This window comes from Lactuca virosa, chromosome 8, assembly GCF_052849685.1.
Source record: "Lactuca virosa cultivar CGN04683 chromosome 8, Lactuca_virosa_CGN04683_v6, whole genome shotgun sequence".
Lineage (NCBI taxonomy): Eukaryota > Viridiplantae > Streptophyta > Magnoliopsida > Asterales > Asteraceae > Lactuca > Lactuca virosa.
The window spans coordinates 223,420,565-223,492,653 of record NC_136433.1 but is presented as its reverse complement, the minus strand read 5'-3'; the positions used below and the strand labels follow the sequence as shown (position 1 = coordinate 223,492,653).

The 72,089-nt window shown below is 36.7% G+C and overlaps 3 protein-coding genes across 4 annotated transcripts; all 3 read right to left on the bottom strand.

Annotated features, from left to right (window-relative positions):
* Positions 1-58,274: 58,274 nt before the first annotated feature.
* Positions 58,275-59,497, bottom strand: LOC145131285 (uncharacterized). Its single transcript, XM_079065998.1, has 3 exons — positions 58,865-59,497; positions 58,688-58,793; positions 58,275-58,513 (listed from the first exon to the last, which is right to left on the bottom strand). Exons 1-3 carry the CDS (start codon positions 59,495-59,497, stop codon positions 58,275-58,277), a joined length of 978 nt encoding a protein of 325 aa, XP_078922124.1.
* A 3,422-nt stretch (positions 59,498-62,919) lies between these two features.
* On the bottom strand, positions 62,920-64,668 carry LOC145131284 (uncharacterized). Its single transcript, XM_079065997.1, has 5 exons — positions 64,525-64,668; positions 64,224-64,355; positions 64,006-64,143; positions 63,716-63,922; positions 62,920-63,167 (listed from the first exon to the last, which is right to left on the bottom strand). Exons 1-5 carry the CDS (start codon positions 64,666-64,668, stop codon positions 63,018-63,020), a joined length of 771 nt encoding a protein of 256 aa, XP_078922123.1. The 3' UTR covers positions 62,920-63,017.
* A 1,076-nt stretch (positions 64,669-65,744) lies between these two features.
* On the bottom strand, positions 65,745-71,600 carry LOC145134632 (uncharacterized). 2 transcript variants are annotated; one of them, XR_013719247.1, is made up of 2 exons: positions 70,979-71,600; positions 65,745-66,532 (listed from the first exon to the last, which is right to left on the bottom strand). XR_013719247.1 is itself a non-coding variant. In XM_079069479.1 (2 exons), exons 1-2 carry the CDS (start codon positions 66,682-66,684, stop codon positions 65,792-65,794), a joined length of 813 nt encoding a protein of 270 aa, XP_078925605.1. In that variant the 5' UTR covers positions 66,685-66,687; the 3' UTR covers positions 65,745-65,791. The 2 variants fall into 2 exon arrangements, 1 of the variants encoding a protein (XP_078925605.1); XM_079069479.1 differs by lacking the exon at positions 70,979-71,600 and adding an exon at positions 66,613-66,687.
* Positions 71,601-72,089: the final 489 nt, after the last annotated feature.

Below are 72,089 nucleotides of genomic sequence, written 5' to 3'. Positions count from 1 at the left end.
ATAACCTCCACTAACACATAAAGCCACTCTGGCATAAAATTTCTCTTGCTCTATTCACAACTCAAAAGACATCGCCGACTCAGGCAACCCTACCTCTCGAGGTATCTAACTACTCTACTCAGCAGACTCCTCAAATGCTCAACTAGGTATCTCTCCTAGATTATCTCTCGACTCAGATTTCTCTCTCTAGGTGATTCCTGCTAGATACTCTTACTCAGCACATACTCAAAAGCACATCACAGATAGCAGCAACTCCTAGGCTAACGCATCACAAATCAGGCAACTCTAGTACTAAAGTATGAAATACCTAGCCTATCTCTAGCATGCATAATATCTCATAAAATATGTCATAACACAAAAGTAAGGGTATTTTGGGAAATCACCGTTCGGGCTCTGGCTGATTGTACACACTGCTCCAACTCGTTTTCTCTTAAACTCTTTCTCATTTTATAAAAATTATCTCTTTTGAAAATTCTTCTCAAATCCTCAGTTTGAGTCCGAACGTGGGTGCATCCGAATCTCTCAAACCAAGGCTCTGATACCAACTTGTACTCGACCTGATGTGGCTTATGCTTTGAGCGTGGTTAATAGATGTCGCACCTCCAAACTAGAACGGCGGAAACGTTCGGGGGCGGAGGACTTTAGGTAAGTATCACAACACATGCAATATAGTAATCAAAGTACAAACAACCATTGTATTAATAAGTATAAGTTTTACATAAGTGTTTAAACATTACATATTCAAACACTAAAGTTGGTGCAGTAGAAGACAAGAGTCGCGGTACGGTACTAGGTAGTCTTCTCAAAAGCTTCGGGAGTGTACCTGTCTACTGGATTCCTAAGAATACAAGTTATTTGGAAAGAGTAGATCAGCATTTAAGCTGGTGAGTTCATAAGTATTTTAGTTCGGTTAAGTATACCCTAAGTTCTTTGGATAAGTTCACTGTTTCTCCAGGAAATCCTATATTTCCTAAGGTGATAGATTGATAACCTCAATAGTTTACCTTTGTAATTACTTCGTTTATACTGCTTATATATAACCCAATATCGAATGGACAGTAAAATGGGAGTATCTGCCCTAAGCCCACAACCAAACAAGGAACATGAAGTAAGGCGGAAGTCACACATTTCACTGTCAATCGGATATTGCTTATGTACAACTCTGATGTAATAACTAAGGAATTATAGAATTAACCACTAAAGGTCTTTTATGTTATACTAGTTTACAGAGATTGATTGACTAAGTTTCATTTGATAAGTGGTTTAATCCCATAAACCGTTTCCTTTGTATAAGTGGTTTAATCCCATAAACCGTTTCATTTGTAAAAGTGGTTTAATCCCATAAACCGTTTCATTTGTAAAAGTGTTCTTAGTTATATCTGCTCTATAGTAAAAACCTTAGTATTAATCCTGGAAAATATTGTATTATCCATAATACTGCCTTGTGGTTTTAAATGTTCAAAACCAGAAGTACAAAACTTGATTTCATGATACGTAGCTTTTACTGTAAGTAAAAACTACAGAAGGTACACTTGGTCGGGATGTAATTAACTTTTCTTACTGTTATAAGAGAAGTATATTACTTTGTAATTCACTCGTTGTTTTATCCATGTGAGTTCTATTAACCACACTAATATGACTGATATGCCTGCGACGACGTTCTTCAGGCGACGGAATAGGATGATATTTGACACCCTAGGCCTGTCGGCCAAACTGTAGCGAACAGTAGAGGTGCGGGATTGTCAGTCCCATATAGATCTATACACAAATTCACGCTCTACATACAAGAGATAACGGCTAATAGGTCAGGACTTAAAAGTCGTACTTAGATAAGTACACCGTGAAGGGTCTCACAAATTTATTGTTTCAACGAGATTTACGATGCATTATTATTACCCTGTGAATGCTAACTCTGGTACTTTGTATCGTACCCTTGGTTAATGCAAACCCTGTATGATGTATTATTACCTCGTGTTTGCTAACTCTGGTACTCTGTATAGTACCATTGCTAATGCAAACCCGGTATTATGTATTATTACCTCGTGTTTGCTAACTCTGGTACTCTGTATAGTACCATTGCTAATGCAAAGCCGTCATTATGTATTATTACCTCGTGTTTGCTAACTCTGGTACTCTGTATAGTACCATTGCTAATGCAAACCCGGAATGATGTATTATTACCTCGTGTTTGCTAACTTTGGTACTCTGTATAGTACCATTGCTAATGCAAACTCGGAATGATGTATCTTTACTTCTTTAATATGTTGTTCGTATATTAAAGGTATTATACATATATTGGTATAGTTGAATGAATTTTGGTAATTTCCTTGGAAAGTATACAGTCATGAATCATACTTGTATATTTAGTTCTGGATCATAAATTATACCTATTATAATGTATATGTTCTATCTAATTAGCATGATTTCTCCTGGATGAACACCTTTGCTCAGCCTGATACAAAGGTATTGATACTAAAAGGAGTAACCTTTTATACTCATATATATATATATATATATATATATATATATATATATATATATATATATATATATATATATATATATTTATATATATATATATATATATATATATATATATAATTAAGAAGGAAACGACCTTCGGACAAATAATACAACCTTAATTCCACATCCAAACAAGGAAAAGGAAATAAGAAAATTCTTTAATCCTAAGCCCTTCAAATCTTATTTATATATTTTTACATATATAAACATGATTTTGGCATTTATACTTTGAAATAGATTATAAAACATTTTTCAAAGAATTTAACGGAGTTTACATGAGTTTAAAGATTTAACATGGCTTCAAGTCATTTTGGAAGTATTTGGTAATTCTTAAAAGCATACGGAAAATCTTTGTGTGATTATTATCACATACAGTTATTAACACAATTTAATATTGTGTTAAACTTGTATTCCCCCCCCCCTAAAAAGCATATAAAACCATTTAAAAAGGTATATTATAGGGGTATGAACTCACTTTGATAAGTGGTGATTCGGGCAGCGTTTCGTTTCCCGGAAGGAGTTTATTTGACGAAAAACCGGCTCAATTCGGGCAGAGTTTCGACTGGAGAGAGGATAACTTCTCGAGAATTCTGGGGCTCCGGGGCTTGCTTCGGGCTTTAGACACGATATCGGGGCCTTGGGGGGTCGTGAGAAAGTCGAGGGGGTGAAATGGTGAATTTGGGTGAATTTTGGGGTGAAAAATCCTTCAAATGCGAGAAGGCTCGCACCCTTTATATAGGGGTGCGAGGGTTCGGCCGAGGAGGAACGTTGGCGAAGGCGAGGAAGAGTCAGCAGCCACGTGTCGGTCAGCAGCGAGGTCCACGTGCGAGGCTCGGACAGGTGGAGGCTTCGGACTGGGCTAGGCTTCGGTCCAATAGGAGGAGTGCACGAGGGTCCGAGGAGCATCCGAGGAGTGTCCGCGTGGTGTCTCCTGCGAAGGTGTCTGAAGCTTAGTGGACCGCGGAGTTGGTCCAATCAGAAGGCGACACGCGAAGCTCGGTCCAACCAGAAGATGACACGTGGAGGCCTAACATGCGAGGGATGACGTGTCCGAGGATGACATGCGAAATTTCCCGGTTTTCAACATTTTCTTGATTTTTGTGCCAAAAATTTGCGAAAATCATAACTTTCGCATACGAGCTCCGTTTTTGACGTTCTTTATATGCACGCGTAGGTAAAATCATACTATACAACTTTCGTTTAGACTTCGTCGGCTGATTTTGAATTTATTTTTAATATTATTATTTTTAACAGACCGGGACAGGAAATCCGTTAAAAATTCATAACTTCTTCATTCGACGTCCGTTTTCGTCTGTCTTTTTACCGTTGTGATACTTTTGACGAGACCTTCGTTTCTTGTTTAAGTTGCGTCGGCTAAATATCAATCGATTTATATTTTGAATTTTTAGTTGCCTACTGCTAAACCGAAACTTAGAAAAATCATAACTTCCTCATACGAAGTCAGATTTTGACGTTCTTTTTATGAACGTTCTCGGTTTAACATATTCTACAACTTTCATTTAGATTGTTAAGGCTAAAAAGCCTTTTATCGAAAATTCGCTTTTTTACACTGAACAGTGTTTTGCCGGTTTTGTCGCGGATTTTCAATTGGTCATAACTTCTTCATTATAACTCGGATTTCATTGTTCTTTATGTTTTTGGAAACCTTGTTACAAACTCTACCACTTGGTTCATCCCAATTATGATTATTGATCAATTTAGTTTTGACCAAAATTTGACTGGTGTCACAATAGATATCAAGGGAATCTTGGTTTAGCATATTGGACTGTAGTGAAGACCGTTATTAAGTATTTGCAAAAAACAAAAGATATGATCTTAGTTTTTGGGGGAAAGATGAACTTTATGTGAGTGGATATAGTGATGCCGTTTTTTTAAACAAATCGAAATAATAGTTATTCTCAATATGGCTGCATTTATCTATTGAATGATGGAGCGTTAACTTGGAAGAGTTCCAAGCAGCAAACGGTGGCTGATTCGAATCAGAGTACATCATAGCAAGCGTGGTGTAACATCCCAAAAACCAGGATAAAATTTTTCATTTTTAGACAAGAGTTACATTCATTAAATTGTTCCAAAAACCATTACATAATAACAATGTCTAATCATCAGAGTAACAATATCCATAAGTGCAGAATATAGTGAGGGGAGAATGTTATGCCATCACGTCGGGCCCTTCCCCTTAGTACCGGAAGTACCTGAAAACACAAATACAAACTATAAGCAAAAGCTTAGTGAGTTTCCCCAAGTACCACATACCAAACATAAATAAATTAGTGCTATGGCCAAACCATAGTTTTGCAAGTAATTTCCCGGTCGAGGGCCAAACCCCGGTCTTCCTTACAGTTGTTAGAGACGAGACCCTGGTCTTTCATATAAATGCCAGGGGCCACATCCTGGTCTTCCATACAATTTCCATGGGCCACATCCTGGTCTTCCATACACATATCACAATTATTGTAACGACGTAAATTTTCAACCCAAATTTTTTCATTTTTAAAACACATTAATTCACATGTCACATTTTCTCAAAAATCACAAGTATCAATTTATCAACACATTTCAAAATTGTTTGTCACAACTCCAGGATCCTCAAAAGACATATCTCCAACTCAGATGTGTGTACAATCAAGCCGGTGCCTTCCCGCGATTCCTGATAAGAACCTGAAACACATAACACATAACACATAACACGGTAAGCACGAAGCTTAGTGAGTTCCACAAAATACCACACACAGCTTGTTAGCCACTCGAGGCTATAACTCAATAAGACCCTCCGGTCAATGTGTCTCAGTGGGACCCTCCGGTCCCACAACTCGGTTGGACCCTCCGGTCCCTCAACTCAGTAATCTCAATATAATTCACAACATATATCTCAAAGACATAAAACAGGATATCACAATACTCAAATAAACACATAAGACCCTCCGGTCACACACAACTCATATTACCGCTCTAGGTAGGTATAGTGAGAAGACTCACCTGACAAGCAGCAAGTAAATAACCTCGCACCCGAATCTCGAACTCGCCTCCGCCTAACACAAGGGATGAATATCACTAATTAATACTCTTTTCACAATTCAAACAACCGAAGACTATTCTTTCTCTTTCTAACTATTTGAAGTGGATAAAAGACCATTTTACCCCTCCATGGTCCTTATTACTCATGTTGACCAGAACCCCAGAGTCAACAGAAGTCAACACTCGAGTCAACAGTCCAAATTTGACCCGACTCGTCGAGTGCACTCTTGCGACTCGTCGAGTCCCCTCGTATCCTCAGGAGTCTCAAAAGTCTAGCTCAACTCGTCGAGTTGGCCCCCAACTCGCCGAGTTATCACTAAATCAACCCATCGGGACAAACCCTCACCGACTCGTCGAGTCAGGCCATGGACTCGGCGAGTCCCTTCGATCAGATTCCTCATTCAAACAATTTAAGGCAGATCCATCACCCCAAACTCTAGATCTACCATCCTAAGGGTCGATTGTCACGTAAAGCTGCAAGCTTTACGTTTAAACATGGCATATAAGGCACATAATGCCAATACAACTCTAACAAGGATGACTAACCACAATAACTCTTCTATGGTTAAATAAAGCTATAATCTTTGGACTCTCTAGACCTCACAAGGTCCAGATCTGAAGTCTAGGCCTCAAGAGAGACCTTATGCATACAAAGTCCCAACAATGGTGGAAGAAACCCTACTCTTCCATATTTACAAGATCTAAGCAAAATAACAAGAAAGGTGCAAGCTTTTATCTCTTACTCAAGCCCTTGCACGAAGTTACACCAGATCCACTGATTCTCTAGCTCCCTTGATGGGTGATCTCCTATTCTCCTCAAGAGATGCACTAGTCTACTCCAAGTTTTAGCTTCTAAGACTCTCATGGCTCTCTATACATGTTTAGGGTTTGCTCTTAAGGAAGGGTAGCCGCAAATGAGGCTATAAGTTCCTTTAAATAGGTCCTAAACCCGGGAAATTAGGGTTTCTCTGCCCAACACCTACTCGGCAAGTCAGCTCTCTAACTCGTCGAGTCCAATCATTAATCCCACGTGGACACTCGACTCTACGCAACGAGTTGGACTCACAACTCGTCGAGTCACTCCATAAATCTCAATATTAATCACACAATAATATACCTGAATCTAAATGTTACAATTATGACTAGCATTCTGCACCACAAATAATGGGCCAGTCTTGGTGCTTTCGACCCATTGATACAATGAGAAAACTCACCTTAGTCTGCTGATAAATAACTAACTGCTTGGCTTCCGACCTCGAAGATCCCACACTGAACATACACAAATTACCCTAATCAGAAATAGATTATAAACCATAACTTTGGTCCTAAATCCCAAATCCAGATTCTTAAAATAAAAAACCATTTTATTCTTCCCATAATGGGCTTAACCAGACTTGACCCAAAACACAATAATGGGCCCCAAGGGCTAAAAAGGCCCAACTTATACTACTTAAGGCCCACTAACATAAATTTGAGGCCCACCCACCCTAAATAGGCCAAACTCACAAAAAGAACTCATGGGACCAAATAAACTCCTAAACAAGCCCTAAACTCTAACAATCAAAATGGGTCATCAAGGAAAGAACTTTTTACCTTCAAAAGTTTCCAAAGTTGATGAAGACTCTGGATCTAGATGCTCAACCTCAACAAATGCTTGGTCTCCAAGCTCCTCCTTCTTGAACACACACTAAAATGCCACAAAAATCACTTGAAAGCTCAAAAACACTCAAAGGGGGTGAACTAGAGTTTCAAAAGGACGAATGAACAGTGGAGGCTGATGAGAGTCAGTGTCCAAAGGCCATAAAGATGATTAAATAGGGTACATACCCTAAAATTTAGGGTTTGGTCTTGGTTGTCGTATGCCCCACATACACCACGTACGCCCAGCATACGTGGTTAAGAACCCCTCTTCCAACCATGCATGTACACTAAGCGTACCGAATGTACGCCCAACGTACAAGGGACCAATTTTGAAAAGATTACGAACTTAAAGGGCCAAACAAGAACATACCTGGAATCGAATGTTACAAATCTCCCCACCTAAATTAGACTTCGTCCTCGAAGTCCGCTAATGCAAACCAGTCAGGATAGTGCTCGCTCATCTCGTCCTCCGACTCCCACATCCACTCAGAGCCCTTTCGGTGCAACCATTGCACCTTCACTAGATTCACTATATTATTATGCAGAGTATTGGTTTTCCTGTCGAGAATAGCAATCAGCCTCTCCACGTAATTTAGGCACTCCTCAACCTGAATATCATCAAACGAAATCATTGTTGATTCATCGGCTACACACTTCCGCAACTAAGACACATGGAAAGTGTTATGGATCTGACTGAGCTTCCCAGGAAGGTACAACTGGCATGCAACCCTGCCCACTCGGGCAGTAATCCTAAAAGGACCAGTAAACCGGGGGCCCTACTTGCCCCGCTTCCGAAACCGGATGACACCTTTCCAAGGTGACACCTTCAGCAGCACCAAGTCTCCCACCTGAAACTCAAAGTCTAAAGGACGTCGATCAGCATAACTCTTCTGTCAACTCTGCGCAACCCGCAACCTGTCGCGCACCTGATCTAGCATGCAGTTCTCATAATCATATCATAACATAAACTTGTATGGGTAATTTGGGAGTACTTACTTGAGCTCGGCTGATTGCATGTACCACACCTTTTTCTCTTTTCAAAATTCTTTTTATAAAAATGATTTCCTTTTGAAAATTTTCATACCAAGTCCTCAGTTTGAGTTCAGACACACCCGAGAGTGTGCCCGAATCCCTCAAACCAAGGCTCTGATACCAACTTGAAACATCCCAAAAATACGGTCCCAAAATTTCATTTTTAATTTATATATAAAACCATAGTAACACAAATCATCTCAGAAAACATAAGTGATAATATCTCAAAACATCATATCAAAACACTGTATCAAAATCACATGTCCAAATATCATAGTAAATCATCCCAGGCCACACACTGTGGTGTGTGCAATGCAGTCATCCCGAGCGCTTCCCCTTGCTGCCACGAAGCTTAGTGAGTCTCCCCAAACTACCACTTACCATACACATAACATGCAACTAGGAGATATGGGCCCCACCCACACTCAATGAGATACGGGCCCCGCCCACACTCAGTTACTATGAGATACAGGCCCCGCCCACACTCAGCTACTATGAGATACAGGTCCCGCCCACACTAAACTACTAGGAGATACAGGCCCCGCCCACACTCAACTACTATGAGATACAGGCCCCGCCCACACTCAACTACTAGGAGATACGGGCCCCGCCCATACTCAGCTAGTCATGAAACTACATAAAGGTATCATACAGACAACAAGTATAACTAAGCATATAAATCTATACCATATCAACTACTATGAGATACGGGCCCCGCCCACACTCAGCTACTAATCATATCACATATACGGGCTGACCTTGGTGTCGTAGACTCGTTCCTACTGAAGGGAACTCACCTCAATGTCGTGAATAGCTGAAAGTATCTGCTCCGCAACCGGGTCTACTTACAACCTATACAGAACAACTTCTTAGATAACATTCCATACTCAAAACCCCTTCACGGGTCAACCTTGGTCAAAGTCAAAGTCAACATCCTGGGTTGACTCAACTCGCCTAGTTGGTCCATCAACTCGTCGAGTTCCGTGAATCATGAACCCTGAAATCGTGATCCCACTCCACAAGTTCTTTCACAACTCGTCGAGTTCCCCTATCTACAGAATCGAGACTTCTCCAATCAACTCGTCAAGTCATCCTTGAGCTCGTCGAGTTTTGGCTTTAACAGATCCGGGACACTTCATTCCAACTCGTCGAGTTCCTCTATGGACCCGACGACTTATTCAGTCTGGTAATCCATCTTAATAGATTATGCCCCTAATCTTCATATCTAAGCCCTATACTCCACCTATACATTGAAATTGTCTTTTTAAGGGTAAAGTTTCCAACTTTATCCGTTAATACCCTTACTTGAAGAATCTAGATAAAACCCTAACTCTTTAGGACCTAGATCTTGGTCCACAATCCATCCATACTCGAAACTAAAGCATACAAACAGAGATCTAGACCCTAAACACTACATGAACGCGTAAAGCTTCTTCCTTTCACTCCATGCATGGCCTTTTGGAGCTTAAAAGGCCAAAATGACATCCTATAGCTTGCATGGGGCTTCAATGGCCATAAAGTTTGCACCTTTATGCCATGAAAGCCCTCCATGATTCCAGATATGATGGTTCACCCACTTGTGATGTCCATAACCCAAAGATCAAGCTTCTTGGACAAAAAAAACCCCATAAATGATAATAAAGAGATCTAAGAAGTTACTAAGCAAGTTTGAGACTTGCTTACCAGAAAATGATGAGAATGAAATGGAGTCAGTGGATCTACTTGCTTCCTCTTGAATCCTCAAGCTTCTTCTTCTTCCACAAGCTTCAAACACACAAAACTCTCTCATGAATGGCTCAAAAACTCACACAAAGTATTAGGGTTTCTGAATCTAGGGTTTGAGACTTGGAGGCTGTAAATGATGCTGGCATAAAGGGATTAAGATGTTTAAATAGAGTGCAAAACCCTGAAATTAGGGTTTCACTATGGCAGTCCTACTGGTCGAGTTGAGGCTTCCAACTCGTCGAGTAGACTTCAAATTCTGCGTCCAAATCCAAACCCTACTCGACGAGTTTGGGGCCTCCAACTCATCGAGTTCCTACATAAAAATGAATAAATTAATAATTTAAATTCGTACCAGGAACCAGGCGTTACAGATAAAGCCCCCAATGAAAGACCACACTCTTCTTTGTCAAACGGGTCAAAGGCACATCAATCTTAGAGAAATCCTTGATAAATCTCCAATAATACCCTGTGAGACCTAAGAAACCCCGAATCTCAGATGTGGTCCTCGGGACCTCCCAATGCATCATTGCCTCGATCTTGGCCGGGTCAACCAAGATTCCCTTCTAGTTGACGATGTGCCCCAGAAACTGCACCTCACGCAACCAAAACTCACATTTGGAGAATTTAGCATAAAGCTTCTCCCTCCTCAGGGTCTCCAACACTTCTCGCAAATGATGCTCGTGCGGATCGCTAGTCTTAGAATAGATGAGAATATCATCAATGAAAACGATCATAGACCGATCCAACATCGGCCTGCAGACCCGCTTCATGAGATCCATGAACGCTGCAGGTGCATTGGTGAATTTGAAGGCCATCAACACGAACTTGTAATGACCATAACGAGTTCTGAAGGTTGTCTTCTGCACATCCTCATCCCTGACCCTCATCTGGTGGTACCCTGATCGCAAATCAATCTTGGAAAACCAAGATGCATCCGGGAGCTGATCAAACAAATCATCAATCCTCGGGAGTGGGTAACGGTTCTTTATAGTTAGCTTATTTAGCTCACGATAATCAATACACATCCTGTGCGAACCATCATTCTTCTTCACAAACAGGACCGGTTCTCCCCATGAAGAACTAATCAGACGAATAAAATCCTTGTCTAGCAGCTCCTGTAGCTGCGTAGACAACTCATGCATCTCAAGTGGTTCCAGGAAATACGATGCCTTGGCTATCGTAGCCGCACAAGATACCAAATCAATCCGAAACTCAACCTGCCTCTCGGGAGGCACTCCCGGAAAATCCCGCACAATGGGTACCCTACTCAACTTTGTAGTGGCCTCAACCCGCGTGTGAGAAACATAAGCTAAGAACCCAGGACAACCCTGTTGTAGATATCTCATGGCCCTTGCGGCTGAACAGAGTGTTGGCCCATGCGAAACTCTCTCACCAGTAATAACCAGTTCTCCCCTACTTAGGATTCGAACTCTCACCAGCTGCCGCTCGCAATCAATCACGACCCCATTAGGGCCCAAACAATCCATCCCAATAATAACCTTTGATCCTCTCAAGGGGATCGACACCAAATCAATAGAGAACCTCTCACTAAACATGTTCAAGACACACGCACGGAAAACCCTCGAAGCACTCACGGTATGGTCATCCACAATCTCCACCTCCAAAGGGGAATCCAAAGTCCCTGGAGTGTCTTGAAACTTCTTGTTGAGCGCAAGGGATACAAAGGATCGGGTAGCCCCCGAATCAAACAAAACATAAGCAGACAAATCGTTGACCAAAAAGGTCCCTATACGAGTTCATAATAAAAAAAATAAGCATAAACAAGGAAAGCAATAAAAGATAGGGTCAGAATACATACCAGTAACTACATCTGGTGCTGCATGGGCCTCATTGGTGGTCAACTAAAAAGCCTTGCTCTTCACCACAGGAGCCTCCGCCTTGCCCTGGCTGTCATCGGTAATCCTCAAAGTGGCTGGCACAGGCACCACCACTGCTCCCCCAGACAATCTTGGACAATCATCCTTTTTATGGCCGGTCTGATTGCAATGAAAGCAAATCAGAGCCCTCTTGAGGCAATCCCTGCTCAAGTGGCCCGACTGGCCACAACTGAAACATCCTGAACCTGTTGATCGGCAAGCTCCATTGTGCGGCTTACCGCACTTGGCGCACCGGCCCCGGTCCTGCTGGCCTCTGGAGTGGGAGTCGAAGGTCTTGGGTCTCTTAGCTTGACCCACAACAGTCTAAACCTGCTCTGGCTTCCGCTTCGTCCGGAGCTCCAACTCAATCTCCCGCTCGCGGGCCTTCTCGACCATATCATTTAGGGTCTAACACATCGAGAAGCTCACAAACTCCCTAATATCATCCCTCAGCATATCATGATATCTCGTCTTCCTCATCTCCTCATCCGCAGCGTACTGCAGGACCAATAGTGCTCTCTCCCTGAATTTGGCGGTAATCTCCACCACAGACTCTGTAGTCTGGAGAAGGTCCTGAAACTCCCTCACCAGTCGCTGCACCTCGATAACTGGTGTAATCTCTCTCTGAAACCACTGAACGAAGTCCTCCCATGTCATCACAGCCACCGCTGTCGACCATAATGCTCGAGTAACCTCCTCCCACCAATCCCATGCTCTGTCCCTCTGTAAGCAGGACGTGAATCCCACTTTTTCCCCCCTCAGGGCAAAGGCTCGTGCGTTGAGCATTCTCCATGTCTGTTATCCAGGGCGACTAGCGATGGGGTCCTTAACCCCAAAGAACTCAGGCGCTCCACACGCCTTGAACTCCCAAAATGAGGGAGTTCGCACCCTAGCCTCCCCTGCAGCAATCTCGGCTCGAAAATACCTAAGCTGCTCCTCCATAAGCTCCGGAATCCCTTCCTTGAAGGTACCAAAGATCACGGGGGTAGCTCCAAGAACACCGCGATTAACCTTGACTGCATTGAGCTCACGTAACCTCTCATCAATCGGTTCTGAGCCAGAGTCAGAACATGAACCCGATCCAGAGCCAGAACCAGAACCTCACGTACCCAAACGAGTGACCACTATCCTCAAACTGAAAAACAAGATATAAACAATCAGCAAACACACGAGGGAAACTCACAACACACAGGTACCCTTAGGATCCCCAGATCTACACTTGTCTTAGGTACAGGTCCCGTGCTTCCAGTAGTACGGGCCCAATACTATATTCCACACCTACCTGTACATTCCTCAAGGTAAATTATGTTGGATTAGGTGTGTAAGCCCATAACTATATTTGGTATGTACTTGATTTGATATGTAGCATGGTCCTTTTAGGTTGCCTTCACTCATGCAACTTGACAGGATGACAAATGGAGAGAGTAAGATTTATTATATGAATAATAAATTCGTACTCAAAATGATATTATTAATATATTACAAGATTAATATATTATTTGGAAATCATATTATTAATTAGTAATTAATCAGAAATTAATTTGGTATTAATTTTGGGATTAAAGGAACTGATTAATGATGGAGGGGCTGTTTTGCAAATCATTGATAGTTGTGAAATTGGGCTAAAGACTCCTTGTAAGTGGAGTGGACAAAATTTATGGATTACCCCATAAGATTTCGTCCAAGGGCTTACCAAGGAGGTCCATGGGTTGCTTTGGGCTTAAGTTAGGAACTACGGTTTCCTTATTCAAGTCCAACTTGAAGACTAAGCAACCTAGCCATATATAAACCTCCTGAACCCTAAGGATTTCGGCCTCTATGAGATTCTATGAGAACCTGGCCGATTTCATCCTCTCTCCAAGTCATCCTTGTTGTGCTGAGTGTTTGTGACTCCATTAGAGGTGCAACACTTGGGGCACTAGGATTTCAAAAGTCAAGATCAAGCAAGGATTGTTCTTGTTATTACAATATAACAAGTGGGGTAATCTCCTAACCCTAATATATATGTCGATTTTGAAATTATGTATGCTAGATCTCGGGTTTTTCTTTGAATAATTAATTTGCATGTATAACTTGAGAAAAACCTAGATCCAAAGCATTAGGGTTGCATGTGCACCATAGGAATGTTGTAATGCTCAAAACCCATCGGTGGTATCAGAGCCTAAGGTGTTTTTCCTGTTATATTTGATGCATTTGTGATTTGTTCAAAGCCGGAAGAAAATCATTTTTTGGACTCTGCCTGATGAACACGACGTGTTCATAGTTGAACACGGCGTGTTGGTCTTACACGACGTGTTATGGCATGACACGACGTGGTGACTCGTCTGTTGGCAGATTTTTCGTGGTTTTGGCCTAGATTAGATTAGGATAATTACCATAAGCTGTGTTTACTGATTAAATTCGAATTTTCTGATATGGTAATGAATATCCTCATCTAACTGAAAGATAATTGTCAAATTTTAAGATAATTATTAGATTATGTGATAAATTAATTATTTGTAAAATTTGATTTGAATTTTCTTACCAAATAAAAGAAAAGATCAAATATATGATAAAGATAAAATTATATGATTAATTTAATTGTTTTAAATTTGATCTAGAAGTTTTGAAAAGTTTCAAAATTTGCCCTCAACTTTTGGAATTTAAAATTTAATTAAAAGTTTTAATTTTGAAATATTAAATTCTAAAACCCTAGTGTTTTACAAGTTTAAAATACAACCATTATATTATTATAATATTAAAAGATTAATTTATATATATATATATATATATATATATATATAGAGAGAGAGAGAGAGAGAGAGAGAGCTAGGTTCTAGTATTCTAACTAATTATTGTGCGGATGTGTGTACAATCTTATTCTATGACAATTACTAAGAGAATAAGTTGTTTAGGAATGCGAATAGGTTCAACCTTACAAAAATATCGTCATTTTCATGCATTCTCGCTAATTATTATTTATTTTTGTTCTTACACATCGTTTTTCACTCATTTTCATTCTGACAGAATACGACTAAATAAACATTCTGACAGAAATAAGAATAATAATAATAAGTGTATAATAACCTTATAGACGTTTTAATTAGTGAGAATGTGTGTTAATGACAATAGTTATGTAATATTGAACGTATTTATATTATCAAACAACATATTTTCTTTATAATTCTCAAAGAATAACATTGTCCATACGTCCGTACGATAATTAGTTAGAATAGAATAACCTAACCCTATATATATATATATATATATATATATATATATATATATATATATATATATATATATATATATAAGAGAAAAGTCAGTCTTATCGTTAGTAGGCATCATTCACGAAGCTGGTCTATAAGGGGTGTTTAAGGAAGCAGCCTGTAAAATGACCACCATTGGGTACCCACTCTTACCCACCGCACCCTTGACTAGTGGAGGGTCGTTAGCCGAACGGGTAGGATAGGACACTAAACCCTCATTAAAAGTATAATGAATTATAAAGTAACTAAATGCTTCTATAAATTCCCAAATCTTAGTTACTTTAGAAAAATATGAATTTGATGCTAACCCATAAAATTGCACATTGCACCTTATTGGTCAGTTAGTGGAGCGTGTGTGGTTAACCGGCACACTAATGTGGACTAATGAAGGATGGAAATGGGTAGCTCGGATATTATCATAGATCGATGGAGCGTGTGTGGCTAACCGGCACATTGATTAGGTGATAAATGACACCGAGAGTACCAAGCTAATTTGCATGGTTATTCATACCTTGTTTGTGATCCTCAGTATCCCAGTCACAAACTTGAAGGGCATAATCGAGATTAAACATGCCATTGAAAAGTTCAATGAATCTCAAAAGATCTAGGAATTTCATCTAAAACCTAATTCGTTTAATATTTCGTTTTCCTGGTGGAATTGGTAAATCGTCATTTACCTACCTTCAAATAATTTACAATTGGATTATGGCCTCCCTCTTCCGAATTTTGAATTATTGTGTTGGTTCCTAGCCTTAATATTTCATGTGGGTGTTATATTAAGGATTAAATCAACTAACTTGAATTTCTCCCTTTTGTAGATGTCTAGTTCTGACAACTATGGTCTTCCTCAATCCTTTGGAAAAGGCTTTCCTTTTGAAGATGATATTCCACATGTCGATCAAGGTGAAAGATCAATCCTTTCTTCATGTAAATGTGGAACTGGAAATCATACTTCTGTTCCTCCACCTCCTCCAGTGATTTTCCATGACCCATGTTTTCGTCAACTTGAAAAGTTCAAGGTTACTCAAGCCCTATTTGCATGCAAACATAAAGATGTAAACTCTGTATGTGCACATGTATTAAGCATGATGTCGCATGTTGATAGACTGGGAATGTTGGGTGTCGTTTCCCAGAGGAGCTGGCTGTTGACTTGGTTCTTCAGTCACTTCCAAATTCATATGGTCAGTTTGTTAAGGACTATTATATGATAGATCACGACGTGACCCTTATTGATCTAACAGAATTGCTTATTGCTGCTGAAGCAGAAATGCTGAATAGCACTGGTCAAGCAAAAGAGTTTGAAGGATCAATCTCCCAAATCTCCATGGACATTGGTGATGGCAAAGGTGATAGTCCAGAAATGGTTTCTCCTCCTTAAGAAGAGAAATCGGTCATGGTCGAAAAGTTTGATCATAAGAGAAAGGCAAATTTTGAGAAAGTCCCATCGGTCATTCCCAAAGAGTCCATATGTTTCTATTTCCAAGAGAAAGGGCATTGGATGCGAAGCTGCCGTATCTACCTGAAAGATCGCAAGGATAGTAAAGTCAAATTGTATGACTCTACTTCAGGTAAATCCACTATCTAACTCTATTAAGTTCGTATTTATAGATTCTTAGTACATGATGTGATAAGATTTCATTTTGTTGTTTTGTAGGATCGAAGAAAAGGAAGGAAGCTTAAAAGAAGAGTAAGTTGATTCTGATCGTGAAGAGATGGATAAAAATTACATGGTTCGATGATCAGATTTTTGAGCTGCTGCTTAGGAGTTATGATAGATTGCTTAGGAATATTTGGAAACATAGTTTTCATTTGTATTGTAAGGACAATTTTTTCGCATTTTATCAATAAAATAAAATTTGATTTTATCTTATTTTACGTTTCCTTAAAATGGCATTTATGGAAAAATGGGTGTTTATATATTTCTATTATTAGCAATGTTGAAAAATGGATTTGATTCTTGGTTATATCGTTTGTGGTAGTGTCGTAATTTTCCAAGTGAGGAAGGATTCTCATCACCCAAGTTTCAATTGGACATAAACTTGGAATCATATGTTTCGAATTTTATAATGTATGAGAATTTTGATCATTGGGAAACTGGGACTGATTCCTTGTTCACATATGTATGTGAGTCAAGTTAAGGACCAAAGGATCTGGTACACATTGATGTGGACTGGCCAGATCCACCACAAAGGACGATAAAGTCTATTCGTCATGATTTACTGATAGTTCAGTAAATATGATTATACTTACAAGTTGAAGTGTAATTCTGATATATTGAAAAGTTTCAATATATAGCAGAATGAATAAGAAGAATCAAACTAGGCAGAAAGATAAAAGTTTCTCCAATCTGAAAGGAAAGGAGAGTACTTTGGTATCATTTTTTATGATCATCCTAATGATTATGGAACCATGTCACAATTGATCCTCTAAGGACACCTTAGTGCATTTATATGGCTAAAAAGAGGAATCGGGTATTGGTGAAACTGTTAAATCAAGAAAATGAGTCATACTTCGTTCCCAAATAAGTTTTAGAGTTATACTCTAGTAACTTCAAGTTGTACCTTGAGTGGCATGTTATAAGTAGGTTTATAACGCCTCATTAAATGTGGAGTAGAAATGTTTCTTACTCTTGAACGTTTGAAATTGGTAGTTGTGATGTTTTGACTAAAACAAAGACCAACTAAGACCAATTATATGAAGTGTTTCTTGATAAGAACATGCACTAACTCTTGAATATTTGTTTGTCAAGGAATGTTCCTTGACAGATAATATTATATGTCAAGAGGTCAGTGGGAGTCTTAATGGTCTTGAATAGGTTCAAGAACTAATCAAGAATAAACGTTTTAGTTATCACTAGCACACGACCTGAGGTTGATAACCTATCATGTTGAGATATTCTTATTTATGTGCCTATTCCAGTTAAGTTGACTATGTGTGTGAGTTCTATGAATTCTTATTTGATTGCATAAGGCATAGCACCTGATTGATGAAAGTACATTGATCTGTATGGGTGAGCTACTCAATGACCTGGAAGCACTGGTAGGCCCTTGTGCTGTCGAATGGCAAGAAATTAAGAATAAGCAGGTTCAGTCCATATGAGTTTGAATTTGTCATAAACCTTGTCTTGTGATAAATTACAAGTTCACATGGATAGGAACACATACACCATCAAATCTAAGTGGCAAGAGGTTTCTCTCTACTTCATGAAAATGATTGTGAGGAAACGCTTTCACTTGTAGATTTTATAGGATTAGAGTTAGCAGTTGTGATAATTGCGTTCTCAAATTCGAGTATGATTACGACATCCCTTTTTATAGTTCGAATTGTGAGAAATGGAAAATAGTTTGAACATTTGGGACTTATCGCTATAAGTTCTGAAAAGGTTTAGACACACACATAAGCTATCTATTGAAAGGAGTACGAGCTTGAGAAGTTTAGGAAAAGACTTATCAAAGCACCACGTATCAGAAATCAGAAATTTGGTAAGAAAGTCAATAAGTATTGATTTCTAGAAGTCCAACTGATTTCTGGGTACATGTCAAAGCTAGTGGAAGCATAATTGTTATGCTAGTAAGAATGTAATTATTATGCTAGTGGGTGCATAATTATTATGTAAAGTGTTGCGAATTAGCGATGATATTTATAGGAAACAAAGTTCTAAATTTGCAAAGTTGTAGAATTTGCAAGTTGTTTCGCTATAGAAAGATTTAAGGGAGAAGATACTAATACTTCATTTCAGATCTAAAAGCTTAGATTGGAATTTTAATGAAATTTAGTCATAAACATATATGAATATCATGTTGAAATGTTTCAACATAGGAAATTCAATATATGGAAATATTTTAGCAAGAGACTGCTTAAGTATCATGTCTTTATGTAAGAGATTTTGAATCGTATCCCATATGCTTCGGGTATAGGATCGATTGCATATGCTACAATATTTGGTTGTTCAGACTTTTCCAAATGCCTAGAGCATTAAGAGGGAAAAAGGAATAGAACCTAATATGACTAAAGTTGTTAAACGACTGTCAAAGGATAATCTAAGGTTTGCCAAAGATTGGTTGCTTGTATACAGTTGGAAGTATAGTATTGGATGGACCATATTGATATAATTCTGAATAGATAGGATTCTATTGAGAATGGATAGTCATATGGTAATTATGGAAATATTTCCATAATGGGAGTTGGATGTTAAGAATTTATGTATACGTTAGAAATTTTTATGCAAGAAGGATGTTCAAGGAATGTACCTTGAATGTGAGACTTTAATTCCGGGGAATTGTCTTGTAACAATCTCCAATGGAACGCTTTGTAATATCGTTGGATAAGTCTCTGTGAGTTTGGAGCCTCGACATTACAAAAGGATCATTGCATGAAAGGTTAGACTCAAACACATTCTATTAGTGGCAAGAATTTTGTATTCTTACAAGGATTAGGGAATTGTGAAATGTGCATCATTGGAAATGTGTTCAATTAATTTCAAAAAGGAAGGACCATAGATAAACATATTGTGCATGTTTGGAGCATGGGATGACTATTGTTTTAATTCAAGTATTTAGTTGATTGATCGAAACATTATACAATGACTAAGGTCTAATTAATATGGTGATTAAATAATAAGTGTTTTATTTATATTCAAAAGGTTGAGACCATATTGGATTAGGTTATTCTTGTGTTTCACATCGCATGCTTTACTTCCCAAATAATAAGATTATTCGAACATCCACAGTCGATCATACTTTGGAAGTAAGTAATGAGGTAAGACTGTCATGAATCCGACTGTAGATTGTCTAAGTGCTTAGACATAGAAAATGTTTGTTGCAGTGTTCATAAGTACTCCTGAAATAGGATTTGAGTATTGGATTAAACCCACACTCATTTGAATCACTTCATGGATTTTATCACGAGTGAATGTGAGATGATAATATCTTATATTCTTGAAACGGATACATATAGTTGTTGTTTACAAGTCGGTCATGCATTGATAGTACGTAAACGGATCAGTAACTTGATGTTATAAAACGTATTGTTGTGTGTGATTTAATGAGTAAATAGTACAAGCATATGAGTCGAAGTTTTTCCGTTCCTTTTACCCTAAATAGGATAAAAGCGATATATGTGGGCCCCTCGATGATTTAGTGATGAAACCCTAAGCGCTTGGCCAAGCCTGGACTAAGTTGATGTGTTCAATTGTAGTCTGAGTTAGTCGGCGTAAATCGGAAGTCGGGAAACAAACGTTGGACAGAGAGAATGATTATAAATCCATATCTCATGTCCATACGACATCTTGTGGAACGGAGGAATATTTGATCCCTTATCTAAAGGACGCGTTTCTGATAAGATCGGAGTTCGACATCGGCTTTTAAAATCTACGATTGCTAGTCAGATTCTGAATTCATACTTGCAATAATAGTTATTAGACTTATCCAAGTGGAAGAATGTTGGATTAGGTGTCTAAGACCATAACTATATTTGGTATGTACTTGATTTGATATGTAGCATGGTCCTTTTGGGTTGCCTTCACTCATGCAACTTGACAGGATGACAAGTGGAGAAAGAGTAGGATTTATTATATGAATAATAAATTGGTACTCAAAATGATTTATTAATATATTACAAGATTAATATGTTATTTGGAAATCATATTATTAATTAGTAATTAATCCGAAATTAATTTGGTATTAATTTTGGGATTAAAGGAACTGATTAATGATGGAGGGGTTGTTTTGCAAATCATTGATAGTTGTGAAACTGGGCTTAAGACTCCTTGTAAGTGGAGTGGACGAAATTTATGGATCACCCAATAAGATTTCGTCCAAGGGCTTACCAAGGAGGTCCATGGGCTGCTTTGGGTTTAAGTTAGGAACTAGGGTTTCCTTATTCAAGTCCAGCTTGAAGACTAAGCAACCTAACCATATATAAACCTCCTAAACCCTAAGGATTTCGGCCTCTATGAGATTCTAAGAGAACCTGGCCGATTTCATCCTCTCTCCAAGTCATCCTTGTTGTGTTGAGTGTTTGTGACTCCATTAGAGGTGCAACACTTGGGGCACTAGGCTTTCAGAAGTCAAGATCAAGAAAGGATTGTTCTTGTTATTACAATATAACAAGTAAGGTAATCTCCTAACCCTAATATATATGTCAATTTCGAAATTATGTATCCTAAATCTAGGGTTTTGCTTTGAATAATTAATTTGCATGTACAACTTGAGAAAAACCTAGATCCAAAGCATTAGGGTTGCATGTGCACCATAGGAATGTTGTAATGCTCAAAACCCATCAAATTATGATTCCTTTAAGTTACCTCACTACAACCAAGAACAACCTATGCTTCATAGCATACATATCCTAGAATCTTCTAGGAACTCTTAACCCTCACCATTAGCAGTACAACGAACCTCAATCAACACCGTTGGTTGCCCTATGTATACAAGTTGTACACAAAATTGGATCACATAGGCTGTCGAATGAAGATTCTACCCTAAGTCCACAACCAAATAAGGAACGGGAAATGAGGCTAAATTGATCATTCTAGGGCTATACAATCCTAATAATATACAACTTTGAAAGCATACACATAGCAAATAACTGAGTCGATATCAATTCCAAGTAATACATGGCATCAAATTCTATCGAGCTATAAGGAACCAAACAAATCAGGCAGTTCTATCATATGATTCCTGAAGGTATCCTTAGCCCTAATCCAACATGCACTTCACATATCAAGCATACTAATCACAATACATACGTATGGGTAACTTGGGAAACACTTACTTGAGTTCGGCTAATTGCACACATTGTACTCCCTTTTTCTTAAAAGAATATTTTTCAAAAATTTAAGTTCTTTTTCTTTTGAGAAGATTACCATTGCCTCAATTTGAGTTCTGACACACCCGAAAGTGTGCCCGAATCCCCCAAACCAAGGCTCTGATACCAACTTGTAACAACCCAAAAACCAGGATAACATTTTTCATTTTTAAACAAGAGTTACATTCATTAAATTGTTCCAAAAACCATTACATAATAACAATGTCAAATCATCAGAGTAAAAATGTCAATAAGTGCGGAAAATAGTGAGGGGAGAATGTTGTGCCATCATGTCGGGCCCTTCCCCTTAGTACCGGAAGTACGTGAAAACATAAATACAAATTGTAAGCAAAAACTTAGTGAGTTTCCCCAAGTACCACATACCAAACATAAATAAACTAGTGTTACGGGCCAAACCATAGTCTTGCAAGTAATTTCCCTGCCAAGGGCCAAATCCCGGTCTTCCTTACAGTTTCCAGGGGCCAGACCCTGGTCTTTCATACAAATGTATGGGGCCACATATTGGTCTTCCATACAATTGTCATGGGCCAAATCCTGGTCTTCCATACACATATCACAATTATGACTATCATTCTACACCACAAATAACGGGCCGACCTTGGTGCCTTTGACCCATTGATACAGTGAGAAAACTCACCTCAGTTTGGTGATAAATAACTAACTGCTCGGCTACCGATCGGAAGATCCCACACTGAACATACACAAATTACCCTAATCAGAAATAGATTTTAAACCATAACCGTGGGCCTAAATCCCAAATCCAGATTCTTAAAATAAAAACCCATTTTATCCTTCCCATAATGGGCCTAACCAAACTTGGCCCAAAACACAATAATGGTCCCGAAGGCCTAAAAAGACCCAAATCATACTACTTAAGGCCCACTAACAGAAATTTGAGGCCCACCCACCCTAAATAGGCTAAGGACCATAAATTAACTAAGCCCCAAAGGTCCTAAGTCCAACCGAAATCCAAAATCCCGCTGAGAGGCGTACGCTCGGCGTACTCAATCACTTGCCATTACGCACCGCGTACCTCTTGGTATGGTCAACGTACTGAGCTGCTTGCCACCTTAAGCTATTTGGTGCTTAATCCTTAGAGCCACTCTATCCAACTTTTAGATCTCGACCATTATGGGGTTCTAAGACATAAAATTGGCAACTTTATACCTTAGCATGTATTAATGGAACCCAACATCCATTTTTGTCCAACCAAGCTCATATTAAGGACTTGAATTCATGCATGGACTCATATCAATCACCAAGATGACATTTTTATGCATCTAACTTCTGGAGTTGCCCAAACTCACAAAAAGATCTCATGGGACCAAATAAACTCCTAAACAAGCCCTAAACTCTAACAATCAAAATGGATCATCAAAGTAAGAACTTTTTACCATTAAAAGCTTCCAAAGTTGATGAAGACTCTGGATCTAAAAGCTCAACCTCAACAAATGCTTGGTCTCCAACCTCCTCTTTCTTGAACACACACTAAAATGCCATAAAATCACTTCAAAGCTCAAGAACACTCAAAGGGGTGTATTTGGGTTTCAAAGGGACGAATGAACAGTGGAGGCTGGTGAGAGTGGGTGTCCAAAGGCCATAAAGGTGATTAAATAAGGTTCATGCCCTAAAATTTAGGGTTTGGTCTTGGATGTCGTATGCCTCGCATACACCACGTACGCGCAGTGTACGTGGTTAAGTCCCTGCTTCCAACCATGCATGTACGCTAAGCATACCAAATGTACCCCCATCGTACGAGGGAACATTTTCGAAAATATTACCAACTTAAATGGCCAAATAAGAACATACCTGGAATCGAATGTTAGACGTGGCAGCAAAGTAGTTAATGTGGTTGAATAATTTTATTGGAGATCTTGGAGTTGTTCCATCAATCCAAGAACCAATGGAGATTTTTTGCGACAATGAGGGTGTGGTGGCTTTGACCAAAGAACCTAAGGATCATGGTAGATCCAGAAACATTGAAAGGAAATACTACTACATCAGACATAAAGCAGAAGAAGGTTCACTCTTTGTGAATCGTGTATAATCAGAAAAGCATCATGTTGATCCTCTCACAAAGGGATTAAACAAAGTCAAGCACTTCGAGCATGCCAGGAGCATGAAACTTAGAGATGATAGTAAATTCTATATTTTAGTAGATATTTGATGTTTTTGAAACAATGTAGCAAAAATAAATTCTAATTGAATGTTGATTAATTAAATAGAGATTTTTTTATGTTCAATGTGTGTGATTCCATTTATCAATTAATTTGTTCTTATGTATCACTTTGCATGTTTTACTTACAGAATATTAATTTATTTGAAATGCCACAATCAGTCATACTTCAGAAGTAGGTATTGATTTAAGACTATCATGAATCATTTGTAGGTTGTCCATAGGGATTGGACAAAGTTTAAAAATTGCTGCAAAATTCATGAGTAATTAGAAAATGGGGATTTTGAGTATTGGTTAGACCCACGCTTAGAGATTACTTCATGGATTTAATCACGAGTAATTCTAAGACAATAATATATTATATTCTTAAAATAGAGATATATATAAGTCATATTTTTCAAATCAATTGTGCATTGGTTTACTCCAACGTATCTTGTAACTGGGTGTTATAAAGTGTAATTCCATGCATGATTTGGTGAGTAAAATGGATGATTATAAAGTCAAAGTTTATTCGTTCTTTTTGCCTTAACAGGAAAAGTGATATCTTTACGCCACTCGGTGATTTGATGTTGACATTATAATGTTGGGCCCAACAGGGACTGAATTGATGTGTTCAATTAGTAGTCTAATGACATCATCACAAATCAAGAAATCGAGAAACCAGGAAACAAAATATTGGACAATGAGATTGATTCTAATCCATGTCTCGTGTTCGTATGATATCAGGAAGAACGAAGATATAGCTGATCACTTATATTAGAACGAGTGTCTAATCAGAGTTTAGCGGTGTCTTTGGAAAACAAGTTTTACTGGTTATTCAGAGTTGTACATGGAATTGTAGTTAGCAACTTATTCAAGTGGGAGACTGTTTGATTAAAGTGTCTAAGGTCCTAACTAAATTGGTATAATATTGAAAAATAAAAGTAAAGTCCTTTTTGGGTTGCCTTCATAACCAAGAAAGGGCTTGGATTAACTGTAGGAGAGAGATATATGATTTGTTAATATAGTATATGATTAATATATTATTTAGAAATAGTAATAATTAATTAAGAATTAATCAGAATTAATTTAGAATTAATTATGGGTTAATTATAATTAATTAAAGGTATAAGGACTAAGTTGTAATTGTTCAATAGTTGAACAATGAAGAGGTTACAGAACCTTCCGTCATATGGATAGTTTTGGAGGACGTTATTAAGGTTTCTTGAAGCTTCCATTTGATAATTAGAAAACTAGATAATTACTGAATTTGAAATATTATTATTATATGTTCAAATTTAGGGTTTATAGGGTTTCCAAGCAGCTATAAATAGGGCCTTAACCCTTGCATTTTCGATTGACCTATTCCAAAGAGAAAATATGAAAATCTTCCCTCTCTCCCCTATCTGTTTTCAATCTTAAGGTTTCTTGTGTTGTGGGTGTGAAACATTAGAGGCTCGCGTACTATTAGAGCTAGGTTTTCCAAGGAGACAACAAGGTTTTGATTAGCTTGATTGGAATCATCAAAAGGTATGTATCCCTAACCATGAATTTTGATTCATAGGGTTTTAGTTTCTATTTTCATAAGTATGTTGCTATTAGATATGAATAAGACATAGATCTATTTAAGGTTTCCTGTACCCTTAAGTGTTAAATGAAATTTCGCATGTAAAATTGTTTTGTAACCTAAAATCCCCATTACTCCCATCCGAAGCATTACTATTCTAATATAATATGTCTTATTTTTTGATAAATATTCTCATTTTCTATGGGTTTATCAGTTACGCAACAAATCTGAGGTCATAAACAAGTTTCTACATTTTCGTGCATATGTCAAAACCCAATTTAATATCGAAATAATTTTTTCAATGTGATCATAGGGGAAAATTTGATAATCGTGAGTTTCATTCCTTATTTGACTAAAATGGCATAATTTTCCATTTTTCTTGTCCCAAAACATCCCAACAAAACGAGATGTTTGAACGTATGATTCACACGAAATATAACACCATCTGAACTCTCATGTTCCAAGCTTATTTTCCACCAGAATATTGGGTTGGGGCCTTATATATGGCCTCACATATTCTGAACCTCACACCCTCCATATCTATCAACAATGAAACTTCGTTTACAAAACTCTTTCATAAAGCTTCTGATGGGTTTTGAGCATTCTAACACTTCCTAAGTGTACATGCAACCCTAATAACCTTGGATCTATGTTTGTCTAATAATCATGCAAAGTTGAATTCCAAGGTTATATTCCTATCTAGCATACATGGGGAACATTTTTAACTTGAATGAAAGATAGAATAACTTACCTTGTTGTTGATTATGATCCTTGAAACCTTGTGAGCCTAGCACCCCAAGTGTGATGCCTCAAATGCTTCACACAACACCAAATGCAAAGGAGTAAACTTTGAGAGAATCTTACATTTGCAAAATCGGCTCTAGCCCTCTTGTTTCTTAGTGTCCCGATTTTGGTGGAGAACATGTTGCTTATATAGTGTGTCACATCTAGGGTTACACCATGTAAACCCTAATGTGGCATGACTCTTCATTTCCATGACCCATGGGTTTGTAACTCCCATGGAGCCTCCATAGAGCATCCTATGGGTGGAACCCAACTTGATAATCCATGGAGCCTCTTAGCCCACTATATAAGATATGGAAGATTTACATAATCTACCCATATATTTAATTAGTTATCTTTTGATCACTTAATTAATTCTAAATTAATTCTTGATCAAACTAATTAAATAATATTATTAATATATTAGAACTTACAATATATTAATAAACCATAAGTGTTATTTCTCTCATTTTAGTTTATCCAATTGCATGGTGTCATGCAACCCAAATGGACCATGCCGGGTCGGGTCAAGTACATACCAGAAATAGTTATGGACTTAGACACCTTATCCAACAGTCTCCCACTTGGATATGTCTAATAACTATAACTGCAATACTTCAGGAACCGATCGGCAATCGTAGCTCTTTCAAGGTCTCTCGGAACTGAGAAGATGATGATACGCCATTTAAGATAAGTGATCATATAATCCTCTGTTCTAGATATCAGCCGGACAAATACATGGAACAGTGTCTTACTTTGTGTCCAGCAGTTTGTTTCCCGATTTCCGATTTGTTTGACAAAGAACTTAATTGAACACATCAACTTAGTTCTGACCGGGCCCGGTACATAGGTCAAAACAAAATCATCGAGGGGCCCAGATATCAGCTTCTAATCCAAGAAGGAACAGATAAACTTCGACTCATATGTTTGTTCTACCACTCATTGAATTATACACAAAAGCACGTTTTATAACATCGAGTTACCAATGCGTTAACGTACAATCAATGCATAACCAACTCATAAGTAACAAATCATATCTCTAGGTTTGAAGACTTATATGATATTACCGTCTCACGATCACTCGAGATAAATTCCATGAAGTGATTCCAGTGAGCGTGGGTTGAGTCCAATGCTCAGAACTTATGAGCACTCATGAGTGTTGTAGCCATGTCCAACAACTTAGACCTTTGCAACCAATCATGACAGTCTTGATTCATACCTACTTCCGACATATGACCGACTGTGGAGGTTCGAATAATATGATATACCAAACATAATTATTCTGGAAGTCAAAACATGCAAAAGAAATATAGTAAACGATCGACAAGAGATAGCAACACTTTACTCATAAATAAAACACTTTTTATTCAGCATCTAATGTCAATTACACTTTACAAATTTCAAGGTTTTCTAACTACTAAATCTAATATCATCCTTCAGCCCTATGCTCCGAGCATGCTGGAGATGCTTAACCCGAGTCAGTCCCTTCGTGAGGGGATCTGCTGGATTCTCATCCGATGATACCCTCTTTGCCACGAGGAGTCCTTCTTCTATTCGATATCTGATGAAATGGTATTTTCTGTCGATGTGTCTGGATCTCCCGTGATCCCTTGGTTCCTTGGCTAAGGCAACTGCACTTTCACTATCACAGAAAATTTCCATTGGCTCTTTAATAGCTGGTACAACTCCAAGGTCTCCAATGAAGTTCTTCAGCCATATCGCCTCCTTTGCTGCCTCCCTAGCTGCTATATACTCTGATTCGCAAGTTGAATCAGCCACTGTCTCTTGCTTGGAACTCTTCCAAGAAATTGCTCCTCTATTTTAGGTAAAGACCCAGCCTGACTGAGAGCGGAAATTATCCCTATCAGTCTGAAAGCTAGCATCACTATACCCTACAACTCTCAAGTCTTCACTCCCACCGAGGGTAAGGACCCAGTCCTTAGTCCTCCGTAGGTACTTGAGGATATTCTTTACCGCAGTCTAGTGTGCCTTGCCAGGGTTCCCCTGATACCTGCTAACCATGCTCAAAGAAAAGACTACATCAGGTCGAGTACACGTCATAGCATACATGATCGATCCTACAGCCGAAGCATAAGGTATTCGACTCATTTCTGCTATCTCAGCCTCAGTACTAGGGCTTTGTGTCTTACTCAATCTGGCGTTACTCTGGATGGGTAACTCTCCTTTCTTGGAGTCCTGCATGCCGAATCTCTTCAACACCTTATCCAAGTAAGTACTCTGACTAAGTCCAATTAGTCTTTTACTCCGGTCTCTCAAGATCCTTATCCCTAGAATATAGGCAGCTTCTCCTAGGTCCTTCATAGAGAAACACTTCCCAAGCCAGGACTTAACTTCCTGTAGAGTTGGGATGTCATTTCCTATGAGTAGTATGTCATCCACATACAATACCAAAAAGCTAACTATACTCCCACTAGCCTTGACATATACACAAGATTCATCTTCACTCCTAGAAAAGCCAAATTCCTTGACTTTCTCATCAAAGCAAAGATTCCATCTGCAAGGTGCTTGCTTTAACCCATAAATGGATTTCTCAAGCTTACACACTCTATTAGGGTACTCTGTGTTGACAAAACCCTCTGGCTGACTCATGTAAACATCCTCAGCCAACTTTCCATTAAGGAAAGCGGTTTTGACATCCATTTTCCATATTTCATAGTCATGAAATGCGGCTATGGCTAACAGAACCCTAATAGACTTAATCTTGGCCACTGGAGAAAAGGTCTCATCATAATCAACTCCCGGAGTTTGTAAGAAACCCTTTGCAACCAGTCGTGCCTTATAAGTGTGTACATTACCATCCATGTCGGTCTTCTTCTTGAAGATCCATTTGCACCCTACAGTCTTACGACCTGGTACATTCTCAACCAAGTTCCAAACTTGATTGTCATACATGGACTGTATCTCGCTGTCCATTGCCTCTTTCCACTTGGCTGACTCAGGGCCTGCCATGGTTTCCGCGTAACTGTTAGGTTCATCCAGACCTATCAGTGTCTCATCACTGATAAGTGTATCACCTTCCGCAGTAATATGGAATCCATAGTAATGCTCAGGTGCATTCCTAACCCTTGTGGAACGCCTCAGAGGTACATACTTGTCAATTGGCTCAACAAGAGTTTCCTCCTCAAGTTGAGTGCTAGGGTTTGAAGTTCCTTCACCACTTGACTCTTGAATTTCTTCAAGGTCAACTTGCCTCCCACTGTCTCCTTGGCTTATGAACTCTCTCTCTCGAAAGAAAGCCCTCCTAGCTACAAAGACCACATTCTCACTAGGTCTGTAGAAGAGGTAACCAAAGGATTTCTGTGGGTAGCCGATGAAAATACACCTCTCACTTCGAGGTTCGAGCTTATCATGAGTCTCGCGTCTCACGAAAGCCTCGCAACCCCAAATCTTAATGTGGTCTGGTTTGGGTACTTTACCAGTCCACATCTCATGAGGAGTTTTGGCAACTTTCTTTGTGGGAACTAGATTAAGGATATGGGCGGCAGTCTCTAAGGCATACCCCCCAAATGAGATTGGTAGCGAAGCTCGACTCATCATGGAACGAACCATATCCAACAAGGTTCGATTACGCCTCTCAGCTACACCATTCAACTGCGGTGTCCTGGGAGGTGTCAATTGTGAGACAATCCCACATTCCCTAAGATAGTCGAGGAACTCTGAACTAAGATACTCACCACCTCGATCGGATCGAAGCATCTTAATGTTCCTGCCCAATTGATTCTAGAATTCCTATTTAAACTCTTTAAACCTCTCAAAAGTCTCTGACTTATGCTTGATTAAGTAGACATATTCATATCTACTGTAATCATCAGTAAAAGTCAAATAATAACGATTAGCATCCCTTGTGACATGTTTGAAGGGCCCACACACATCTGTGTGTATAAGATCCAACAAACCTTCACCCCTCTCACAAGAACCTGTGAAGGGTGACTTTGTCATTTTTCCAAGTAAGCATGATTCGCAACTATCATCTGACTTTAGGTCAAATGACTCCAATACTCCATCCTTTTGGAGTTGGCCTATGCGTTTCTTGCTTATATGTCCAAGACGACAATGCCATAATGATGCTTAATCCAAGTTATTATTATTAACAGAATCAATACACAATACATTATTTCCTAAGTTATCAACCACAAATACAGTTTCATACACGCCATCACAAGGTAATGCTTTAAAATAAAGAACATTATTAAAGAAAGCATTAATCGAACCAACTTCATTATCAAATGAAAAGGTGAAACCTTGTTTATACAATGCATGAAAGGAAATAATGTTTCTTGCCATTTCTGGCGTATAACAACACTTATTCAAATCTAAACTAAACCCACTACTTAGCAATAAAGTATAAACTCCAATCTTGGTGACAGGTAAAGCTTTCCTATTCCCCATGATTAAGTTTATTCTTCCATGCTCCACATTCTCACTTCTTCTTAGTCCCTGCAAATCAGAACAGATATGAATACCACAACCGGTATCAAGGACCCAAGAGTTAGAATGGGGTGTGTTATTAGATAAGATAGTGTAAATACCTGCATGGTTGAGTTTAACTTTCCCATCCTTCACATCTTGCTGGTATTTTGGGCAGTTCCGCTTCCAATGTGACTTTTCATGGCAATAGAAGCATTCAGCCTCTTTTGGGTCAGAAGAAGGAGTGACGAAACCTTTCTTGGTTCCACTTGAAGAAGAGCCATCAAGGGTCCTAGCCTTGGTACCCTTCGAAGAGCTCTTCCTCTTCTTCCCTCTACCTTTCCCTATTGCCAAAACCAGGGCGGAGTTTGGAGTAGGAGTGTTAACAACCGACTTACCCTTAAGACCTGTTTCTGTGGTCTTGAGGAGTCCCTGGAGTTTGCTGAGTGTGACCTCTTCCTTATTCATGTGATATGTCATGCGGAATTGATCATAGCACGATGGTAAGGAGTGCAAAATGATATCTATTGCAAGCTCCTCAGGGAAGTTCACATTAAGCTTCAGCAACCGATCCACATACCTTTGCATTTTCTGCATGTGGCTCGTGACGGATTCCCCGTCCTTCATCATGGTTGTTATGATAGAGCATATGATTTCATACCTCTCTTGTCGTGCACTTTGATGGTATCTTTCCATCAGATCTTGGTGCATTTCAAAAGGGTAGAAGTCCTCATAGGACTTTTGGAGTTCCGCTGTCATGGTGGCCAACATGATGCATGCCACTTTTGTAGCATCCCTTTCATATGACCAGAAGTCAGCGATCTTCTGGGGAGTTGCAGTGGTCTCATCAATCTCCTTAAGCTCCTTGTCAAGGACATATTCTTTGTCCTCGTAGCGGGTAATCATCCTGATGTTTTTGATCCATTCATTGAAGTTGGATCCATCAAAAGTGACTTTCCCACACAAGTTCATAAGGGTAAAGGAGCCATTAGGATTAGAGCCAGAAGCAGCATTGTTTGAAGACATCTGAAAGAAGAGAACAAGATTAGTTTAGATATTAAGAGAGTCCTTAATAAAACACTCAAATGTAATATTAAGGCTAGGATCCAATCACAATATATTATAACTTAGAAGAGGTATGCCGTAATCCAAGCTATAACATATTTGAAAGGTAGGTGAATGACGATTCACCAATTTCCACCATGAAAAACGAAATATAAATATTAGGTTTTTAATTGGTTCTTAGAAATTCCTAGATTCTTTTGAGATTCAATGAACTTTTCAAAGGCATGTTTCAATCTCGAGTGTGCCCTCCAAGTTTTGTGACTGGGATACCGAGGATCACAAAACGAGGTGTGAAGTAAACATGCAAATCACTTGGTACCCTCAAGGTTTATCACTCAATCGATGTGCCGGTAAACCACACACGCTCCACCGATGCTATGGTAAACCTTAAGTCACCCTTTACCTACCTTGTTAAGTCCAAGTTAGTGTGCCGGTTAACCACACACGCTCCACCAACGACTTAAACAAAGTGTAAAGTGTAATTTCATGGATTAGCACCTTATTCACATTTACCTAAAGTAACTAAGATTGGGAATTTAATAAAAGCATTTAGTTACTTTATAATATTCATCATACTTTTAATGAGAATTTATAAGTCCTTGTCTTACCCGTTCGGCTAACGACCCTCCACCGATCAAGGAAGCGGTGGGTGAGAGTGGACACCCATTAAGTTGCCATTTTATAGGCAACAACCTTATACCCCCCTTATAGACTGGCTTCGTGAATGAGGCGTACTAGCGGTAAGACGACTTGTTGTTATACATATATATATTAGTAACTTATAATATTATAAAGTATAAGGGTTGAATTTTAACTTTTAAAATTCTAAGGGTTGGAACTAAAGTTTTAATCAAGACTTTACATGTTCCAAAACTTGAGGGAAAGTTTTGTAAACTTCCAAAACTTTTCATTTCTTATAACTTATGAATTAATTGAGTAATAAAAATGAAGACTCTTCATTTTTATAACTCTTGTGTTCTTTTAATGGCTTTAATAAAAGTGAGACTTTTGGTTTTCCATAACTTGAGGACAAGTTATGGACTCCATTAAAACACATTATGATCATGAATTAAACTACCATGAAGGTTACAAACAATTCTTATGATCATCTAATCTTCATAAGTTCAAGAACATGAATATGAACACTTTCAAGAATCAAAAATTACACTTAAAAAAAACTTGTAATTTTAATAATTGTCATTGTAAATGGATTAGCATAAACATTACACCATCTAAAACAAGCTTTAAAACATCAAAACAGTTTAGGGTAATGTTTCTAGTCCATTTCTAGCAACAAATGTGCAAACTTTCATACGAGCAGAAAACAGAAAAACGATTTTTTTTTTCAAGCTGTTTGCACACAAAAAAAAAAATAACAAACAAACCTAGGCTCTGATACCACTGATGGGTTTTGAGCATTCTAACACTTCCTAAGTGTACATGCAACCCTAATAACCTTAGATCTATGTTTGTCTAATAATCATGCAAAGTTGAATTCCAAGGTTATATTCCTATCTAGCATACATGGGGAACATTTTTAACTTGAATGAAAGATAGAATAACTTACCTTGTTGTTGATTATGATCCTTGAAACCTTGTGAGCCTAGCACCCCAAGTGTGATGCCTCAAATGCTTCACACAACACCAAATGCAAAGGAGTAAACTTTGAGAGAATCTTACACTTGCAAAATCGGCTCTAGCCCTCTTGTTTCTTAGTGTCCCGATTTTGGTGGAGAACATGTTGCTTATATAGTGTGTCACATCTAGGGTTACACCATGTAAACCCTAATGTGGCATAACTCTTCATTTCCATGACCCATGGGTTTGTAACTCCCATGGAGCCTCCATGGAGCATCCTATGGGTGGAACCCAACTTGATAATCCATGGAGCCTCTTAGCCCACTATATAAGATATGGAAGATTTACATAATCTACACATATATTTAATTAGTTATCTTTTGATCACTTAATTAATTCTTGATCAAACTAATTAAATAATATTATTAATATATTAGAACTTACAATATATTAATAAACCATAAGTGTTATTTCTCTCATTTTAGTTTATCCAATTGCATGGTGCCATGCAACCCAAATGGACCATGCCGGGTCAGGTCAAGTACATACCAAAAATAGTTATGGACTTAGACACCTTATCCAACAACTTCCTCATATTCTCATCTTCACGTATGCATGTGTCTTTGCTATCCTTACATTACACCACCTTACAAACTCGTTCCTCACTCCACTCCATGTATCTTTCTCGAGTATCCAACCAAACCACTGGGGTTATCGTTGCCTTGATCTCGCCACTCGTAAGATCATAATCTCTCGTCACATCAACTTTGACGAGACCTTATGTCCTTTTCTCTTTATGACTCCGGATCATCTCCTTCCTATATATTTCTCGATGATCCCTCTCCATCTCACATCTCTCGGCTCTTAAATGTGTTGGCCTCCACTGCGGTTTCTACCCCAACTGACGGTGAGCCCCACAACTCCCCTTCATCCTTTTCCGGTAATACTACAAATATCGATATCACACCCTCTTCTTCAGATTCCAACCATCCCAACCCACTGTCGGCCTCACATCAACCAATGCCCCTTTATGTCGATGCTATCATTTTGACAGCATCTTCAGTTGACTTGATACGACGCATCATCTCTATCCTATCGACCGATTTTTCCATGATAGATCTGGACACACTATCATATTTCTAAACATTTTGGCTACATGGGATTAGTCGAGCTTATTCCTGTAACGTAAATATGTATTGGACCTTTTTGATTGTGCAAACATGTCTTCGTGTAACCCATGTCGTACCTTTGCAAACACTCAGATGAAACTGGATCATTCGAGTTAACCATTTCAAGACCCGACTCTCTACTGCAGCCTTGCAGGTGGTCTCCATTACCTGACGTTTATACACCCAAACATTGCATACGTCATTTAGTAGACCTGCCTCTACATGCATGACCCCCACACGCATCACTTTCATGTGCTCAAGCACATACTTCGCTATATTCCGGGCACTCTTAACCACGACCTACAGATTTATCCCTCTTCGACTAAGAGCCTCATATCTTACTCTGATGCAGATTGGGGGGACCCTTGCTTCTCGTCGCTCTACAAGTGGGTACTATGTGTATCAAGGCGACAAACTAATTTCTTGGTCTTCTAAGCGTCAAACCAATGTTGCTCGATCCAACAGAAGCGTAATATATAGGTGTCGCCAATGTCATAGCCGAAACATGCTGGCTATGCAATATTCTTCGCGAACTTCACTATCCGCTGGCCAAGGCTACCATCATCTACCGTGACAACGTCAACGTAGTGTACTTATCGACTAATCTCGTGCAACATCAACACAAGAAACATATCGAGATCGACATAGATTTCGTACGAGATAAAGTCGCCACTAGGCTTCCGTGTTTTACATGTTCCTTCGAGCCTTCAGTACTCACGTATGCAGACATCTTCACGAAGGGACTTCTAACCTCGGTTTTTCCGAGAATTCAAAACCAGTTTGAGAGTTCGTTCTAGATCTACCGCTCAAACTGAAACAACGTATTGATGTATATATTTATATTGTATTGTATGTATAGTCTAGCCCAATAGGCCAATTGTATTGTACTATGTATTTATATTCTACAATTAGTGCAAATTAAGTTATGGGAAAATATTCATATAGTATTAATACCAAACAGTGTAATAAGGACCATCAATGACAAAATATCAATACTACGACCAAAAGTGATTATTTTTACAAACTGTAGGGACAAAAACTATAATTTACTCAATATAACATTTTGAAATACAATTGAATTTTCATAACCCAACAAACCTCACCGTCCCTCAAATTCATTATTAAAAACTCAACCATTTTCTATGTTCCGTCCCACCTCTCAAGAATTCCTTGCCCAAATAAGATGCCTTTTCACATTCGTAATATACCACCACCACTTGCACCTTCATCTTTTACAAAACGCCAACTTTCACCCCTCTATTCTATCTCTATATAAACAGCCACAACCAAGATACAACTACTTGTTCCTTCACCTTCTACAGTTCTATTTCTAATACCAAAAACATACAAAAGATTCACATGGGTCCAACGAGTTACACCACAGTTTTCAGAAGACGTCACCAAACAAGAGGTTTTCGGGTCAACCCCAAAAGATTTTCAGTTCAAGGGTTACGTACAAAGTTGTTTAATTTCTTCAAGATTCTTGTAAGATCATGGAAGTCGTATTCCTCTTCTTTGTCATACACCAAAAGCAGATCGAAGAGATGTAGCAAGGTAAGAGATTGTAGTAGCCCCAGAAGTTCAGTAACGACAGGGAATGTTGATCAAAGCTACGTTTGTAGGTTAAGATCATTGGGAAGATCGAATTCTTTCTATGCAGAAGCCATTGCTGATTGCTTAGAGTTTATAAAGAATTCTTCTGTTTCTTTGGATGACAAGTCTGATAGTTAGGGTAAAAATAGCTGTTTTTATACAAGAACAGAAACAATTTCAGGCATTTATTGCCATTGAACATTTGAGGTAGCTTAGACTGATATGAGATCTCATGTCAAATGATTTGATTCGTAGAGACATGTATCTTTCCCATTTTGGAACTGTATAGAAACTGATTTATCAAATGATTGTGTTTTTGTTTCTTTTGTAATCCTAGCTTCTTCTAGCTTTCTCCCTGGAATGAATACTTTCTTGCTGCTAAAAAATGTTTTAGTTTTTCTTGTTATTGTATAGTTCTGGTAAAATTTGTAAATTTTTTGTTGTTGTTATAATTATTTATATTAGTTGATTAAAATATGTAAAAAGGAAACATGTACCATACAATGTACCAACATTAATATATAAGAATCCACAATACGTGTGTATAAAGATTTGATCTAATTGAAAATGAATATAGATTTAAAATGCTTAAATGGCGTCCACGTGCGGCGGTATTTTTGGTTTGTTTACCAGCAATACTTTTTGTTTTAAACTAACAGTGTTAAATATTGAGATATTCACAAAAAGAATTATATTGTTTGTCGTTTACTTGGGTTTTTTCGATTGGCGCCTCATCGATTGGTGAGGATATGGGAGGAGGTTCGTCGTAGGCGAGGTGCTATAAAACCTCATTGAGCACTACATCACAACCCCACCTGGATTCTAAATAGGGTTGACTGGGTTGTCAATGGAAAGGTAAGGCTATCCGGAGTGGGTGTGAACCCACGCGTGAGTTTCCTATGTGGCATGCATGTGGCACACTAACTCACCGGTGAACACCGTCCCGTGTATCAGTGGTTTGGCTGTAGAGTGACTTCTAGTGGATGGGAAGACGGAACAAGACGGGCTTCTTGATTGGTTCATTTATTTTTCCCACATTTTCTCTCATTCTTTCTCCTCTTCTTTGTCCATTCACTACCAACTCACCGGTGAACACCATTTCCACAACCTACTGGGTTGGTTGTGGAATGGTAAAATACTTACGTGACATTGAGTTGGCTGGTGGTTTGGCTGTGACCACTCCCCACAGCCTTACCAACCCTTACTCAGTTGAGCCGGTTCATAAAAATATCATATGTTTTTGATAAATAATGGAAAACTAGTATTTAGTCACCCTGCACTTGGAATGGATGACTTTTTTGTGAATTTGACCAAAAAAGTATAAAAATAAAGCTTGGATCAAATTAATTATGCATGGAGAAACTACAAAATCTAAGATTTGAAAGTGTATTTTGTTTGATATAATACAAATGACAATTAATTAAGAAATTATAATAATAATAAGTAATATTAATACAGCTGAAATATATATATATATATATATATATATATATATATATATATATATATAAAGAAAAATATAACTTTAAAATATAATAGTGGATCAAAATTGAAACTTATAAATAATGATAACTTAATTTTAAAATTATGAAGGGTTAAAACTATTAGACAAAAAATATTGGAGCGAAAAAAATATAAATATATAAAACTTACTATGGGCAAAATTAAGTTGTTATTTCCAGAAATCTTTATTTGATATATTCTATTAAAGCCTTTCCGATTGTATTATGATTTGGAATTGACATTTTTATTTATGTAAAAAAAAACAAAAGGAAATGAATCGTAGATTTGTGAGTAGACAGAAAAAGAACGAAGCAAGTGGTGAATGACTATCCAACGGTTAGATCAAATAACTATCAAATAACTGGTACCGCTATCCAATGGTCAGAAATCAAAGTTCAAATGAAATATATATATATATATATATATATATATATATATATATATATATATACATATATATATATATATATATATATATATATATATATATACTAGTGATGTTTTACGGGCCGTGCTGAGCACGGCCCACGACAGGTAATGTGAGTGTTTTTGAAGAAAAAGGTAGAATCCGTTTGATGGTGCGGAATCTCAATCAAACGGATGATGTCAGATCAAATAGAAGAGAAGGAGAAGAAGAAGATGGTGAATCTTGTATGTATGGATATGAATGAAGATCCGGATACAAGATTCACACACACTAACACACACTCTTTTTTCTCTCTCTATAGAACACAAATGCACACACTTAAGCTCCTCTATTCTGTTCATCAATTTGTTCCTCACACCCCTAACACCTATATATATACTTGGGTAATATGGGCCATAAATGGGTTTACGGCCGTAAATGGGTTTACGGCCGTAAACACACATTGGGTCGTAAACACCCATTGGGTCGTAAACAGGGTTTACGGTCGTAAACCTGTTTACGGCCGTAAACACCCCCTTGGCCATAAACCTGACCGTAAACTCATAAAATATTACAGAAAATTACAATCAACTAGAAAAGCAAAGTATAAACCATATTTTTGACCCAACAATCTCCCCCTTGGTTTATAGCTTTCTTTTCTTAATTGACCCAACAAGCTCCCCCTAAAAAGTAGCTGGCTTTTCTTGTTAATCTTCATCGAGAGCTTGGCTTCAGCATTTATCTTCAATGAATGACTTCATCTTGAGCACTTGATCTTTTCTTCAGAAGTTGGCATTGAACGCACATTGGGTGAGGAGGCTTGATGTACTGATTCTTGAAAGATAGCACTTTCAGCTTGAGAATCTTCAGAGAGAACAAATCTTCTGGATCACTTCAGCAGGTTCAAGATAGCAGCAGACTGATTGAGGAGGCTTCAATGCAATCCGTCACATAATCTTCAATTTCAGCTTCACCTTGCTTCTGGGGTTGAAAGATTGAATGTCGAAAGAATAATCTTCATTTCTTGCTCCTTCGAATGAGAATTCTTCGATGATCACGGATCATTGGCTCAGAAATCTTCGACACAAACTCCATGAGTTTCATCTTCACCTGAATTCACTTTTCAAGACAAAACAAAACTAAAAGAAAACTTAGCACACACATTAAAACAGAAACAAAAATATTTTTGGATTTTTCATATTTTCTGAAAAAGAAATAAAACAGAAATAACACTATTTTTTTGGATTTTTAATTTTCTGATTTTTGTTTGGTTTTTAAAATTTTTAATTCTCCCCTAATATTTAAATTAGAAGAAACTATGAACAAATTTAACAAAAATAAAATGATATCTAACTTTAAGAGTGATTTGGGATCAAAGTTTTTAGACAGCCTTTATCCGTTTATCAGTACCTCTCCCTTCATGAATAGATCTGGTCAATCGCCGGTATTGTGGTCCACTTAAACACGAGAGATTGTGACAAAATTAGGACATACTATAAGTGACAAGACAATGTGATCCTAAGTTCCTAGATAATATTCCTTAAGGACCATTCAGCTGACGACGACCAAATATATTGTTGTCCACCTAAATTGAGCAGCGAGATCTACAGACAACCTAGTGATTGTTCAATTTTAAATGTACTAGAACATGTTTCCCGCTTCCTGACATACCCCAATAATCAAGAACTTCCAAAGTACTCCTTACTTTAGGTGAGCAGACAATTATTATGAGAGAAGTCAGATTTAGAATGCATATGCTATACACCCAGGTCGGATCTCTTCCAATCTCGTAGAGGGTGAAACATATGACTAACCAGATTTAGAGGGATTGAGAAGTAGAATGGTGCATATGTTGTGTACCAGGTCGGATGTATTTCAATCACGCAAAGGAGACATCATATGACTAACAGACATGAAGAATTGCATAGATAGAAGATGCAGAGAGATAGAGTTGCATATGTTACAGTCCAGGTCGGATCTCTCGATCACGCAGAGGAGGCAACATATGACTAACAGAAAGAAAGCAAGAAAATAATTTCCTATAGACCTACTTTATCGGAATTCCCCAGTCACCCTATCAGTACCGGAATTAAGGACAAAGTCCATACATCGAGGAAGAGTTAAACCACGGTTCTAGATAAAGATTATTTTAATGGGACCGGTGGATTATCATGTATATCTCCCTGCTCAACCTATCTGAGTGTCGTATTGTCAGGCTAAATGGATCTATCTAGGTCAAGATTTTTCAAGTCACTAGATTCTTTAAGTTCATTAATGCCTAGTCAAGTCCATTTTAATCTCTCGTGCCTACCAGCGCATCGAACACAGAGCCTAGACTATTCAGATTCAGTCCCTTACACAGATTCAGATTGCCTGTTATCACATGATTATATCACTTCCCAAAACATCTCCTGCAAGCACATTTCATAACCAACATATTTTTTGATTTTTTGATTTTCTAATGTTTTTGGATTTTTTAAACTTTTCTAATTTTTGTTTTGATTTTATTTCTCCCCCTAAATTTGTGCATAGGAGAGAAACGAAAGTAAATGCGCAAATTTAAACTATCCTAAAACAAAATTTTGTCTTTGAAGCGAATCAGAGTAAGATAAACTCAGGAGTATAGAAAAGAAAACGCAAACCGTAATTCACCGATTGAATTTGCATCCAGAAGGTCTGAGAACAGCACACGTAATCTCAGAACAGATCCAAAAATTATTCACATCGTTAAGCACTAACCCCATGAGTGATCCCTTCCCTTATTCCCTTCCCGCAAAGGACACATACTCTCAAATAAGGTTCTGAGTGTTGTACAATTGAGAAATGTCCCCTATCATGTGCCTGGAACAGCCACTACCAACAAACCAAAGTCTGATGATATGCCTCCATAGGTGCTCCGACACAGAGCGGGATTAGTTGGTCTTTGGAACCCAGTCCATTTTGAAACTGGGTTGACCTTTGTCATCATTGCATAGTACTCTCTCCCATGACATGTCATGCTTATCACAAACAGAAGATTTAGAAATATTAGAATCGTTAGAAGATTTGGGAGAGTGAGCCTTTGGAACCCATTTGTAGTTGGGTTTAACCCATTTCTTTTTCGATCTGATGGGTGGCTCGGTACTTGATTTTGAACTTGATGTCGGCCGTTGAGATGACTTTGACCTAACCGGTCTTTGTTTCACTGGAGCATCTCTTGGATTGGGCTTCTTGGCCGACATTCCCTTCTTGCCCTTGGGATGCGGATTCTTGGCCTTGTGGGTTTGATTCTTGGCCTTCTGCGCGTTCCAGTCACCATTGTCTGAACGTGACCTTGAGGGGTTTCTTTTGAAGTATCTCCCTTTTGGCACGTTCTGCCAGCCTTGTGCATAGTAGGTAACGTATGCGCGATTAGGACAATTTCTAGCAATGTGTCCAGGTGTTCCACAGTGAAAGCAAGTCTTTTTCTTCACTGGGAAATTGTTTCTTCCTGCCCCTGGTGGCGTGTCCTTGCCTTGTCTCTTATTGTTCCCACAAGCACAATTACAACAGGCACTCTGTTTCACTGGAATTGGTGGCCTGTATTTCTCAACAGCAGGTTGATCAGAAGCAGCTGAGTTCGAAGCAACAGATTCAGAGCTCAAGGAGATGTTGGTTTTTTCAATGGTTTTCTCCTTGTTCTCATCTTCTGCTACTTTACTATCAGGCACACTCTCTTCAGCTGCTTGCTTGGATTGATTTAAGGATTGATCTGCAGGGGAAGTAGAAACGTTAGTATTTTCAACATTAATAAATCCTCCTGAAACAAAACCAGATGGTTTGCCATAAACCATGAATGGTTCGTTGGCAATCTCCTCTTTAGACAAAGGTTGATACTGATATGTATGATTAAAAGGAGGAGGTACATTATCGTATCCTAAACCCTTTGACTGATTATGTTTAAATTGCATGCAATGGTCTATCATGTTGGCAACTACTTCGCTTGATACATCAAACTTTTTAAAATCAAAATTTGCAGTTTCAAATTGCCCTTTTAATGTATCAAGCTCAGTAATTAACTCAGCATTCTGTCTCTTGATATAATCATAATGTTCACATTTTTCACTGTAGTCTTGCTGAATTCTCTTAAAGTCCTTTATTTTTGTTTCTAATTCAGCCTTCAGGGGTTTCTGTCCTTTCCTGAGTTGATATCCTTCATATCTCATGTCCTCAACTTCTCTTTTTAATAAATCAATTTGTTCCCGAAGAAATTTAATCGTATCTTCACTAGATAGTGTACATGAAACTTCACATGATTGAGAACATGAAACTTCATTGACCGGAAGGTTTGCGGAACTCATTGTTTTTCCACACTTCAAAGCGTCAAGTTCTTCAATTATATCAGCAAGATTAAGACGATTGAGATCTTTTGTCTTCTTGATGACAGCCACGTTCATATCCCACGACTTTGGAAGTGCATTCAGCAGCTTTTTGTTTATCTCAGATTTAGTCAAGAAGATCCCAGATATGTTCATATCAGTAGTAAGAGTTGTGAATCGCTGCAGCCGTGCCTCCAGAGTTTATCCAGGAATGTAATCGAACATGTTGAATTTTTGTCTTAACATATCATGACTCTCTTTCATGTCTTCGTAGACCTCAAAAGCCATTAAAAGCACAACTAGAAGCCAAAATCAAACTTAAAAGTCAAACAAAAAAATGCCCTTTGACTATAAACCTCAAAAGTCAACCTTAAAAGTCAAATTTAAAAAGTCAAACTCAAAAGTCAAACTTGAAAAGTCAAACCGAAAAGCTAAATTTGAAAATTTAAAAGTTAAACGAGAAAGTCAAAGTTTAAAGTCAAAGGTCAAACTTTAAAAGTCAAAGTCAAAATTTTAAATAAAAAGTCAAAAATAAAAGCTCAAAAATTAAAATCTAAAATTTTGTAGAAAATGGAATTTAAAAAATAAAAGAAATTTTAATTTTGGGCTGAAATTGACAAAAATGCGAAAGTTGGAACCAAGAGGGACACTTTATGAATTAAATTTCGAAGGAGTGAACCAAGGTGTCTGCTAGTCGAGTTGGTAAAGCGCTGTGTTGATGAACTAGCGGTCGCAGGTTCGATCCCCAGCACCCCCAAATCCGTTTCCTATTTTTTAGATGCGAAGGTGAGGCTGCTGCTTGCGAGGACGAGGTGCGAGGCGCGAGACCGAGGCTCCTGAACGAGGCGAGGTGCGAAGTGATGCGAGGTGCGAAGACCGACAACGCGATGCGAGGACCTGGTGCGAACCGAAAACTGCTGCTGACCGTAAACCCGAGCCGTACACGTGGGATCCGTAAACTCCGAGGCCTCGGACCGTAAACCGTTTCCGGCCGTAATCTCGGGCCGTAAACTCCGGCGACCGTAAACTGTTTCCGGCCGTAAACTCCGGGAAACCCTAGCCGTAAACGTCGTCGCCGCCGCCGACCGTAAACCCTTCAAAGACCGTAAACTCTTCGCAGATTACGTGAAAAACATCGTTTTTCACCTCTTTTTGCTCCAAGACTCGATCAAAAACTCGTTTTTATCAAAAACAGAAGAACAAACCCCCCCTAATTTTCAGAGATCTATCCAAAAACGCAAGAATCCTTCAAAAATAAGATCAAATCAGCTTCAGATCTGACAAAATTGACTGATACAATCCAAACTCTGATACCAATTGTAAGTCCCTAATCTGTTTGTGTATCAATCAGATCCGTTTGATGGTGCGGAATCCCAATCAAACGGATGATGTCAGATCAAATAGAAGATAAGGAGAAGAAGATGATGATGAATCTTGTATGTATTGATATGAATGAAGATTCGGATACAAGATTCACACACACTAACACACACTCTCTTTTCTCTCTCTGTAGAACACCTTCAAATGCACACACTTAAGTTCCTCTATTCTGTTCATCAATCTGTTCCTCACACCCCTAACACCTATATATATACTTGGGGAATATGGGTCATAAATGGGTTTACGGCCGTAAATGGGTTTACGGCCGTAAACACCCATTGGGCCGTAAACAGGGTTTACGGTAGTAAACCTGTTTACGGCCGTAAACACCCCCTTGGCCATAAACCTGACCGTAAACTCATAAAATATTACATAAAATTACAATCAACTAGAAAAGCAAAGTATAAACCATATTTTTGACCCAACAATATATATATATATATATATATATATATATATATATATATATATATATATATATATATATATAGAGAGAGAGAGAGAGATTTGTGAGTAGACAGAAAAAAAAACAAAGCAAGTGGTGAATGACTATCCAACGTTCAGATCAAATAACTATCAAATAACTGGTACCGTTATCTATTATCTAATGGTCAGAAATCAAAGTTCAAATGAAATATATATATATATATATATATATATATATATATATATATATATATATATATATATATATAAAATATGAAAGATATTGTGTGCAAGATAAATTTTTGTTTTATATAATTTTAATGGAAATCTCCGATAAAGTTCTAATATTTTAAGTTAGTTTGCGGTTTAATCACAACTTATATTTTTTAAACAGAAAAGTCCCGATTGTTTAATATTTTTCCCAAATTAATAAACCAATCATTATTTTTTCAATAGAAAATAACAGATTATCATATAGAATTAGATAATCATGACTTTTCTATTCAAAAAATAAATGTTGATATTAAACTGTAAACTGACCCAAAATATTGAGACTTTATCGGTGATTTCCCTAATTTTAATTATACAAATATTATATTTAAATAATAAATATTTTTTTTTAAACGGAAAATCTAACCTACTCCTAAACTACTCCTTAAATTCACTTATGTCCACGACGGGACTTGAACCTTCAACCTCAAGGAAGGAAGGCAACACCGGATACCGCTGGGCTAGAAGTCGTTTGGTAAATAATAAATAAATAAAGTAATACATGTGATATGGAGTGGAGAGTATTTTCTAGTTATATGGTGTGGTAGGTGGTAGGTGTTCATACTTTTGGAGTAGGAATGTAGTAAGTACCCACCGGTAGCCTAAGAACATCTCCGAGAGAAAACTTATATTATGGTTTAAATTTATTGTCACATCATTATTATACAAACTTTATCATTTATCTAAATGACATCTCTAATGGTTAATATTTTCTAGTATTTTTTTTTAAATTTTAACTAATTTATTTGTATCTATTTAAAATGTTCTATTACCCCCCTATTTAATTAATCATTATGTAAATATGCATCATATTTTAAATGATTAGAAATGTTACAATGCATTGTCTCAAATATATATATTACAATACATGGTTGAGAAAAATTAATACGTCATGGTCCTAAAATAATTGAAAATGTTATATAATTGTTATAATTTTATATTTCATAAATAAAATATCATTAAATATTTAATAGAAATAATCAATTAATAAATAAACAAAAAAGTTAAAAATTAAAATATAATTAAAGGGTCAAAAATGAAATATGATTAGCAGATGAGAGGTTAAACGTTCAAAGCATAAAAATATATTAATCATTCAATATATAATGAATGCTTAATAAAAAAAACAAATAACTTATATGTTTTGATAACTTTGAGTGGTCAATAAAAACAAGTTTATAAGAATAAGTTATACAAAATGATGAAAAAGTTGTTATGAGGAGGCACTAAGATGACCACACTAATATATATGTTATGTTATGTTATGTTTAGATGACAACCACCACACCATTAATGAGAAACAACCCACCTTAAACCAACATTAATAGGTTTTCATCTCATATAATAATATTAAAGTAAAATTGCGTAAAAACATTAAATTTACAAAAAAAAAAAAAAATCTTATAAATTAATATTATAGGAAAATTATATAAAAGTCATTAAAATTACAAAGCTTTGATTTTGTCACTTAGTGTTTTTATGCAAATTGCCCTAATATTAATCTAATCCGTAGAAAACCAAAATATCGTTTATATCAGTAAGAAAATTTGTTGCTATTTCATAAATTATTTTATATAAATATAGGGAAAATGTCATTTGTTTTAAAAGGTTACTAATGTTTTTTTAATAGTCTAGGGACTTAAAGTCCATTTTTACATGTTACTAAGGTCACTTAACCCATTATAATAGATTTTATTATCATTATAGCCTCCACCTCACCCCGTCCCTCTCCAAAGTGTGATGTTTTGGATTTTATGTTAAATAATAGTTTTTTTTAGATTAAAATCAAAATGAAAATCAATCACAACCAAGATCTTAAACAACACATCCAATGCCATTCACTCTTATGATTCAAGAATAAAAATCTCATCTTTTTTTTTAAAATATCAAATTCATCGCAGAAACCCATAAAAGAGATCGTGACGATCATTGTTTTGATTTCATCATCTCCATATAACTTACCATTGTTAATTTTGCCCCGTCTACGCCTTTGTTTCCGCCCTTCAATTGCCTTACATATCTCTAAAGAGATGACCTGAATTAGCCTAACGAAAATGAAATAATCAGCAAAGAGATCGTTCTCAATGGATTTCAAATCTAGAGGACACACCTCGTCGGAAAACATAAACGGAAAAGGCAACATGAAAATTACATCTGAAACCCACAAACCCTCGATATATCAAATTGTAATGACATCTATACTCCATTCACGTCGCTCCCTCTCTACTTGCTCTTTCTCTATCTCCATCTTTCAGATGTGAACAACCAACAACTAGACTCACTGGAGATACCCAATAAACCCAAAAATCTCGATGCTTACTCACCAGAAAACACATCCTTTTTTGGAGGAATTAGGGTTTATGTTGGAGATCTGGATACCCCTTGGATCGTGTGAATTCCGAACTGATATTTCTACCCTATGCCTGGGTTGCAAGAAATTCAGTATAGGATAATCCAAGAGGACACTTGCGAATCTAGGCACAGAAATCGTAAGACAAATTGCTAGAATGATTCTATGTTCGTCTGAAGAAAAGAGAGCTAATGATCGTGTGTCCATTCTCAAAGAGAAGAGTCGTTTATATAATAAAAGAGATTAGGGTTTGCCGCTTAGGGTTGGCCGTCATGGGTTGCTTTGTAAGCAAGTCAGGGAAATCCGAAATTTAATGAGGATTTAGGGTTTCCAAAACTAACGAATTTCGTTATTTTTACCATAATCACCCTCAAGAATTCGAGTTTTCCACTATGTTCCCATATGTAAAATTTGGAGAGTTTTAGCGGGACCCCAGCCAGGGGCTCTGCCCCTGAGACCCCGCTAGGGGCGCTGCCCCTTTGGAAAGCGCGGACCCAGGGGCGCTGCTCCCGGACCCCCAACTTTTCGTCGAACCAACTTCTAATTCGATCTTATACATATGTGCACTCCGCACAAACTCGTACATATATTAGAGTACAAATCATGAAGCTCCTTAGCACACATGTTAGTTCCAATTACATAAAATGACATGGTGTCACTAAAATTACCAACAATCCTCCCCCATTTTAGTGTAACCCTTGAAAAAATATAACCTTATCAAAACAAAACCAAACTAGTACATAATGAAAATATTGAAATGATTGAATTTCCACTTAGTATCATACACATCCAAATACTCGAGAATCAGGGTGTTCTAAGAATTGAACCCATCAACCCATTTGAATACCATAAAGTAAAATACATACTAGTTTATTGAATTTCTAGAAAAATACAACTTGACACTATTATAAAGTCGTGTCTCCCAACCCTCTCATGATCATATCAAGGTCAAGTCCACAACCTCTTGAAATGCGGCTACACTTCACAATCACATAGGTAACTCCTTTCCATGTATCTACACATACATTTATCAAATGAATTATTAAGAAGTTATACTTCGACCTGGCTAACTTGCAGAACCGAACACATACCTGGGATGATTACTTCATGTGTTCCAATCTATAAGTGTGAGCTTTCCACATTGAATTCAACTCCTAACATTATATTCGGAGGGAATTGGATGTCTCACCATTACAGAATTAAATGGACTTTAATCCCATCCCGATTACAGACTTGTGCACTAAGTCTCTTGTCAGACCTTTAGCCAAGTGATCTGCCAAATTTTGTTGCGATTTAACAAACTCAACCGAAATCACACCGTTCATGATTAGTTCTCTAATCATACTATGTCTAACACCTAGGTGTCTAGACTTTCCATTATAAACATGGTTGTATGCCTTAGCCAAAGCGGCTACACTACCACAAAGGATAGAAATAGGTGCTATCGGTTTAGACCACAAAGGAATCTCATAGACTAAATTCCTTAGCCATTTTGCTTCTTTACTAGCAGCTGCTAATGCAAAAAAATCAGATTCCATTGTTGAGTTTGTAATGCAAGATTGTTTCTTGGAAGCCCGAGAAATGACACCTCCCCCAAGAAAAAATACACAACCAGAAGTTGAGGAATGGTCCTCCATGTTGGTTATCCAACTTGCATCATAATGACCTTCTAAAATCGAAGGACTCCCCACGTAACTCAAATAATAATCCATGGTTCCTTTGAGATACTTAAACACTCTGTTCACTGCTTGTCAATGTTTAGCACTAGGATTACTAGTGTACCTACTCAACTTGCCCACAACAAAAGCACTATCAGGTTTGGTACTTGTCATGGCATACATCAAGCTACCGATAGCCTTAGAGTATTCCAATTGTGAAATAGGAACTCCATTGTTTGGCATCAATTTCACACTTGGATCCATAACTCACAGGAGAACAATCGGTAAAATTAAACCGCTTGAGAATTTTCTCAATATAATGACTTTAAGTCATTACCAAACCTTTGTTCATCCTTTAATTCTTATTCCAAGAATTACATCAGCCTCTCCTAAATCTTTCATGGAAAACATAGATGATAACAATTTCTTTGTTTCATCTACTTGATTTCGGCCAGTACCAAAAATCAACATGTCATCTACATATAAGCAAATAATCACTCCAACTCTAGTAGCATCATCAAATCTACTATAAACATATTTGTCACGTTGGTTTGTCTTGAAACCAGAAGACAAAATAACCTCATCAAACTTTTGATGCCATTGTTTAGGCGCTTGTTTCATCCCATATAAAGATTTGACAAGCTTACAAACCATATGCTCTTTACCGGGAATAATGAAACCTTCTGGTTGTTTCATGTAAATTTCCTCGTCAAGATCACCATTTAAAAAAGGTTGTTTTCACATCCATTTGGTGAATAACCAGATTGTGGATACTTGCCAAGGCAATCAACAATCTAATAGTAGAAATACGTGCAACCGGAGCATACGTATCAAAATGGTCAACACCGGGTTTTTGTCTAAAACCTTGAATGACTAACTGGGCTTTGAATTTTTCAGTAGTCCTATTAACGTTCATTTTCTTTTTGAAAATCCATTTTCAACCAAGTGGTTTAGAACCTAGAGGCAAATCAGACAACACCCATATGTTGTTCTCAAGGATTGATGACATTTCATCATCAATTGCTTTCTTCCAAAAGGCACTATCGCAAGACTCCATTTCCTATTGATATGTCTTAAGATCATCTTTTATAATATATCAATAAGAGTATTCAAGATTAATTTCATCCCTTGAACCTTCCACCAAATACAGTTGAAAGTCGAATCCAAAATTTTTTGCAATTTGGCCTCTTTTGCTTCTATGAAGCTCTTGTGGTTCTTGCATATTACCACCATCTTGACTTTATAAATTTTTCACTTTATTAGTACCAAAAGTCAGATCCTTAGGCCTTTGAATCGATGAAAAACGCATCTCATCAAAAATTGCATCCCGTGATTCGATAATGGTGTTAATCGAAACCGAATCATTAGGTTCTATTACATAAAACTTATATTCCTTGAAATTTTTAGCATATCCAATGAATATACAATCAATTCCACGTTCTCCTAAAATTTTATTTTTGGGATCGGTGAGTTTTACAACTAACCAACATCCCTAAACCCGAAAATAACTTAGATTCGGCTTTTTCTTGAACCACAATTCATATGAGACTATTTTGTTCCTATTATTTGGAACCCTATTTAGTAAATAGTAGGTCGTTAACATGGTCTTTCCCTAGAATCCATCACTCAATCCCGAGTATGACAAGATTGAGTTTACCATTTCCTTTAAAACTAGATTTTTGCGTTCAACAATACCATTATGTTGGGGTGTGTAAGTGTTGGGTTATGAGCATTCTAACACTCCTAAGTGTACATGCAACCCTAAATACCTTGGATCTATGTTTTCTCTATTATACATACAATTATGAACATCCAAGGTATTATCCTAATCTAGCATACAAAATAATAAATATAACAAGATAGAATACATACCTCTTTGATGTAGAATGTCTTCATGAAGCTTGAGTGCCTAGTGCCCCAAGTGTGACACCTCAAATGGTTCACACAACACCAAATACACTTGGAATAACTTGAGAGAAACTTGAACACTCCTTGAAATCATCTAGCCCTCACACTCACACATTAGTGCACGATTTCTTGAGCCATGGGATTCTTTTATATGGTGGCTATTAGGGTTACACCATGTAACTCATAACTTTACCCATTCCTTATGCTCCATGGATTTTAACCTCCATGGAGTATCCATGGGTCACCCCATGGACTTAGTCCAACATAAGGAATCTTGGATCACAAGCCCACATATATAAGAATGAATGATTTACACAATCAACCCATATATTTAATTAGTCTCCTTTTGATCACTTAATTAATTCCAAATTAATTCTTGATCAATACTAATTAAATAACCTTATTAATATATTAGAACTTATAATATATTAACCAACCTTAAGTGTTATTTCTCTCATTATAGTCTATCCAAATGCATGATGCCATGCAACCCAAATGGACCATGCCGGGTCGGGTCAAGTCTTACCAATTATAGTTATGGACTTAGACATTAATCCAACAGTCTCCCACTTGGATAAGTCTAAAACTATTATTGCGTATGACTTCAGGAACCGATCAGCAATCGTAGCTCTCAAAAGCTTATGTCGAACTCTGACCTTGTCGATGAACTCTGACCTTTGTCAATGACTTGTCCATTAGATAAGGGATCATATATTCCTCCATTCTAGATATCATATGGACTGAGAGATGGATTATCAATCATTCTCTCTGTCCATTTGTTGTTTCCCGATTTCCGATTCATGATGACTGACTGATTGAACAAATCAAATCAGTCCTGGCTTGGCCAAGCACTCACATGTATCATCTTTAAATCATCGAGGGGCCCACAGATATCGCTTTTATCCCGAAGGTAAAAGGAATGGATAAACTTCGACTCATATGGCTTGTTCTACTACTTGTTGAATCATACACAAAGGCACGTTTTATAACATCGAGTTACCAATGCGTTTTCGTGCAATCAATGTATAACCAACTCATAGTAACAACTCATATCTCTAGGTTTGAAGAATATAAGATATTATCGTCTCATGATCACTCGTGATAAAATCCATGAAGTGATTCAAATGAGCGCGGGTTGAATCCAATACTCAGAACTTATGAGCACTCATGAGTGTTGTAGCACCACTTTGTCCACCAACTTGGACCTCTACAAACCAACCCATGACAGTCTTGATTCATATCTACTTCCAACATATGACCGACTGTGGGTGGTTTGAATAACTTAATCATTCAGGAAGAGCAACTTAGTTATTCTGGAAGTCAAAACATGCAAAGTGAAACACAAGAATAAATGAATCAAATATGGTATCAAACCCTATGAATATAAATAAACACTTTTATTTATCACCATACTGATTACTCATTATTCATTGTTTCGGTTTTATCAACTTTATACTTGAATTTAAAACAATAGTTGTCCCATGCTCCAAGCATGTACACTATGTTTTCTAAACACTAGTCATGCCATACACCAAGTATGCATACTATGTTTGTCTATGATCTTTACTTTGTAAAATAGATCAATTGAACATCACTCCAATGATCCTCTTTTCACAGTCCCAAATCCTTACTGCAAATGCAAGAATTCCAAATTCATGCCATTTACTGAAATCTGTTAGATTCTAAACTTATATGCATTGATCCTCTTAATGATTATGCACGAAGTCAGAAAGACTTGACAACAATCATTACAGAGCATTCCAAAGGAGATAAGCTCCTTGGAAACATCATTCTTTCATTAAGTTTCCTAATCTTACACAGATTGAATAATTTCTAACTTTGAAACATTTCCATATTCCATTTTGACTATCACTTCTGAACAAGAGTTGCCTCCTTACAGATTATGTCAATATGGTCCTTCCAGAATTAACATTATACTTCCAACTGTCCTTGAGCAACCAATCTTTGGTAAACCTTAGATTGTCCTCGACAATTGCTTAATCATTTTAGTCATATCCAATTCTAGACATTTTCCCTTCATAATGCCCCAGGCATTCCGAAGCATATGGGACACGATTCATGATGTCTCACATAAAGACTAAACCAGTCTTTTGCTATAATATTTCCATTTCAATTTGCCAAGTTCTCAAAATTCAGATTATGAAAAGGGATGCCGTAATCATAATCGAATTTTAGAACGCAAATAATGGACCCATATATAGAATTTCCTTATGTTGAGCCATTCCAACATGAAATTCATATATATATCCTTGATTAAATACGATTAAAATCTCAATCTAAGCTTTTAGAATTGAAATGAAGTATAATTTCCTCTCCCTTAATTATAGCAAAACAACTTTTTCAACCCCTGCAACCTCACGAATTCAAACTTTTGTTTTCTATAATTAACATTGCTAACTTGCAACCTTTGTCATAATTATCATGCTCCCACTAACATGATGATTATTAGCATAACACTTATGCTCCCACTAGCTTTGACATGTACTCAGAAATCAGCTGACTTTCTTACCAAAGTTCAGATTTCTGATACTAGATTGTTTTGATAAAACTTTATCAAAATCATACACCTCTCTTAGATAGCTCACATGTGTGTCTAAACAATTTTAGAACTATGAAAAGGGATGCCGTAATCATAGTCTCAATTGTTTAGACCTTTGCCACTTCTCACAAGTCCATGTTAGTGTGCCGGTAAACCACACACGCTCCACTAACGACTTTGAGAATGCAAATATCACAATTGCTATCTAGCTAAAATCTACTTAGTGAAAGTGTTTCCTCACCATCATTTTCATGAATCGGAGAGAAACCTTATGACACTTAGATTTAATAGTGTATGTGTTCTTATCCATGTGAATTTGTCAAAACCATAATCACAAGACAAGGTTAGTGACAAATCCAAACTCATATTGATTAAACTTGTGCAATCTTAAATTCTTGCCATTTGGCAGCTCAGGTGCCTGCCATTGCTTCCAAGTAGTTGTGCAACCAATTGAGATCTCTCAGAACTCCTATGCAAAGCCAACTTGAATAGGCACAAAAATTTCAACACGATAGGTTATAAACCTCAAGTCGTGTGCTAGTGAAGGACTTTAGGTTTTATTCTTGATTAAGTCTTGAAACTTTCAAGAGCTTTAAGACTCCCACTGTCCTCTTGACATATAGGACTCCCTTGTCAAATATTCAAGAGATAGTGCGGATTCTTTATCAAGACTAACACTTTACACAATTGGCCTAAGTTGGTCTCTGTTTTATCCAAAACATCACAACTTACCAATTTCAAATGTACAAGAGTAGATAACCTTTTACTCTTACATTTGACTAGTGTTAACAAACCCTCTTTAAGATATGTCACTCAAGTTACAATCTTGGAGTATGACTCCAAGAATTGTTTTGGAACGAAGTATGACTCATCTTTTTGATTTAACCATTTCAACAATTCATGACTCCTCTTCTTAGTCATAAGAATGCACTAAGATGACTTTAGAGGACCAATTGTGATATGGTATCTTAATCATTAAGATGATCATAAACATGATACTAAAGTACTCTCCCATCTTTTCAGATTTGAGAAACTTTTATCTTTCTGCCATACTTTGATTCTTCTTATTCGTTCTGTCTCACATTGAAACTTCTCCAATGCTACAGACTTATACTTAAACTTATAAGTATAACCATATTTACTGAACTTAAGTAAATCATGACGAATAGTATTCTTGATCTTTTGTGGTGGACTTGACCAGTGCACAAGAATGTGTACTCGATCCCTTAGTCCTTTCCTTATTCACATAAGGAATTAGTCTTAATTTTCCAAGCTGAAAGTTCTCATTCATCATACTATACAACTTGCATGATTCCAAGTTTCGGTCCAATTGAACCTTGGGTGATGAGAATCTTTCCTTATTTGGTAATATTAGACACTACCACAACCGAAAGAATCAAATCCATTTTTCCAATATTGGTATCAATGGAATCTTATAAGCAAGAACTTTTCACAAATGCCATTGTAAGGATACTTAAAATAAATAAAATCAAAACCTTTTTCTTTTATTTTAAAACTTTGCGGAAAAACTTATCCTTACAATCCATATGAAAACCTTGTTGTTATCTATTCCTAAGCAATATAAATATCATAACTCTTAAGTAATAGCCCAAAATTCTGATCACCGAACCATGCGATTGAAATCCATCTTCGCGATCAGAATCAGCATGTACTTAATAGAGTTAGACAATGGACTTTACCTAAAGTAGAGCCAAACTTATTGACTTTAACATCCTTAGGTAAATTTGGCAGCTTCGTAACCAATGCCACTTCCTTTGGCAATAGTTACCTATGGACCCTTGATAATGGGACTATCTCAGACTTCGCCTCTCTCTTTACCATTGGGTCAACCGAGTTGACTATGGCCGATCCCTTTCCATTGGGAAGAGAGAGCTTTACTGGATATCCAATGTCATCATTGTCAATGTCCATAGCGTTTTAGGAAGTTGATCTTAGCAAATAGATAAGATCATTAAGGGTCTTGTCTTAGTCTGTTTCATAGGATTCCCAAAAGAACTCACTGTGTGACTTAGAAAGTAGTTGAGCCACCAACTTTCTCAAGACTTTGACACCCAACTCTCCCGGCTTGTCAATATGTGACTACATCTCCAAGATGTGATCACACCTAGACCTTGCCTTGCCAGTAGGGCTTGAGTGACCTTAAACTTTTTAGGAACTTGTGGGTTAGGGAGAATAATTGGAGGAGGTGAAAGAAGTATGATATCCATGGGACATCATCTTCATTTAGGAAAGCTTGTTTCAAGAGATTTGGGAAGATCATAAATGTCTAGACCAGACATCTTTTTGGGAGATATTCAAGATAGTTGATTTAAAGTCCTTAATATGACACCCTATATGAAATATTAAGGCTAGTACCCAACAAACTATTTTATAACTTAGAAGAGGGATGCCGTAATCCAAGCTATAAAATATTTGAAGGTAGGTGAATGACGATTCACCAATTTCCACCATGAAAAACGAAATAATTTATTAGGTTTTAATTGGAATTGAAAGTCCTAGATCTTTGAGATTCATTGAACTGTTCAAAGGCATGTTTCAATCTCGAGTGTGCCCTTCAGGTTTTGTGACTGGGATGCCGAGGATCACAAAACAAGGTGTGAATAACCATGCAAATATACTTGGTACCCTTAATATTTACCCCTTAATCAGTGTGCCGGTTAACCACACACGCTCCACCGATACTATGATAAATATTAAGTTACCCTTTGCCTACCTTGTTAAGTCCAAGTTAGTGTGCCGGTTAACCACACACGCTCCACTAACGACTTAAGCAAAGTGCAAAGTGTAATTTCATGGGTTAGCACCAAATTCACATTTTCCTAAGTAACTAAGATTGGGTATTAATAAGAGTTTAGTTACTTAGTATTTATCATTAATACTTTTAATGAAAGGAGAATTATAGTCCTTGTCCTACCCGTTCGGCTAACGACCCTCCACCAGTCAAGGAAGCGGTGGGTGAGAGTGGACACCCATTAAACTGCCATTTTATAGGCAGTAACCTTATACCCCCCTTATAGACCGGCTTCGTGAATGAGGCCTACTAACGGTAAGACTGACTTTACTCTTATACATATATATAAATATTATTAACTTATAATATTATAAAGTATAAGGGTTGAATTTTAACTTTTAAAATTCTAAGGGCTAACTTGGAATTAAAGTATTCATAAGTGAAAACTTTTCAAATTCCAAAACTTGAGGGCAAGTTTTGAAACTATTCAAAACTAATTAATTCCATAACTTATGAGTTTAAAGTAGTTTTAATTAAAAAAAAACTCTTCAAGTTACATAACTTGAGGACAAGTTATGGAAGACTTTAAACTAATTAATAAAAAAAGTAACTTTTTTTTATTGTAACTTATGGAACTAATTAAGGTTACACTTTTTTTTTAATTTAATGAAGAGACTCTTGAACCTCCATAACTTAAGGACAAGTTATGGAGTCATAAAACCATTTAATTAGAACAAGACTCTTCATTTTCTAACCTTTGCCAACTTTTATGAGTTTTATGATTCTTAAATGTGACTTTTCATATAACTTGAGGACAAGTTACAAAAACACACTTTGGAATCAACTCTTAGATTAAAATGGATTGAAAACAACTATTTCACACAACTTTTCTATTAATCTAAGAACCTCATAAGAACAAGATAATTCAAATCATCAATCTTCAAGAAATTAGCATGAACATACAAACTAATACAAATCTTGAAATTATGACAATTATCTTAGAAATTGGATTAGCATGAACATTACCACATCAAAAACAAGTTTATAAGTCCAAAAACATCTTAGGGTAATGTTCCTAGTCCAATTCCAGCCAAAACAATCGAATATATGCATCCAACTCGATTTTTCAGCTACTTTTGCAAGTATAACAAGAAAACAAGCCTAGGCTCTGATTCCACTGTTGGGTTATGAGCATTCTAACACTCCTAAGTGTACATGCAACCCTAAATACCTTGGATCTATGTTTTCTCTATTATACATACAATTATGAACATCCAAGGTATTATCCTAATCTAGCATACAAAATAATAAATATAACAAGATAGAATACATACCTCTTTGATGTAGAATGTCTTCATGAAGCTTGAGTGCCTAGTGCCCCAAGTGTGACACCTCAAATGGTTCACACAACACCAAATACACTTGGAATAACTTGAGAGAAACTTGAACACTCCTTGAAATCGTCTAGCCCTCACACTCACACATTAGTGCACGATTTCTTGAGCCATGGGATTCTTTTATATGGTGGCTATTAGGGTTACACCATGTAACTCATAACTTTACCCATTCCTTATGCTCCATGGATTTTAACCTCCATGGAGTATCCATGGGTCACCCCATGGACTTAGTCCAACATAAGGAATCTTGGATCACAAGCCCACATATATAAGAATGAATGATTTACACAATCAACCCATATATTTAATTAGTCTCATTTTGATCACTTAATTAATTCCAAATTAATTCTTGATCAATACTAATTAAATAACCTTATTAATATATTAGAACTTATAATATATTAACCAACCTTAAGTGTTATTTCTCTCATTATAGTCTATCCAAATGCATGATGCCATGCAACCCAAATGGACCATGCCGGGCCGGGTCAAGTCTTACCAATTATAGTTATGGACTTAGACATTAATCCAACAGTAAGGTGTCGTGGTCTCATGAATGATACCCACTGATTGGAAGTATATGGGATCCATATATTCACCTCCCATATCAGTCCTAAGACATTTAACCAGATTTCCCAATTGTAATTCCACCTCGGTTTTCTATATTTTGAATTTGTCTAAGGCTTCGTCATTAGAATGTAACAAATACACATAGCAAAACCGAGTGCAGTCATCAATAAAGGTGACTACATACTTTTTATTTCCCAAAGAAGGAGTGGAGTGAAAATCACACATGTCACTGTATACAAGTTCCAAAACAACTGAATTTCTAGTAACACTAGGAAAGGGTTGTTTTGTCACTTTTGTAAGCATGCATGTTTTAGATGTATCAGAAGTCATATCAAAGGCTGGAATTAATCCATCTTTTGACGTCTCGTGTATCCTTCTAAAGTTGGCATGACCTAATCTTACATGTCAAATCATAGATTTGTCAACATTAGAAGCAGAAGATACAAATGCAGAATTTTGAACAGGTAATAATTTGTTAACATTATTCAAACGAAACATTCTATTATTTAAATATCCAAAGCCAAAAACATTCCACCCTTAGATAAGATGAACTTATCTGACTCAATAACTTGTTTAAAACCATCAGAATTCAAACAACTAGAACTAACAAGATTCTTGCGAATCTTAGGAACAAACAAAACATCAAAAAGCCTAATTGTCTTTCCAGAAGTAAATTCAAGAAACACGACACCAACACCATAAATTGGAATAAAAGAATTGTCTCCCATTTTCAGCACTGGACCATCTTCAATCAGAGTTAATGTTTAAAACATCTGTTTATCCTTTCATACATGGTTCGTTTCCCCATAGTTGATCCACCAAGCAACTTCATCATCATGTACATAGTGTGATTCAGGAATGAATGAAACATAATCAGCATAATTCTGATAAGAATTATCAAGGTTAGTCAAGAACTGACCTCCTTTAACTTGGTTCGAAGACCCGTTCACCTTTCCATTGGCTCCACTGTTTCCAGCTCCATTGTTGCCTAAATTCACATGACAATCACGCTTGCAAAGCCCAACCTGATTGCACCTCCAACAAACCAGATCCTTTTTCTTTTTGTTGGAGTTTCTTGGGACATGTTCCTGCTTACGTTTGCCATGTCCTTGTGGTTCTGATTTCTTGGTTTTTTTTCAACCATATGAACCAAGGGCTGTCCAGATTCATCTTTCCCTTTGGGTTTATCAGATTTGTCACTTTCCTTCGCACGAAGAGATTCGTCAATACGAATATGACTAGAAAGTTGAACCAAAGACAGTTCCTCCTTTTGATGTTTTAAGTTATGTTTGAAGTCTTTCCAGGATAGAGGAAGTTTGTCAATGATGCTTGACACAGCAATGGATTCCTCCATATTCATACGATGCAGTTTAAACTGACCATATATGCCAAGGAGCTCATTGTATTGTTCAGTGATAGACCTTGAACCGTCAATCTTAAAATTATTAAAATCGCTCACCAGAAAATTCTTGCTAGAAGCGTCCTCAGTGATGTATTTCAATTCAAAGGTGTCCCACAACTCCTTGGCACACAAGGCGTCACTATGAATATCAAATAGAGCATCATACATTCCGTTCAGAATGTGACCTTTGCAGATGTAGTCATCGTTGTCCCACTTCTGTCTCCTCCTTATCTCTTTAATTGTCTCAGTAGCACCTTCCTCAACCTCTGGTGCTCTTGGAGTAGTCAGCACGTATGTTGCTTTAAGAGTAGTCAGCATAAAGTGCATCTTCTTCTTCCAACGCCTGAAATTTACGCCTTCAAACTACTCCAACTTTGCAAACTTTGTGGTCATCTCGCGGATTGATTCTCCCATCTCCAGAAACAGTAAATATCAATTCGATTGTTGGAGGAATTAGGGTTTATGTTGGAGATCTGGATACCCCTTGGATCGTGTGAACAATTTCCAAACTGATATTTCTACCCTATGCATGGGTTGCAAGAAATTTAGCCTAGGATAATCCAAGAGGACACATACGAGTCTAGGCACATAAATCGTAAGCCAAATTGCTAGAATAATTTTATGTGCATTTGAAGAAAAGAGAGCTAATGATCATGTGTCCATTCTCAAAGAGAAGAATCATTTATATAATAAACAAGATTAGGGTTTGCCTCTTATGCCTCTTATGGTTGGCCGTCATGGGTTGCTTTGGAAGTAAGTCAGGGAAACCCAGAATTTAATGAGGATTTACGGTTTCCAAAACAAATGAATTTTGTTAGTTTTACCATAATCACCCTCAAAAATTCGATTTTTCCACTATGTTCCCATATGTTAGAGTACAAATTGTGAATCCCTTCTCAAGAATTTTGTTAGGGTTTCCAAAACTATCAACAATTTCATTAGTTTTACCAGCCAGGGGCTCTACCCCTTGGACCCCGCTTGGGGCGCTGCCCCTAGACCCCGCCAAAGGGGCGCTGCCCCCGGACCCCCGACTTGTTGTCAAACCGGTTTCTAATTCGATCTTATACATGTTTGCACTCATCACAAACCCGTACATATATTAGAGTACAAATTATGAAGCCCCTTAGCTCACATGTTAGTTCCAATTACATAAAATGACATGGTGACACTAAAATCACTAACATCCTTAACTCATTAGAACTGTCTGCGTCTCTCTCTAATGATCATTCTTTCTTTTTTGTAGGTCTCTCTCTCTAACCTTTTCTTTCTCTCTCTTCGGCATACAAAACTCAATGGGTTTGGTACCAGTAATCACGAAATCGCAAACGTCGCCTTTAGTGAGACCAGATATGCCGGTGGCTGATAATGACATGGCCCCGTCTCATGGCCTCCTTAGCGACCAAGAAAAATCCATTCATGTGCTTGGCAAGGTCTTTCAATGATGCGATATCTAGACGAGATATAGAAAAAGAAGCAAAGATGAGTCGAGCAGGAGGTGTCGGAGTAAAGGAAGGGGAAAAAAGTCAACGACTTTTGTGATTGATTGTGGGAAGCCTGTAGAGATTAAGATCATAGGAAGACTTTTGAGCTAATAGGTGGCATTATATTTGATGGCAAAGGAAAGGGGTAACAGATTAGTCCTTCAAAATATTGATAAGGACCATTTAAACCTGACAAAGTTCACCTTATGCCCTTAAACAACACCTCCAAAAAAATATATGATGGACATTTTAAAACAAATGGAAAAAAATTGTAGGCCTAAATTGACATTAACTTTATAAATATATAACTAATAGCCTTTTATAACATTTTGAAATACAAATTTCATAAGCCAAACAAACCTCACCGTTAGGGTGTGATAAAAAACCAAAACTGAACCAAATGATGTTTGGTTTATTTGGTTTTCGGTTAATTCGGTTTGGTTAACCATATAAAGATATCTTATTTGGTTTGTTTTGTTTTTGGTTAAATTTTAATTGTTTTGGTTAAACCGAAAAACCAAAAAAGATATATATATATATATATATATATATATATATATATATATATATATATATATATATATATATATATATATATATATATCACTTGACATTTTATATATAAATTTATAGATTAGTACTAAGATTTTCATAACTTATTATTTAGTTAAAAATCACTATAAATTTATAATTGTTTTATATTTTGTATTAAAAAGCAAAAACAAATTAACAAAATGTCAATTAACCTTCAATCATTTATGTTATCTTCATATACAACTAAAGTTATATTAACCAATCTCTACAACTTGTGTGTCATTATCGGCTCTTCAAGACAACACAATACGTCATGAAAGATTGAATATAATATATTATATATTACTATATTTTTTTATTTGATAATAGTTTAGTAAGTTTTTTTTTCTTTTAGTTTAATATTTATTTTTACGTGCGAAATTTTATTTGGTTTAACCGGTAAACCGAACCGAACAAACCGAAACCGATTAAACCGAACCTTAATTGGTTTGGTTATGGGTAGATTTTAAATATAAAAAAAGAACCGATAAAACCAAACCGATCTAACCGAAAAACCGAACCGAATAATGTAGGGCGTCCCTCAAATTCACCTTCATAACAGACTACTTGCACCTTCATCTTTCACAAAAGCCCAACTTTCACCCCTCCATTCTATCTCTATATAAACAACCACAATCAAGACACAACTAGTTTTTCTTTCACCTTCTACAGTCCTACTCCAAATCAAATAAACACACAATAGATTCAAATGATTCCAACGAGTTACACCACAGTTTTCAGAAGACATCACAAATCAAGAGGTTTTCGGGTCAACCCGAAAAGATTTTCAGTTCAAGGGTTACGTACAAAGTTATTTAATTTCTTCAAGATTCTTATAAGATCATGGAAGTCGTATTCTTCTTCTTTGTTATACACCAAAAGCAGGTCGAAGAGATGTAGCAAGGTAAGAGATTGTAGTAGCCCCAAAAGCACAGTAACGACAGGGAATGTTGATCAGAGCTATGTTTGTAGGTTAAGATCGAATTCTTTCTATGCAGAAGCCATTGCTGATTGCTTGGAGTTTATAAAGAATTCTTCTGTTTCTTTAGATGATAAGTATTTGACACATTATATGTTGGATATTTCACATGGGTGTTGATGTAAAAGTAAAACCCTTATACAAGAACAGAACCAATTTCAGGCATTTATGGCCATTGAGAGCTAGCTGAGACTGATATGAGATCTCATGTCACATTTGATTCGTAGAGACACACTACTAGAAAATTGGTGCAATAGCTACAACACAATCTGTAGCTATTTCGTAGCTATAAGCAGATAGCTACGGAAAATTGGCTGTAGCATAATGGCCCGTGGCTAAATTATAGCTACAGAAGCGCTACAGAATAGCTACGGAATTTTCCGTAGCTACTATAGTTACGGAATAGCTTCGAAAATAAATAGCTACGGAATTCCTACGGAATAGTTACGGAACTAGATAGCTACGGAATAGCTACGGAACTAAATAGCTACGGATCCAAATAGCTACGGAATAGGTACGGAACTAAATAGCTACGGAAATCCGTAGCTATTCCGTAGCTAACTTCGTTTTATTTAAAAAAAAATTAAAAATTTAAAAATTTCCAATTTTTTGTTAAATACGACATTCAATTCATATTTGTCCCAAATACCATATAAAATACAACAAAAAATGTCCCTAATACCAAGTTTGACACATTCCATTCCATTGTCCAAAATATCTTACAAAAGTAAGCACTAATTAACAAAACAAACAATACCAAATGTTTACAAATTCAATTGTTCCAAAATACTTATCAATTGTCCCAAAATACTTATCAATTGTCCTCAGGTGGATTATCGGGGGGAGCACGAGGTTGATTTCCAGACATATTCATCATCCTCATAACCATTTCCATTTGTTCTTTCATTTGTTGTTGTTGTTGTTGTTGTTCCATGGTAGAAACTTGTGCACGCAACCTATCAACCTAAAAAAATGGCAACACAATTCAATAGTTAAACAATATTAGCAATGTACTTTAGTTTATTATAACAATGCATTTTTGTTTATAATACTTATAGCAGTATACTTAACTTTTAACAATAATAACAACGTACTTATGTTTATTATCAATTTAATCAATATTATCAACAAACTACCTAACTTTTAACCATAATAGCAACGTACTTTTGTTTATTATCAATTTAATCAATAGTATCAACAAACTACCTAACTTTTAATCATAATAGCAATGTACTTTTGTTTATTATCAATTTAATCAATATTATCAACAAACTACCTTACTTTTAACCATAATAGCAACGTACTTTTGTTTACTATCAATTTAATCAATATTATCAACAAACTACCTAACTTTTAACAATAATAGCAACGCACTTTTGTTTATTATCAATTTAATCAATATTATCAACAAACTACCTAACTTTTAACCATAATAGCAACGTACTTTTGTTTATTATCAACTTAATCAATATTATCAACATACTACTTAACTTTTAAACCATAACAACATACCTCTTGTTGTGTACTATCTGATTGGGTGGATTGGAAAGATGGTGTCCCAGAAATCACAAAATGTATATCTGATGCTCCAATGTCATAGATATCACCCTTCTTCTTTCCGTTTCTCCTTAGTTGGGTTTCCTCCCATACCCCTGCATCATCTTTACGGTTTGAAGAGTCTTCTCCGTATTTTTTGACCAACGCCTGTAGATACGCCTCCTACAAATTACCAAAATAGTATCATTGTCATGTACAGAAATACTGAGACAATCAATATACATAAATGATAAAAGATAAGTTACTTGTGCTTCTTTGGCAGTTTGTGAGCAATATTCGAGATTTTCATGATCTCTCGCAAAATATATTTTTTTCACCTCAGTTGTGCCATGCGTCTTGATGAAAACATCAAATTGTGTGGGTGGTTTACCCATCATCTTTTCCTACATAAAATACAAAGTATAATTGATGTAGTTAGTGTTAAAAAAAATAAGATAATAAAATTTATAATTATGATACTTACTAAGTTGTTACGGTGCTCGTCAAATCCTATACTACCCGCGGTGTGCCTTGCTGTCGACCCATTAGCATCTGCGACTTTGCGGTTCTGCTGAGCAATTTTTGAATTCTTTCTCCACTTATCTGTGGACCAATGCTGTGAAAAGAAAAAAAAATATAAGTATACTAATACAATAGGAAATTAAAACTCAACAAAATAGATAATAATGTATCATATCCATTACATCACACAAACGTAGCCACACATTCTCCGGTACTCGCTCGGGGGCGGTAGTTATGCATCCCTTCGAAGTAGGTACAATGACCTGGGGGATGGGTTTTTCATCAATTCGTGCCATGTCCCCAGATTTAATCCTGATACGCTTCATCCGATCCCTGTATCTATCCTTGAGGACACACTTGAAGGCATCAAATATGTTACTATTCTCTAGTGAATGCCACCTGTACATGGTATGTAAAAAAATAAAAAGTAAATTTAAAAATACAAACTATAAACAAATGAGTATAATATACAATAATTAATATTTAATATATTGCCTTGAAACGCGAAAACATCTGCAGAAGAGCCTCATAGGGAATATCACTGAACCGGGGCCACGGATGATCCATATTCTCCCAAAAGAGACTAATACACGTGCTATGGATTTTCCTAGACCCAAATCTGCATTGAAAAGAACTATATAAGTAGAATTTTAACATCAAAAATTAAAGTTTTAAAATATGAAAACACTAACTTTTTCCCTTTTCGGCTGATGAGGGGCAACAAAGAGTCCTGAAAATTACTCGCATTCGAGTCGTGACCGCCCGTAACACCTCTAGAAGTGGAGTCATGCGGCGTCGATGGCGTGTTCGGTGGTCGTGGCGTGTGCGGGGTCTGTGGCGACCGAAAGGTTGCCTGTGCATCTGCACCCTCAAAATTGTACTCCTCAAATCCATAATGACCACCCGACTTCAAAACCATTTGTGGGGTCGGCAACTCAACACATGTATTTGGAAACTGGGGCGTATAACCCATTTGTGGGGATTGGGGACTATAAAACGTCTATGGGAGCTGGGGCCTATAATTTGTCTGTATGAGTTGGGACATATGACCCATCCCTCGAGCCTGTTGGCGAAGAATCCCAGCCAAGTCTGCTAAAGGATCAGCCATGCCGGTTTGTTCATTAATGGCACCCTGATCGTTGGAGCCTGCGACTCCTGTCACTATCGGTGTATCGATCGGTATGAGTGACGTCCTATAACGTGGCTCGTCGGTAGAATTAGGGGATAACCCTCCCCTCCTCCTATGCCCCGCACTGCTAGAAGAAGTGTTGGTACTGTGGCCTTTACCCTTGCGTCCATTACCCGACATGCTGCATTTAATAGACCAATAATGATCAGATATATAATATAAGATTGATAAGTCATGATGAAACAAATGTTTAAAACAACGGGATGTCCAAATCAAAATCATTAACAAAACAACGTTTAATTTTAAAGTTTAAAACAAAGACAATGCTTAGCATCAACAAATACAATGCTCCTAACATCAACAAAAGACAATGCTCCTAACATCAACAAAAGACAATGCTCCTAACATTCGTCCCCATCATCTTCGTCTTCAAATTCTTCTTCTGAATAATAAAACTCGTTTTCATCATCTCCGTCTTCAAAATTTTCCACTTCTTCGTCTTCCTCCCCAATTCTCTCATTCTCGTCATCAGATATTTGCTCATATGTATTTATAGTTGAGGATAGGCACAGTCGTTCCACACGAGTTACAGTAAGGGGTGACTCAAACTGTTCTTCAACCTGACACATTTCATCTGCTTCCATTTCAGCTTCGGTGACTTCAAATACCCCTCTTGGTTTTGTTTTGATAACCGCCCACTTATCTTTCGTCTCATTTGTCATTGAAGGGTATGGTGTATAAAACACTTGTTCAGCTTGTGATGCCAAACAAAAAGGATCGTCAGTTTGAAGTCGAGATTTGGGTTTGACATCAATCAACTTGTTTTTGTTGACTATTACACCGTCTTTGTTATCAAACCAAATACAATTAAACAGTACAACAGTCGACGGTCCGCTGCTATAATACTCAATCTCTAAGATCTCTTGCAATATGCCGTAGTAGTCTGACTCTTGTTCGGCATTATACGTCTCCCCTCTCACACATACTCCAAAGTTATTCGTCGCACGACCCTCGCCGTATTGTTGAGTGTGGAACTTATAACCATTTACAAAATACCCATTATGAAAATAAGCATGTCTCGATGGTTTCGTAGCTATAACTTCTAAGTGTCTAGCACTTCCATCGGGTGTCTTATACATTATCTACATTGAAAACATACACACATTGTGTTGGTTAATGATTCATTAATAATAATCAATACGATTGAACTGGTTCTACTTACTCTGTCCTCAAACCATTCAGCAAAATATTTATCTCTTAAATCAGAAACGGATTCCTTTGGATTCGTTCTCATGACCATTTCATCAAACTCGATGATGTAAGGGTTAACTTCTTTACAATTAAGTAATATGTAAGTATGCGCCTTGTGAAGGTCTTTATCACTCAAGGGTTCTCGTTTTCCACTTTTTTCATATAATCTTCTTGATGGGACGACAAAGATGCTAAGTGGAGCTTCTCCACTCGAAAACCTGTGACTTTGTGGGACGACAAAGATGCTAAGTGGAGCTTCTTATTTTCGATTTTTCGGGCACCAAACGTCGTTTTTTCCGCTTCGTTTTTTTCACACCTCTCTTATACATGATTATCTATATTTTCACCAACTTATTGCTATTAATATCATTCATAAAGTCGTGTGCACATACGGGATCCATTACTCGTTTAATGGTTTAAAACTATAATGCTTATGATCTACATTCACATCTAAATAATCACAAACACGTATACATACACATATACACATACATATATACCACAACTCATTTATGTATACACATATAAACCCATCACAAGTTGGTGAAAAATATAGTCATTACATTGTTAAACTGTGAAACGAGTACTTGATCCTGTATGTGCACACGACTTTATGAATGATATTAATAGCTATAAGTTGGTGAAAATATAGATAATCATGTATAATAGAGGTATGAAAAAAACGAAGCGGAAAAAACGACGTTTGATGCCCGAAAAATCGAAAATAAGAAACATCCGTAGCTAGTCCGTAGCTAAATCCGTAGCTAATTAGCTACGGACTAGCTACGGAATTCTAACGGAAAGAACATTCCGTTAGAATTCCGTAGCTAGTCCGTAGCTAATTAGCTACGGATTAGTTACGGAAATTTCTTATTTTCGATTTTTCGGGTACCAAACTACATTTTTTCCGCTTCGTTTTTTTCACACCTCTATTATACATGATTATCTATATTTTCACCAACTTATTGCTATTAATAGCATTCATAAAGTCGTGTGCACATACGGGATCCATTACTCGTTTAATGGTTTAAAACTATAATGCTTATGATCTGCATTCACATCTAAATAATCACAAACACGTATACATACACATATACACATACATATATACCACAACTCATTTATGTATACACATATAAACCCATCACAAGTTGGTGAAAAATATAGTCATTACATTGTTAAACTGTGAAACGAGTACTTGATCCCGTATGTGCACACGACTTTATGAATGATATTAATAGCTATAAGTTGGTGAAAATATAGATAATCATGTATAATAGAGTTGTGAAAAAAACGAAGCGGAAAAAACAACATTTGATGCCCGAAAAATTGAAAATAAGAAAAATCCGTAGCTAATCCGTAGCAAATTAGCTACGGACTAGCTAATTAGCTACAGATTTTTCTTATTTTCGATTTTTCGGGCATCATACGTCGTTTTTTTCGCTTCGTTTTTTTCACACCTCTATTATACATGATTATCTATATTTTCACCAACTTATAGCTATTAATATCATTCATAAAGTCGTATGTACATTCGGGATCCATTACTCGTTTAATGGTTTAAAATTGTAATACTTATTTATATTTGCGATTTTTGATATGCATACACTTAGACACATACACACATAGATAAACATAAACATACACATTCAAATACACACACATACACATGTACTTACATACACATTCAAATACACACACAAGCATACACATACATATACACATAAACATACACATACACATTCAAATACACACATACACATACACATTCAAATACACACATATACATACACACATACACATACACACATACATTTTGATACACACCTACATTCACGTACATACACATACATACATACATACATATATACATACATACATACATACGTACGTACATACATAAATTCATAAATACACATACACATACATATTTCCCTTTATTAAAATCATTTTTCATTATTTATAAATTAAACATAGATTATTTCACCTTATTGATGTGTTAAACATAGTTTTTTTTGTTTAATCGTTTGTTTGTGTGTTAAACACATTTGTTACAATTATTATATATTGTTATGATGTTTATAAATATTATTATTAATAGTATTATTAGTATGATTTTTAATTGTTCGTGTCTTAAAAATAATAATAATGGGAAATTATAAATCTGTCGTTATTTCGTAGCTATTCTGTAGCTATTTTCTTCCGTTGCTAGGTCGTAGCTATTCCGTAACTAATTAGCTACAGAATAGCTACGGATTTGTATCCGTAGATATTCCGTAGCCATTCTGTAGGTAATGAGCTACGAAATAGCTACGGATTACCATCCGTAGCTATTCTGTAGCTCATTAGCTACGGAATACCTACGGACTAACATCCGTAGCTATTCCGTTGCTAAATTAGGGCGTCTCATTCTGTAGTGGATCCGTAGCAATTTCGTAGCTAATTAGCTACGGAAATTTTCCGTAGGAAAACCCCATGTTTTCTAGTAGTGACATGTACCTTTCCCATTTTGGAACTGTATAGAAACTGATTTATATATTTTAGTTTCTCTTATTTCTCTTGTTGTATAGTTCTGTTAAATTACATAAATATATTTATTATTATTATTAGTTATTATTTTATAGTAGTTGATTAAAATATGTAAAAAAGGAAACATATAACATACAATGTACCAACATTAACTTATAGAAATCCACAATACGTGTGCATAAAGGATTTGATCTATTTAGGATTTGATCTAATTAAAAAATGAAAATTGATTTAAAATGTTCAAATTGCGTCCACGTCGGAAGTTTTTTTGGTTTGTTTACCAACATTACTTTGTGTTTTAAAGAGTGTCATGTTTTTTATTTTTTTGGTAAATAATGGAAAAGGATTATAGTTTTTGAGTTTTATCAAAATGACCTCTTAGTTCTAAATGTGTCCATTTTAGAGTAATCATGTATATAAAATATATTTTATTTCATTTGCAACAAAATATTTTGAAAAAAAATATTCTCTTCCCTCTCACCTATAGTATTTTGGTTGTATTAAATGGTACAATTTTCTTATGTTGTATCAAAATCTATTTTGATTTTTGTGAGTTTATTTACCTCCTTGTTAAATTTATGACAAATTGTATTGGTTTCGGACTTCAATATGCATCATTTTGTACTCTAAAATGTTGTTTATTTTACATTTGCATACAATAAAACGCTATGTAGGCTTGTATGTTTGTTATGTTACATGAGGTTAACCCCATTACATGATTTGATATGTATTTATGGTGTCCACAGTTTGTATTTTAAACCCCATTATAGGTATTGTTTATAATCTGAAAGCTATAGCTCTAGATAGGTTGGTTTCTGATAGAGACCGATTCGAGATGGTCAATCTCCAAGATAAGGCCAATTTGAGATGGCTAATCTCCCAAAGAAATAAGAAACACAAACATAGATACTTTACTGATAATTCTTTTTTATATAAAATGAAAATACATGACTTCTTAAATAGTAAATAGAAAACACCACTACTACTAGAATTTAGGAATAATGCAAAACATGGTAAATGAATACGTGGGTAACTAACATGGAAATATTAAGTCAAATTATAAGAAAATATGCATGCACTAAAAGTGGGGAAATTCAACGGTTCACATAGTGAGGAATTTCCATGCAAATACTAACAAATAGAAAATGGATCGTAATTAGTGTTGCAAAGGCTTGTCCATTTAGCGCATAATATATTTGGTGGAGGCCTTATGGATGACTTGGGACTCGTATCAGTTTCACATCATCGACATATTATCCTTATTCAATCGTTTCAAGATTATGGCCCAGTTTCGTTCAAGTTTTTTAACACGTGGTTAGATATTGTTGTATGCCCATGTTTTTAAGAATGTGTGGCCTAATACCCATGTTTCTTTTGATTCAAATAGTTTCATTGTTTTTAAGAATAAATTGAAGATGGTTAAAATTAAAATAAAAGAATGGTTATGTGATGTTATTGTCGAGAGGGTGAAGAAAAAAAGAGACCTTCTTTTGGCTATTAATGAAACCGAGAAGCTTTTGGAGAGTACGAATGGGACTACAGAAGTCATGCTAAGCAGGAAGAATTATATTAAGGTGCTTAGTGATTCAGAAAAACTTTAAAGGGTTGATCTGATTCAAAAAGCTAAAGTGCAGGTGTGGAAGTTGATGAAAACAGTAAGTTTTTTCATACTTTGGCCAATAAAAAACGAAGGCAATTGACGACTCAAGGGGTTAAATATGAAGGAGATTAGATTACTGAACCAAATCAAGTTAAACATATATTTTTTAATTTCTACAAAGATAAACTCAAAAGATTTGAAGGCTCACCTATGTTGCGTAGAAGTGAATCGCATAGTTCTCTTTCTCCCGAGCAAGTGTCCTTTTTCGAAAAGATCGATTAATTAATGAGCAGGAGGTCAGAGAAGAGGTTTAGGCATGTGGTTCGGATAAATCTCGTGGACTAGATGGATTCACTTTCACTTTCTATAAAAAAAATATTGGAGCGAATTGAAAGATGATATCATGGCTTTTGTGATCCAGTTTTTTTTGCTATCGGAAAAATCACGTTTGGCATCAATTCTTCTTTTATTACTCTTATTCCTAAGGTTGAGAGTCCAGTAGTGGTTTTTGATTATCGTCCAATCAGCCTCATAGGGGTCAATATAAAATTATTGCTAAAATCCTTGCTTCTCGGATGTCTTTTGTGATCGGTTCTATCATTAGCTTCAAGCAATCTGCTTTCATCTCAGGTCGGCAGATATGCCGACCTTGGATGGTCCTCTCATGGTAAATGAGATTATTGATTGGTATAAATCACAGAAGAAAATATTGATGGTGTTTAAAATTGTTTTTGAAAAAGCATATGACTTTATCTCTTTGGAAGTTCTTGAATAGATTATGCATTTCATGGGTTTTGGAAGTAAGTGGGTAAACTGGATTTGGGAGTGTCTTTACTTGGAAAAGGCTTCTATTCTGATTAAAGAAAGTCCGATGGGTGAATTTATTATTGAAAGATGTCTTCTTCAAGGTGATCCTCTTTCCATGTTCCTATTTATTATTGTTATGGAGGCGCTTCATGTTGCTATAGAAGATGCTATTGTAGCTTCTTCTTTTTTTTCGCGTGCTAGAATTGGTTCCATGCTGGTGTCCCGTTTTTTAGGACTTAAAATAAATATTCATAAATCAAACTTGCTTGGATTTGGAGTTGATTTTTCGGAAGTTTATAGTTTGGCTGAAGTGACGGGGTGTAAATCAGAAAAACTACTTTTCTTGTATTTGGGTCTTCTAATGGGGGCTAGTATGGCTAAAACTAATAGTTGGGATCCGATTTTTAATAAATTCACAAAGAGGCTCTCTAAATGGAAAGTTAGTATGTTGTCTATTGGTGGTAGATCGACTTTGGTCTCTTTTGTTCTTTTTTCGTTAGGTATATATTATC

What these genes read in the sequence shown, in the direction of transcription:
- LOC145131285 (XM_079065998.1), bottom strand. Translation starts at nt 59,497, where the DNA reads ATGCACTTTATGCTGACTACTCTTAAAGCAACATACGTGCTGACTACT. An exon ending in ACCACAAGGACATGGCAAAC is followed by an intron (nt 58,794 to 58,864) that starts GTAAGCAGGAAC and finishes AGGTGCAATCAG; the next exon opens with GTTGGGCTTTGCAAGCGTGA. An exon ending in TTCGAACCAAGTTAAAGGAG is followed by an intron (nt 58,514 to 58,687) that starts GTCAGTTCTTGA and finishes CTCTGATTGAAG; the next exon opens with ATGGTCCAGTGCTGAAAATG.
- LOC145131284 (XM_079065997.1), bottom strand. Translation starts at nt 64,668, where the DNA reads ATGTACAGGTGGCATTCACTAGAGAATAGTAACATATTTGATGCCTTC. An exon ending in ACGAGCACCGTAACAACTTA is followed by an intron (nt 64,144 to 64,223) that starts GTAAGTATCATA and finishes TATTTTATGTAG; the next exon opens with GAAAAGATGATGGGTAAACC. An exon ending in AAACTGCCAAAGAAGCACAA is followed by an intron (nt 63,923 to 64,005) that starts GTAACTTATCTT and finishes GGTAATTTGTAG; the next exon opens with GAGGCGTATCTACAGGCGTT.
- LOC145134632 (XM_079069479.1), bottom strand. Translation starts at nt 66,684, where the DNA reads ATGAGAACGAATCCAAAGGAATCCGTTTCTGATTTAAGAGATAAATAT. An exon ending in CTGAATGGTTTGAGGACAGA is followed by an intron (nt 66,533 to 66,612) that starts GTAAGTAGAACC and finishes TTTTCAATGTAG; the next exon opens with ATAATGTATAAGACACCCGA.